The 70485-nt window shown below is 41.8% G+C and overlaps 5 protein-coding genes and 1 long non-coding RNA gene across 6 annotated transcripts in view; all 6 read right to left on the minus strand.

Annotated features, from left to right (window-relative positions):
* Nucleotides 1-16360: 16360 nt before the first annotated feature.
* Nucleotides 16361-22597, minus strand: dph3 (diphthamide biosynthesis 3). Its single transcript, XM_061716256.1, has 3 exons — nucleotides 22446-22597; nucleotides 19031-19105; nucleotides 16361-16453 (listed from the first exon to the last, which is right to left on the minus strand). The coding sequence occupies exons 1-3, from the start codon at nucleotides 22551-22553 to the stop codon at nucleotides 16376-16378; spliced, it is 261 nt and encodes an 86-aa protein (XP_061572240.1). The 5' UTR covers nucleotides 22554-22597; the 3' UTR covers nucleotides 16361-16375.
* Nucleotides 22598-24975: 2378 nt separating this feature from the next.
* Nucleotides 24976-29097, minus strand: LOC133425128 (adhesion G-protein coupled receptor G7-like). Its single transcript, XM_061715809.1, has 5 exons — nucleotides 29061-29097; nucleotides 28131-28212; nucleotides 27893-28051; nucleotides 27032-27188; nucleotides 24976-25190 (listed from the first exon to the last, which is right to left on the minus strand). The coding sequence occupies exons 1-5, from the start codon at nucleotides 29095-29097 to the stop codon at nucleotides 24999-25001; spliced, it is 627 nt and encodes a 208-aa protein (XP_061571793.1). The 3' UTR covers nucleotides 24976-24998.
* Nucleotides 29098-29144: 47 nt separating this feature from the next.
* On the minus strand, nucleotides 29145-38569 carry LOC133425129 (adhesion G-protein coupled receptor G7-like). The gene is made up of 7 exons (XM_061715810.1): nucleotides 38532-38569; nucleotides 36809-36957; nucleotides 34528-34638; nucleotides 32956-33152; nucleotides 31963-32112; nucleotides 31768-31880; nucleotides 29145-29519 (listed from the first exon to the last, which is right to left on the minus strand). The coding sequence occupies exons 1-7, from the start codon at nucleotides 38567-38569 to the stop codon at nucleotides 29159-29161; spliced, it is 1119 nt and encodes a 372-aa protein (XP_061571794.1). The 3' UTR covers nucleotides 29145-29158.
* A 708-nt stretch (nucleotides 38570-39277) lies between these two features.
* LOC133425410 (uncharacterized) lies at nucleotides 39278-42975 on the minus strand. The gene is made up of 5 exons (XR_009770967.1): nucleotides 42794-42975; nucleotides 41147-41251; nucleotides 40949-41058; nucleotides 39745-39885; nucleotides 39278-39348 (listed from the first exon to the last, which is right to left on the minus strand). It is a non-coding gene; the product is annotated as an uncharacterized LOC133425410 (long non-coding RNA).
* Nucleotides 42976-43016: 41 nt separating this feature from the next.
* On the minus strand, nucleotides 43017-48613 carry LOC133425130 (mucin-2-like; the record flags this gene model as incomplete). The annotated part of the gene is made up of 2 exons (XM_061715811.1): nucleotides 48502-48613; nucleotides 43017-45466 (listed from the first exon to the last, which is right to left on the minus strand). Coding segments are annotated over exons 1-2 (2484 nt in total), but the record flags the coding sequence as incomplete, so codon positions are not given.
* A 10217-nt stretch (nucleotides 48614-58830) lies between these two features.
* The window catches only part of mlpha (melanophilin a), a 25313-nt gene continuing 13658 nt past the window's right edge, over nucleotides 58831-70485 (minus strand). The window contains exons 8-15 of the mRNA XM_061715812.1: nucleotides 69283-69545; nucleotides 68468-68548; nucleotides 66213-66542; nucleotides 64221-64391; nucleotides 61833-61994; nucleotides 61119-61175; nucleotides 60095-60137; nucleotides 58831-58865 (exon numbers count right to left, since the gene is read on the minus strand). Coding sequence (XP_061571796.1) covers nucleotides 58831-58865; nucleotides 60095-60137; nucleotides 61119-61175; nucleotides 61833-61994; nucleotides 64221-64391; nucleotides 66213-66542; nucleotides 68468-68548; nucleotides 69283-69545 — 1142 coding nt within the window. The remainder of the gene's footprint in view (nucleotides 58866-60094; nucleotides 60138-61118; nucleotides 61176-61832; nucleotides 61995-64220; nucleotides 64392-66212; nucleotides 66543-68467; nucleotides 68549-69282; nucleotides 69546-70485) is intronic.

A 70485-nucleotide genomic window follows, 5' to 3' on the forward strand; every position in this document is an offset into this window, starting at 1 on the left:
CTTCGTTCAGGTTCAGCTCCCAGTTCCGGTCCTGGTCCTGGTCCTGTTCCTGTTCCCGGTCCTGGTCCTGGTCCCGGTGCAGATACAGGTTCAGACTGTGGAGAGTCGGCTCTCTTGCTGTTGGAAAACACAAACGAAGAGCACATGGGACACGAATGAACAACCTTTTTTTTGTTTTTTTATTTCACCTTTATTTAAGCAGATAAAAGAGCCATTGAGATCAATATTCTTTCTCCAGGGTGACCTGGCCAAGGAAGGAACAGCAACACGTCCACAAATATCCTGTATTTGACCCGGTCTTTGTACGTTTTGACCGTATAGAAACGTAATTCTTGCCATTTTAAGAATGAGATGTACCTGCTGGACTCTATTTGTCAGGGTTTGACATTTCCCCCAGTTTGTGTTTCAGTTCTGTCCCTCCTGTTTCCATCTGCCCTGATTGTCGTCACCTGTGTCTCATTATCCTCTGTGTCTCGTTATCCCCTGTGTCTCGTTATCCCCTGTGTCTCGTTATCCTCTGTGTCTCGTTATCCCCTGTGTCTCGTTATCCCCTGTGTCTCGTTATCCCCTGTGTCTCGTTATACCCTGTTATATCTAGTCTTGTCTTTCCCTGCTCCTGCTGGTCCGTACTGTTTCCTCCCTCCATGTTTCTCCTCGTCTGTTTTTTTGGATTTCTGTTTTTTGTTCTGCCTTGTTGATCCTGCTCAGCAGCGTTTTTGGTTTTTGTTACAAATAAACCTGAGTTTTCTGGAACTCCTGCCTCCTGCTCTCCTGCGTTTGGGTCCTCAACTAAACCTAATCGTGACTCTACTGCCCTTACTTTTTAACAACTTGTGCTGTTCTATTATTTTACCTCTTTTCTTATCATTTTTTTTTATCATTTTATTTGTTATTCATGTTTTAATTGTGTCTTGCCGCTTTTAATGTTGAAGTAAAGAACTTTGAATTACCTTGTGTTGAATTGTGCTCTACAAATAAACTTGCCTTGCCTTATTTTAAGAGCTGCACAGATGATTGTTGGGCCACAGTCCTATGTGAACATGGCAAGCCTTAATTTGAACTTTAAGGCCCAGCTCTGAGGCCTCACTCTGAGACCAGCCTTGATTTTCTTACAGCTGACTGCACGGTTGAAACAAAGGAACTCAAAGTCCGAGCAGGATTTGCATTTACGGCCCTTCGGTGATCAGGAATAACAGCTATTTTGAGACTGATTTTGCTGATAGTTATTATTTTATTTAAGTCAGGTGGTGCCCCGTTTTTTATTGATTCCTTTTGATAATTCAATTTGATAAGTTATCTACTTTATTCATTATTATTAATAATTAAAGGACAATTAATAACTCTTTAATAATTGAACCAGCACTCTCTTTGTGGCACAACATTAATGGTGCCCCGTGTGAGGCTTTTAATATACCAGCTTTGTGTCAAATCTGTGTAAAATAAATACATATTTTTTTCCAAAATAATTTGGAAAAAAAAACGTAATAATTATCGAAGGACAATTATTAATAACTATTTAATAACTGAACCAGCACCCCCGTTTGTGGCACAACATGATTAAAGTGAAAAATAAAAGTTTAGAAAGCTCAGTCACACAGGACCTTTCCTTCACTCACATCTGCAGAAGAAAAATACTTCACAAATACTGGCCAATGTTCCTGTGAAGGAGCGTTGCTGCAGCCCAGATGTTGAACTGTTGATCATCCAGAAGCTGATTAAGCTCAGAGTCCTAGAATGTTTTATTTCCTTAAAAACTGATCAAGCGTTGTTAAAGTGGAGCTGAAAGGTGATTTCCTGGTTGCAGAAGGAAACATACCAGATATTGCAGCACCAGGACACGCATGCTGAGATGGAACAGCAGGACTCTCCGCTGGATTCAGGTCCAGGTCCAGAAGAACCTTCTGATGGCCGGAGTTCTGCTCTGGAACACAGTCATGGAAAACCTGAGTCTACAGGAAGTTCAGGTCCGGTTCAGTTACGCCTTTATACCCTCAATGGATCAAACCGTCCACTTTCAGATTCACTTCACAAAAATTAGGTGTTTTTTTTTAATTAGGGATTACAACGATCTTGAACAAACAACCTACGTTTTCTTCTGTCTTGATATTGAGGAACTTAATTGAATAGGGTGATCTCTGATTAGAGATCAAAACGGGGATTGTTAGATAAAGAATAATTTAAAATCAAACTGAATATGTAAACTCCATGTGCTGATTAACTAAATCTTTCTGTATGTGAAAGTGAGGTGCATTCCTCTGACTTCTCACCATTCTGTAACAGGCACGAGATAAGGGGGGCCCCCAGCTATAAACTTGGGCCACACCCCTCTCTCCTTTTCTCTAAGAGCAATAAAACTTGTTCTCAGGACAGGGAGGAGCAGATATTCAGCAGGACGATTGAACAAGCAGGCTGCAAGAGCTCTGCTCAGCTGTTTATCCCTCCCTCATGAGGCCTTCTTTAATTGTATCCCAGTTTTGTGTCTTTATTTACCTTTTCCAGCTCAATCAACAAACCCGGGGTGATCAATTTGATCACAACAATTTGGGGGCTCGTCCGGGATTGAGAAAGAGGAAAAGAGGTAATTATGAAACAACAGCTGGTTGCGAAAAAGGCGAGGACACGGCCGCGCGGCACATTCAGGGTGAGCAGACCATTTTCTTCTGCATTGGATATCACTCAAAACAAGACCGTGTCCAAAGTCTTAAGTAAACACCCAGCTGCTGAATTTAATAACTGCTAAATTTAAGGAATGACAACTGCTAAATTTAATGAAAAAAGGACAAACTGGAATAGGAGTTAAAGAGGAAATATATAGAAATTAAGAGGAGTATTTATAAAGGGTTAGAGGCCTGTGTTTGCTTTTTAAGGTTGAATACCGTAGCATTCGCAAAGTCTCGAGGCTGGCGGCTCCACCGTAGCATCGACGGGTGTTACAGATTTTTTGCTGGGTCAGAGGCCCGGGATTGAGACCACCCGAATTCTAAGAGCTGCCAAAGAAACTTAACAAAAATGTTGATGGTATGCATTTGAGGATAGGAATAGGATTTTGGAAACTGTAGTGGAAGGTCAGGGAATAGGGGGTCTGGGACCTCCCCTTTTTTTAGCTAGAGGTTTTAAAAATGCCCGAGAAACTTTAAATGTTGAGGGTATTTGGCTTTGTGAAGATATTATAAGACTCTATGTTGACATGAGCCTGAAAAATAGAAATAGAGATGGTAAGATTGTGAATTATATGTGAAGTTCAGCAGTGGCTGCTGGCTTTGCTATTGTGGGGGTGAGGGGCTGCGCTTGTGGGTGAAGCGCCTGTGTTTATGTGTGTGCTGGTGTGTGCTGGTGTGTGTATGTGTGTGTGTGAGAGACAGAGAGAAAGTGAGAGATAATGTGTGTGTGTGTGTGTGTGTCTGTGACGGGCTGTGATTATGTGTGTGTGCTGGTGTGTGTATGTGTGTGTGTGAGAGACATAGAGAAAGTGAGAGATAATGTGTGTGTGTGTGTGTGTCTGTGACGGGCTGTGATTATGTGTGTGTGCTGGTGTGTGTATGTGTGTATGTGTGTGTGTGAGAGACATAGAGAAAGTGACAGATAATGTGTGTGTGTGTGTGTGTCTGTGACGGGCTGTGATTATGTGTGTGTGCTGTCCGTGTACTGTTATGTGCATTCATGAGATTTTGTGAACAGCTGAAATATATTCTGGCATTTTAAGAGAAAGAAAAGTATGATTCTATTGACCTCGTAGTTGGCTTTAAAATGGGAAAATGGGTAAAGACAGAAAAGGTAAAGGAAAACCCAGGGTCGTAAAAGTCCTTAGTCAGATCATGATCTGCTCAGAAAAAGAGGAGTGGCTGTTTGGGTCTTTCGACAGCACAGATACCAGTAATGCTTTAAAGATAGAGATTATTCAGATGACAATAATCTTATTTAGGGGTTGAATAGGTGACACATTTTAGAATATATTTGGATATTATAAGATAATATGTTAAGAAGTAAACGGTTTAAATTCATATCAGCTTCTCTGTTGACGTCTTTTAAGATAACATTAACAATGAGCTTCTTTAAATGATGCATACTGTGTCTAATAAAGAAGACTTTTTTATTTGTTAAAACATACATGAGCTTCAAGAGAGGACTTTTTGGGAGTTTGTCAGGTCAAGAATGTTTGTCTGTGTACTGGAGCGCCACCCCCCCATAATAATATTAACGTCTTAGTTGATATAAAGTGTTGATGAATACAGATTTTGGAACCTGTGATAGTAGGGATGTTGTAATTCTGTCTGTAATTTGTATAGTGGAGGTTACTCTCATTTTTGGGAAGTGGAAGTGCTTTTGCAATTTTCCTTTTATTTAGGAAAAGGACCAGATTGAAATGATAAATTACAGATATGGGTTAGAGGTTTTACAATGTTATTTAGGACTTTTTTTTTACAGTTATTATTATTAGGACAGTCAGTCGATAATTTTACTTTTACATTTTTGAACAGGGTTTGTCACTTTCTGTTTACTGTATCTGTTGCTGAGAGAGGAAAATATATACATAAATGAGTATGGCTTCTTTATAATAGTTTGCTTCATGTTCTGATTCACACCATTATCCTTGTTTAATTACCGGTAGGTTGTTCAGGATACCCCAAGTTCCTTTTATATTATGTTTATTTTCATGTAATAAATTTTTATAATATAGCTTTTTGTTAGGTCTTATTATATCTCTTAGTATATTTTGGTAGATTTTATATCTTTGTTCGGCTTCCTTGGTTTTAACCTTAAAGAAAATATATAAAGATTATTTTCTTTTTACAAGCATTTGTTATTCCTCCATTAGTGAACCAAGGACTTTTTAAATAATTTCTGATTAATTTGAACGAGAAAGAAGCCTAAGGACGCGAAAAATGTTGGCACTGTTAGTAACTCAGGCATTAAACACACACAAGAATTGTAGAACCACTTTGGGGCACTCAACCCCCACTACCACATACCATAGAGGGATGGGTGGACGAGGGGGTCCCATGCAAAGACCGAACGTGGCCTGTAACCAGGGGTAATTATGCCGGGAGAGAATCCCATCTGTCCATCCGTACACTGACGGGGACTGCATTCTCTGGAGAAAAACAGACTCAACCATTCACACGCCCCCTCAGGATGAGGGTGAGGCGCAAACCCTGAGACATTTTTCCTCGTGTCACACAAGCTCCCTGTGACCTGATGGGAAGAGAGATACTATGACGATTCACTGTGGTCCCGATGGTTTGACGCTTACCTTTCTGGACGGGGGACACGGAGTCAATCAACCATCTGAGTGGACATTGCATGTTATCTCCTCAGCCAGGTCTGGCTGCAACAATACAGTATGTTGGACTTTGTTTGAACCAGAAACACTGGTTACTCCTGGCCCGATATACGGTCTATCAACAGTGGCGCCCCTGAGTCGACACCTGGGGTCCTTACGCTCATTCCCCCAATCCTTTACATCTCACATTATTTTATGATACAACACCCAATGGTAACGTGATGCCTTGCACTCACATTATTGGCATGACTAAGGTGGTATGAAATGATCATGAGGCCTGCCCTCATGTGTCATTGGCTTTGCGCCTAGGCCATCAGGCTAAGGATTTAATGCCTCCAAAGCAAAATTATAATCACCACCCAATAGTTGTACGACATGGTGAAACAACTAGGCGTTAGGATTTAGATCTTTCTGAAACAAGATCACTAACAAGTGATCTTGTTTCAGAAAAGGGGGAGTAAGGTTGGTAATTATGTGACGTGTAAACACGACCCTACATGTATACAGCATGTAGCAGCTACGGCGAAATTAAAGCTACGGCGAAATTAAAAAAAAAAAAGAAATGAAGCACCAAATATTTCGTACACACACGAAAGATATCACAGGGGGAGAACCACACAAGTGCATGCAAAGAATCGTTCGTGACGACAAAGTCAGGGAAGACTTAGTGAAAACACCATTTGACAAAGCGATTAATTTGTTTGTAGACGGATACTCTTTTAAACACTAGAACGAAGGGTTACAATTAGCATATGCGATAGTATACGAGGAAGACGAAACATGGGTAACAGTAGATGCTAGAAGGAGTGAAGGAATTAGAATCAGAATCAGATTTATTAGTCAAGTTTGAACATTGCCCAAGAAATTTGACTCCGGTTGTTTCGCTTACCACCCGGATTGATTGAAAGGTAGCAACAGTAAATAACAAATGTACGGTGGATAAACAATGTGGCACGTATTGAAATATATACGATTAAAAAAGTGAAATGTGTAAAAGTATAAAGGTAGACATGGTAAAGACAGCTCTTAATAAGAAATATAAATAGTAAGTGGCCTTGAGATGGGAAACAGAGATTGGAATGAGTAGAGTTAAACCTGAGACCACCTGATATAATGTACAAGCATTATGGGAGTAGTTATATTCTTTAAGGTAATGAATACCAGAATGGGCAAACAGATGGTGATTAGGTGAATTAAATTCAGTCCAGGAAATGGCAAGATTAATTTTTCTTTTTTGTAAAAGGTCAAGTTTTTTAGATAGCTGGGATAAGTATTACAGTAAATAATAGTACAGGAATTTAGATGTTGTCCAAACAAAGGATTATAAAGTATAAGAACAGCAGAGTGTGGGAGCAGGTGTCTCGGTTTGAAAAGCAGACCGAAATGTTTAGATTCTTAGATATTTAGTTTTGCAAACATTGATCTATATGACGATTAGAGTTTAGACAGTCATCAATGAGGACTCCAAGGAACTTTGTAGAGTTTATTTTCTTTATTTCTTTATCATTTATTTTGATCTGAAAGGCCAGATTTTCCGTATTCTTTTGTTATTTATTGAAACTAAATGATATATATAATGTGTTTTCTTAATATTAAGAGAGGTTTTGTTCATTTTGATCCAAATATCCACCTTAGAGAGCTCATTGTTAAGGAGATTTTGAATTTCATAGATGTTGTTATGTGATACAAAAAGGTTGTTTCACTTGGTATTCCCAGAAAACATGTCAGTGTTTCGCCCCTGAGGCAGATCATTTTCAACTTTATTCTGTACGAAGATATGTCTTTATGTAACATTCAACAGTGAACTACGGAGGAGCTTAACAAGAAGGAATATGTTTTTCATATTGTAATAATTAATTTGATCATCAACCAGTATTTTGGGGCAATTATGCCGTAGTTTCATGTGAGTGAATGATTTTTATTTTTTGTTACCTAGAAATGTCACTTTTCCACAAAGGAAATGTTAATCGTGTGGACAATCCTAAGTACCCCCTGATCGCGTAAAGGATTTAACAGAGTAATTTGCAGGTCTGGATTGTTGAAGTGGGTGTACATACAGTGTCAAAGGGAAAGAAATCAGTAATGTTCATAAAGAAACAATTATTGCTCCACACCTATCTGTATGAAATTGTAGGATAATGTATTGAATCATCTGGAGTTGAGTATTGTGTAGTAGGTGAGATCATGAAGGCGTTTGGAAAACGCTGGATGGGACATATGAATATGAAGACTAAATTGGCAAATATCTGTGCAGAGACCAAAATGACATGTATGGGCAGAAATATGTGCCACTAGAAACTGAATTTGAATCATTTATATTTGAATTTGAATTGCTCAACTTGAATAATTGCATTAAAAAACTGAATCTGAATCACATAATTTGAATTTGTATTGTTTAATTTGAATCATTGCATTGAAAAACTGAATCTACATTCCGAAAAACTGAATCTACATTCAGCTCTCACAATTCAAATTCAGTTCTTGAAATCCAATTTCAATTCTACTGTGCCAGACATCCTGGTCTTCTGGAGGAACAGCAATCGAGTGCAGATACAAAGAACTCGGGTATCAGTCACGTGACGTTTTTTGTTGTCAGCGCCATCTGGAGGACATTCCAGCCCCCGAGTCTGGCGCTCCGCAGCACGCCGATTTCTCCCAGTGGCCAGCCGCGGTACTGCAACTAAAAATCCCATGGGGCCCAGAAAGCTTTTTTCCCATAGACCGCAATAGTAAAAGAGAAGCCTCTAAAACTGTTCACAGGAAACATTTGTAGTGAGTTCAACATCATCATCCACTTCTGTGTTATTCTGCTGCAGTTGATACAAGCTCATATGGAAACTAGAACCAGGATGATGTTCTACAATCACGCAGGATCAGGAATTACTAGGTCTGGACTGGAGCTGAACTGGTCCTGGTTTTGGTCTTGGTAGTCTCTAGTCCTGGTCTCGGTTTAGGCGGTCTCGTCTCACCTCTGAGCTTTTTGTCGTCTCTTCTGTTCCCGGAGCAGAGGAACTCTCTCGTCCTGGTCCTGGTCCTGGTCTGGGTTTATGCGGTCTCTCTTCTGTTCCCGGGGCAGAGGAACTCTCTCACACTGATCCATGCTGCTGCCTTCATTCACACTCCTTCATCTGCAAAGGAAACAAGCACCACATCAACTCACCTTTACCTGATACAAGCGGGACAACTGTGGTGTAAAAAGCTGCATTACTGCATGTAACAAAACCAGTCGACCAATACTGCCCTCTGCAGGAGGTTTGGCAGCACTGCATCAGGAAACTGTCCTGAAAAACACCATCAAGAGGAAAAGCTCCTCACAAATGAACTGCTGTGACAAAAGAATGACAAGGAACTAAATATAAACTCGGACCAACAACAGGTCAGAGCCCAGTAGTAGTAGTAGTAGTAGTATTTGATGTCATGGGAGTGGCGTCAGATGCCGGTGAACACGCGTGAGCGAGCGGCGAGCTGAGTCAAACAAAAACTACTAAATAAGGATTAAATAATACTGCAGGATAATCACAAACGGGAAAATAAAATTGCTATTTATAAGGAAGATTGGAGTTTGGGCAAGTTTTGGGAAAAGTGTGGTTGCTGTATCCAACAAATCTGGAAAATATGTCGGGACCTCGGACAAGACAAACTAGTGACATTAATCTACAAGAGGAGTTTAAAGCAATCCATGAGAGAATGGCTACAATGCAAGATGCTCTTGAAATGCAGCTGGATAAAAAAGTGGACACATTACGTGACACAATGAAGAAGCTGGCGCATGACAATATGGAATCAATGAAAAAGCAAATGGAGAAAATGGGCAAAGAAATCAGGGACAATCTGAATGTGGAAGTTGGAGTTTTGTGTGCAAGAATGGAGACGATCGAACAGAAAATGTTGGACAAAACACCTAAGAAACCCAGATTTGACCCTGAAGTTTCCATTATTGTGGCGGGCCTGTCATCTGATAATAACAACGAGGATGCAACGGAGAAAGTACGAGAGCTGCTCGCCGCTGGACTGCGGTGTGACCCGATGCCAGAGCTGGTAGCCCTGGAGCTCCTGAGGCTGCGCGGCTCGAGACCCGAACCCGGTATCATTAAGGTGGAGTTCCGTACAGTGGAAGAGAAGGTCGCGGTTCTGTAGAAAAGTGCCACGACGGGCTGCTGCCCATCTGTGTACATTGCTGCATTTTTCAGCAATAAAGGTGAAGGACTCAAAACTAACACCACCCCCAACTGTACTGGGGGTTATTTACTGTGTGTGTGTGTGTGTGTGTGTGTGTGTGTGTGTGTGTGTGTGTGTGTGTGTGTGTGTGTGTGTGTGTGTGTGACCCCTGACCTCAAAAGGTCAGGGGTCAGATTTCCCAGAATTATTTTAGGCGTCTCCATTTTACAGGTTAAAGTATATGAAGACTTTAGTGACTGAGTCATGTGACCAGTTCTGGCTGAATGAGTCAGCAGCTGAGCTCTGGTTGCCCCGGCAACAAGAACCTCTCTGAAGAATCTTTCTGGTTTTGCTGTGAGAAAAAGATTTTGGATTCTGACATGGTCTCAAATAACTCAGATTTGTGATCAAACCGTAGCTCGTAGCAAAAAAACGAAAATATCGTGAGAGACACAGAACCCGGCAGATTCTGACAATCTTAATTTTATTCAGATATTCCTTAAAATGAGTGAGTAAGCTCAGTGCGAAGACAGAGTGAGATTCTTTTGAAGAAAACGTTTGATTACATTACAGTGAATGGGGACTGAGACAGGTATTGGCGCCGCTCTAGCCCTCCTCGTTTAAATGTTGTCCATACCCCGCCTGTCAAAGTCACATTTTATTCAATTCAATTCAATTTTATTTATATAGCGTCTAATACAACAGATGTTGTCTCTAGACGCTTTCCAGAGATCCAGAACATGAACATAAACATAAACATAAACATAAACCCCCGAGCAATTATTATATAAACAATGGCAGGTTTTACGAATCCCAACACCTATGTCTACATTCTGTCCAAAAATTATTTGTCTCCTTTTTACGGTTTGGCCGTGACCTCGAGTTACAAATAAAAATGTGGGTTATTTTTTACTGTTTCTCACACTCTACCAACCGTCATTCCCCACTCTAGGTTTGACGAAAAAGTGATTTCCAGTTCTCGCTTGAGTGCTCATATTTTGAAAAGTGTACGTCTTAGGAAAAAACTGTTTGGAGAGAGAAGAGAAGTTTTCTTTTGTTTTGAAGTTTGAATAACATTTCTACGTGCAGGTATGATAAAGTTAGGTGACTCAGAAAAAAGGTGAATTTTTGCTTATTTTTTTTACCTTCTCCCATCGACTTTGAATGGGGTTTTTTGGCCCTTTTTTTGGGGAATAACTTTGGGAAAAATGGGAATTTCAACACCAAAAGTCATAGCACACTATTCCGGATCGAGACACACGTTTTGATATGTGATTCGCCTGAGTCCTCTGAAATCTGTAGGAGGAGTTGCGAACCGAAATCTGAAAATGAATAAAAAACACGCAGGATAACAATAGATGCCCCGTGGCACTAACTAGAAAAATTTCAGGAAATTTTGATATGGGCATGCCCTACTGCCCATTCGTCCCCTCCTGCTGCTTTGGTTTGGGGCTGTAGTGGTTGTGCAGTGGTTGTGTTCGGGTTGGTTTTATGTCAGTTTCAAGGGTTTACGGTTGTATTGGGGTGTGGTTTAGGGTTTGTTAATAAACCACACCCCCTGCTTCGGGGTTGTGTGGTTTAGGGTGATTAATAATGGCCAAGAAGTAGTTTAGGGTTGTTAATAAACCGTTCAAGGTTGTTGATAAACCTTTGGGTATGGGGCGATTATGCAGGCATTTTGACTTAAAATGTATGTAAATCACAGCTTCATGAAATTTGAATATGTTGTAGTCCAAAGCGAGGCGGGTTTTGAAACATTTGAATCATGGCATTACTTGGCATAATTAGTAATAACAGGAGTAGTAGTAGTAGTACTGACAGTAATAGCAGTACATATTAGTGAATATCAGTAAAACTCGTTAACTCCTTGCTGAGATTCTCCATAAATGTTATAAAGTAACCAAACAGAGCGTTTATCACCTGCACGACTAACTACAACAAAACTCCTGTTTTTTATTGCTGTTTTTTAACGTTCGCTGCACTTTTTTCCTTTAATGATGAGGAAGTCGTCCATGAACCCCAACACAGCTCCTTCACTGACCCGAAGAACGAGCTTGTGCAAATCTTCAACTATAAATAAAGGAACAAGGAACTGCAACGTGTGTGGGCATCACAGCGGAAACGTAGAGAGGAACTAAACTATAGAATGAGGGGAACGGTACTGACTCAGAAAAAAGCAAAATACCATTTGTGGATGTTTACATCAGAGTGATTATTATAGTGCATAAAGCATATAAGTGTGTGTGAGCGGTAAGTCGTGAACTTCACTCAGAGCTGCTCCTCAGCAAATGTCCTTGATGTTATCAGACGGCTCGGTCAGTTCTGAAACAGGTCCACAGATGTTCCTGAGAGGGGAGGGTTAGTGGGGGCAGAGTCACCTTGTTTACACTCCACCAGGGAGATTGTGACCAGAGTGATCGGCCAAACCGCCATGTCAAGATCAGATTATAGAATCAACAATTATATTGAAAACAGACAGACTCAGTAATTTTCCGTCTGCCTTCAGTCTCTGGTTCATCAATGGCGACTCCAAACAGACCAATTTGTGATCAATTCCCACCAAGCCGAGCTTCCAACTTCTCCAAGGTCTTATCCATCTAACCAATGAGCTCAAAGACGCCGCCAGCCTGAGATTCTGTTCAAGAATCACATCCAGCTTACGGCTTTGCTCCCCCAGCGTTAAAGTCTGAGTGTTGATCACCTTGCTTGATCCTTCAGCCACGTCCGGCAGCTCTGAAAGAGCCAGAACAGCTGTCGACCACTTACGCGTTTGTCGGTAGACCAGGAATCCCCCTCCTCCTATCAAGAGGATGATCAAGAGAAATCCTGCTATCATAAATCCAATTATGAAGCATCTTCAACGTCCTCGACAGACAGAATCACCAAACACAACGGTTTCCAATGTTTCCAGGAATCCATTGTGTATCCAGCAAAAAACATCCCATGGGGGCAGGAGGGCTCCCTTACCCCCTGACTTCTGGTTGTGCTGAGAGACCAGTTAATCAATTCCATGATTGTAGAGTTTGGGAGGAGTGAAAAGAAGAGACTCTGAAGACGAGACAAACAAAAGCAGCAGCAGGACAGATAGATAAGGGAGAGGAGCAGGAAAAGCATCTGCATTCGTCGAGAGCCGGAAGAAGGAATTTCATTATGGTTACATAATGAAATAGAATGTTTATAGGAAATCATATGGTGAATTTGAGAGTTAAAAAACAACTATTTACATGTTAAGCTGTATTTGTCCCTTCAACCACGTTACCCCGTCACACCAACAATTATATACTTTTTTTTTCTTAAGTTTATGAAAAAAAAATTTAATGTTTCTTGACTTCTGTCTCAAATGTTTAGAGTTATCAAGGTTATTGATTTTGGTTAAAATCCTTTAGTCAAATCACATTTTTTATGAAAAATGAAAAGGATAGTGTTACAAAAAGGGTAATTTCAAGACTGTATAGCAAAAATGTAAGAATTTATATCATTTTTGTATTTGCAAATATTGAATTAGTTTGAGGGACATCTGATTAATATGAAAATGTTGACTTTATTTCAAATACATTTTATATTAATGATATTCAGAGAGCTTCCAATGTGTCCATAACGCGGTTGGACAACGGTGCCCACATTATGAAATACTGACCAATAATAATAAGAATTTGATGCCTGAGATGGGAACAATATACAGGACTGTCTCAGAAAATTACAATATTGTGATAAAGTTCTTTATTTTCTGTAATGCAATTAAAAAAAACAAAAATGTTGCACATTTTGGATTCATTACAAATCAACTGAAATATTGCAAACCTTTTATTATTTTAATATTGCTGATTATGGTTTACAGTTTAAGATTAAGATTCCCAGAGATAGGATATTTGAGTTTTCAATGTCTAAGCGCTGGGTGGAAGACGTGTCTCACCTGGAACTGGAACAGTAACTGCCCGGGGCGACACGCACAGCTATTTTAAAGTTTGGCAGACATTTTTATCTTATTTTGAAGAGGAATCTCTGACAGTGTAGCCGTTAATATTATAGATCATGGTGTAGCCCCCCCCCTGTGTACGAACGTAAGCGTATTATACATTACATTGTCTTTAAAAGCCGTTCCATATGCAGATTGTATCTGTTTTTGTATGTATTGCTGTGGTTTTATTTTCCTGATTTTTGCATTTATTTTTACTTATTTTGTGTCTGAGTTACCAAGTTCTAATGTAAATATAATTGGAAAATCAAACATATTTGAATAATAACAACATTACCTTCATTTAGAGGTTTCCGTCGGAGACAGTCGGCTGCGTCTCAAACTGCTGGATTAGATTTGATCAGAAACTTCCTGGTGACGGGATTTAAAAACCACACACGGTTCCAGGGAAACCAGTCAGACGAGTCAGACGAGTGCAGACTAAATGTGAACTGATTTACTGTTTGTTTTAAACCTTTACAGCCTTTAACAGGACAAAACTGCACTAAAACATGTTTCAGTTTGATGCAGATATCCTCCGGTGTTATTGAAGTAAATCTGCAGATTAACATCACACAGCTGTTTCTACTCGAACATTTAACTTCACCTAATCAGTCCCCAAGGTGAAAGTAATCCAAAATTACTGAAAAGTCTTGGATTTTTTTCCTCCCTTGTTTCTTTTTCACTATTTTTTGTTTTTTCTTTCTCATTTTCACCAAGTACAACTTTTCCTGCACGCGCTCAAATACTGATATTGATTTTTAGACTTCTTTTTTAGTTTAGTTTATTGGTCCTTTCAATTTCCACAACACAAATAATCCAGAGTACAGGTGGAAATCCTCAGTGGAATGCAAAAAAAAAAAAAAAAAAAAAAAAAAAAAAAATATATATATATATATATATATATATATATATATATATATATATATATTTATATTTATGGGTCAATGACGGGACGTCTATATTTTCTGAAAAACAGATTTTTTTCAATTCAAAAAAGGTTTAAATGGATAAAAAATACCAGATATATTCCTAACTGTCCCACATATGGACTCACTGGAATTTTACAAAAAAAATACTAGTTATTTGTGATTTTGTTGTTGTTTTAAGCGTCTAAATGTCCTGTGGTGCCACCGTCCCACCAGAAAACCTTTATTAAAATCACTCTAAATGATTTTAAATCAATCTTCTTCTATCTGGCAGGATTTCTGAAGTGTCTTGTAGTGTGTAAGATTTATACACATTTATATTTATATTTCCATCATAATATACAAAGTTTGACTGATTATGTCCATTTTATGAAATATCATGTGACCATTTAAACAACCATTTTTAACTCATTTCTGTATAAAACTGAAAACTGGATGTCAAGATGTTAAAGAATTTAATTTATTTTAATATAAATTATGGTTGCACCACATGACCTTTTTAAGGCTAGTGCCAATTCATCTTGACAAAAAACTCTGAAATCTCTTAATTTAAAAGTTTTATATGAATTTATGTCTACACAACATTCTAAATGTTTGAACTACTGAAATAGATACTTTTTTTATTTTAAAATTGACCTGTTGAAAATCCTTATTCATCATTGACCCTTATGTATATATATATATATATATATATATATATATATATATATATATATATATATATATATATATACATATATATAAATAATTCACCACATAAGCCCAGGGAATATTCAGCATCTCCACCGCCCCCTGGTGGAGGAACTCAGTAACTGTTTCTACTGTAGTTTGAACAAAATACAACCAGAATAAACCTTTTACATTCACTAAAACTATACATTAAAATAAAACCAATACAACAACTGCACATCCACTTGTAGGAGTCACATCTGCAGCAACACGGGGAGGAACACGGTCAGAGGTTAAAGGTCAGAGGTTAAAGGTCAGAGGTTAAAGGTCAGAGGTTAAAGGTCAGGGGTTACAGGTCAGGGAGATGTTCCAGGTCCAGATCAGAAACAGACCACAGGAGTCACATGACCAGAGTAAATAACATTAACATCAGCCGGAGCAGCAGTTAGTCTAGACCTTTGTTCCTCGTCTCTACTTGTGTCTCAGACCAGCCAGACCCCGACCCGAACGTACCGGCACCAAAACAGTAAAGTTACTCGTTACAAACCTTTCATTGAAAAAATTAACATTTATCATGTTTTTTTGATACATTTATCTTTGGTTTACTCTGTATACATATAACTTTGTCTTTCTAACCTTCATTTTGTGTCACCAATGTTTAAAATACGCACAGAAAATAATTGCAAGGACATAAAAATATTTCTGTAAAATGTCTTTTAATATGAGAACAAAATGTTTGACATTTTTCTTTTAACAACCTGTGGGAGTAATATATGATTACATGTTGAATAATGATATACGTTTTTAAGTTTTTATCCTGATAAATAACTTAGTATTTTAAAATAAATATATATATATATATATATATATATATATATATATATATATATATATATATATATATATAAGTAGGTTTATACAATCTTGGATTACAGTATTCCATTATGAGTGTTATTGTGATTTTTTATTTATTTAACATGTGTAAATATAATTTTTACAACTGAGAAACCATTCAACTGTCTGGTCCTTTATATTTATTTTATTTCTTCTCAGTCTGGTGTTGGAATCTCTGTATTTTTATGTTGCCTTGGATCTTAATCTTTGTATTTCCAGATTTAAAAAAGAAAGAAAACTGGTTCTCACACGTCCTTTCCCCAGACTAGAGTTTTATCGGCCAACGTTTCCGTCATGGACCGTTTTCAAGAAAGATCTCTGGTGCAGTTTCCTCCACGCACCGTTCTGCAAAACGTTTCTACTTAAGATTTAAATAAAATAAAAACCACAGGAGTCACATGACTAGAATAAATAACATTTATATATTAACATATTTATAATAACAGAACATCAGGTCAGGACCAAGACTGGGTTAGGACCAGGACCGGGTCAGGACTGGTTCAGAACCTGCAGCTTTGGTTCTGATGAAGGCGGGGCCTCAACCATCTCTCCTGACATGAAGAGTTCCTGCAACACAGAGACCAGTTACTCAGTTACAACCACAACCAGAACCAGGACCAGGACCAGAACCAGAACCAGAACCTCCGGACCTCCAACACCAAACCAGTTCAGGTTCCCACCAGGATAAATGGTTAAATCTGGATAAATGTAGATGTCTATGTGTGTGGTCTGACGGGGTTTTTTCAATTGTCAATCATCTCTTTTTACCTGCCAAAATCTGATTTTAGGCCAAATACAGTTAATGAAAGGTTGTTTCTGTCTAAATATGATTTGATCTCATTCTTGAGCTTCATAATCTGAAATCTGACGTTTCAGTGCTATCACTTAACGGGCTGCTGTGCTGCTCCCGCGGCCACAAATCACATTCTGGCAGGAAATCACTCACTTTATTTCTGTTAGTGATGTCACTACTGTGACCACCAAATAATGTGGTTTTTAGGGTGGGTATTGGGAAGGACCTCCCGATACGATACGCATCACGATACTTGAGCCACGATATGATACACATTGCGATATCCCAATTATGCGATATATCCCGATACATCGCGATATTCTACATAGTTCACCGAAACATTTAAAAATGCATCACACATCTTAAAATCCAAGTATGTACATATGTACATCAGATGAACGTGATAATAAATTGGACAGACTGAGTCAAAACAATGTAATTCAAACTTTCCATTTTAATTATGCAACATATTTGCATGAAAAAACACACTGAAACACAATGAAAAGTGCAGTGTGCGTTATTCTTAGATACAAAACACTGAAATTACAAAATAAAGTGCAGCTAGGGGTGGGAAAAAATATTGATACAGCAATATATCGCGATACATACATTGAATATCGATATCGTATCGGGAGACTATGTATCGCGATATATTGCCGTATCAATATTTTTGCCCACCCCTAGTGGTTTTCCCGCCTCCACCGCATCAACATCTCCATCTCAGTCTCCATGAAAGTTCTCTTTCTGGTCTTTACTGCCATGATTTCTGAGTGTAAAACACTGTTCATCAGCAGGTTCATTCATATAAAAATACAGTCATTAACTACTTTACATCAGCCATTTATGGTAAAAAGTGGGCGTGTAGAGGGCGGGATATGAGGAGAATTCACCTGCAACCTTCCAGCTGGACTGGGATTTAGAAAGAGAACATTGCGTGCACACGGTTTTATAAATCAGGATTTCTTTGTGCGCACGCCATTTTGGGTTTACGTTAGGGCTGGGCGATTATACGATCTCGATTTGTGATCGCGATCAAATTAAGTTCGATCATGGTGATCAGCTGTGGGTCTACTTTCTCGATCACGTGCAAAACATGCTGCAGCAAAGTGCACGACAACCAATCACAACCCGCTTTCCTGGCACCGCGCTGTCTGCATTAATTGATCATGCATGACATGCCACGGCAAGTTGCATGACCATAGGCAGTAAACTAGTCACATCTGCCTCCCCTGCACTGGTGGGAGCAAGCGTGACCAGAGAGAATAAAACTACAAGACAACAACCGCAGGCTAGCGTTAGCTTAGCTTCGAGCCGACCGGGGCTCACGGTTAGCGGTTATTTATTTATTTATTTCGCCGGACAACTTCTTCCGAACGTACAGGAGGAGGGTGTGATGGATTCACAAAATGCCCTTCGTGATGGATGTATTGTGTATTCGAACCGCACTCATTTAAGTTGTGATTCGCTCTGCTTGTACCACAAATTACTCATCACCGCCGACTTCAGAAACTCCGCGGCCCCGACATGGGTGTGTGCGTGCGTGTGTGCGCTCAGTGGAGTGAATGTGTCGGAGCGCGGAGGCAACAAGCAGAGCTCAGCAGATGACGCCGTAGGCTCTGCGTTGGTGTAACGCGGGACCATAAATCAGCCTTAAGTCCCTTTAGGCTAATACTGTGAGAAATAACCTCTCATAATAGCGGTACTACAGTTAATAAATGTAATAAAACTGCCGTTTCTGCTGGCTACTGAGTCCTGTAAGTGGCGAGTGAGTTTTAACTCTTTAATTACTAACCAGCGTCAGAGTCACGCACAGTACACAAACAGTGATGTTAGAGAGCCACCTGTTGGTCAATTTAAGCAACAGCATCACCAGCTGCTTGACAGTGGCTCAACTCATATTAGTTTACTGTTTTTGTTTTTAATAATGTCATTGCAATTTTATCTATGCAATTGTGAAAAAAATGGCAAAATAAATGAAAAACTGTGAACAACCGCATTCCGTAGGCTATTCAGTACTCAGTATTCAGCCAAGTCTTTAAATTTTATTCCGCTTCAGTTTCGGCCTCCAATTTTCATTTTGGTGCATCCCTAGTTTTTTCGGTGGGTACCACTGGTAGCATTCTGGATTCTTGTTAAAACATGCTATTTGCTTTATTTGTTAAGGGGGGATCTTCTGATTTAAAAAATCGTGATTAAAAATCGAGATCATTCAATATGGGAAAAAAAATCGTGATCACTTTTTTTGCCATATCGCCCAGCCCTAGTTTACGTGCACTTTTAGTTTGAATCCTACACTCTTTTCTAAATGAGGCCCCAGTTCCTTAGGTTGTCGGTACGAGGACGTTTCTCACCTGATCATAGATGACTCTAACGATGAGGGAGCAGCTGGGACAGGTAGCCACTTCCTCCCCGTTCTCCAGGTCCTCCTGGAACAGAAACACCCGTCAGCTTTATATACATATACACACACACACACACACATATATATATATATATATATACCGTATTTTCGCGACCATAAGGCGCAACTTTTTTTTTTTTTTTTTTTTTTAAATGTGCCGGGCGCCTTAAGAAACGGTGCGCCGTGTCTATTACCTGAATTACGGTAATGTAAGGCCGGCCATGAGAACGGTAAAGGGAGAAGGGGGCGGGTGAAGCTGAATGAGACCATCCACTGAGCTGTTTAATGCGAAACAGAAGATGAAAACTTTTAAGGATTTGCTTGATGTGTAAAGTGAAATAAAATACAATCAAACTAAGTTTTGCTCCCGCTCTATTTAAATAAGCACACTTGTTCTGCAGCGCGCGTGTGTTTTGCATGTCGGAACCGTCCACTTTCCCCGGTTAAAGCTGCGTGATGCCGCTGCTGCAGCCGACTTCCTGGTTCCCAAAGCGGTCCGATCGACCTGGTTCCCGGCCGCTTTAAGAGCAGAGATTTCTGGGGTCTGTCTCAGGTCTGATCAGCTTCACCCTCCGAAATTTGCAGCCAAATCTGTCGGTTACAAACCCGGTACCGGATCCCGACATGCGCGGGTGTGTATTCGCGGCGCGACACACACTTACTGGTTTATGTGGTGCTGGCCGGGCGCAGCTGATGGACAGAAACCTATGGGGATTTTTAAAAGAAAAACTTTGCATAAGACGTTTCCAGTCGGAGTCATTATAAGGACGAATGGAAAGGGGGGGCTGGATGAAGGGATGATGATGATCAGGTGGCTGAGACAGGTCTGGAAATTCGGACTGGAGCTCCTGTCGGATACAAACCCCGGTACCGGCTCCCCGACAGCGCGTGTGTGAGCGGGTCCAGCGCGAGGGAGCGGAGCGGGGAGCGGACCCGGTCCAGCGCGGAGCGGGTCCAGCGCGGAGCGGGACGCGGGACCCGGGACCCGGGACCCGGGACGCGGGACGCGGGACCCGGGACGCGGGACCCGGGACGCGGGACCCGGGACGCGGGACCCGGGACCCGGGACGCGGGACGCGGGACCCGGGACCCGGGACGCGCTGCTCCACCCCGCTGGGGAGAGACGGGCTCTGCGCGGTGGAGGATCCGCACAACGGGGTATGAAAAGTTTATTTACTGTTGTGCAGAAAGTGACTGACACCGAGGAAATTCGGACTGGCGCAGCTGAATTAGTGGAGCTCTTTAATGCAGAAACAGAGGTTTTGCTCCCGCTCTATTTTTTAAATAAGCGCTTGTGTGCTTGTGTGTGCGTTCTGCATGTGTGTGCGTTCTGCAGCGGGTGTGTGTGTTTTCCGGCCGGCGTGTTTTGCAGCACGCGTGTGTGCAGCTCTGCTCTGTAGACGGCGCCTTTTGGGTCGGTGCGCCATATGTATGTTTTAAATCTAAAAATGACACACAAAAATGAGGGTGCGCCTTTCCACACGGTGCGCCGAATGGTCGCGAAAATACGGTATATATATATATATATATATATATATATATGTATAAACTTCCTCCCCGTTCTCCAGGTCCTCCTGGAAAAGATGCAGGGTTTATATATATAATATATATAAATCTAAACCACCATTTTCTCCTCCCAAAGATTCTGGAAGTGAAAGAAACTTTAATGCTTTTTATAACTAATTTAAGTTGTAAATCCCTCAAGTTTATGAACTTAAATCTGAACAAACTGCTGAATTAAATTCAGTTATAAATTAATACATTCTGATTGAAATGATGAAAAACCAGAAGGAATTATAACTGCAACATTTACTTTATCCTCGTTTTCTTTAAGCTACATTTGTTTTATTTGTCATTATTTTGTCATAACATTTATGATGCTTAGAAAATGTAATTATTTAATTTAAGTTTTTTTTTGTTCCTTATTTTTTATTTCATTAATTTCCACTCAGTCCAGTATTTTCTAAAGTTACAGCTGATTCAATGGGTTTGGTTGTAAATTCTAAATTTTCAATAAAATAAATAAAAGTTCAGAGTAACCAGGAAAGATATGGATCCTAAAGACTAATAACTATTGATTATTGATAACCCCCCACACAGAAGTCATTTATTTACGGTAAATCAGCTCCTAAACTTCATGTTTCTTCTATTTCAGTCTTTACGGTAAAATCAGTAGAAGAATCTGAAGTTAAAAAAAAAAAAGTGTTTCGTCCTTTTCTTTTACAGTAAAAGTGTAAATATTACGGTGGAGGTTTGGGTGTAATCAAGGTCATTAAAGACATGGTAACACTTTATAATGACTACACACTATTAAGCATTAGTTAAGCATCAGTAAAATGCTTTATTGATCAAAATAAATCGGTCATTGAGTATGAATAAGTGTTTATAAAACATGTTTTAACACTTGTACCATGTACAAATGTACGCATAAATATACATACAAATGGTTGGTATATAATTTACTTAGACATTCTAAATGATCTTATGAACCATTAACAGACATATAATACTTATTTATAAATTGTGAACCTATCACTTACAAAGTATGAAAATCCAGCTATACCAATGATAAATTCATTATCAATTAAGCATTTTACAAATGCTTAATAGTGTATAGTTGTAAGGTTTATAACTGTGTTTAATGCTTAGTAATGTATGAATAATGCTTTACTAATGATGAATTCATGATCAATTAAGCATTTACTGATGCTTAACTAATGCTTAATAGTGTGTAGTTGTTATAAAATGTTACCAAAGACATTTATGAAAATAACTGCATTATCTCAAACTCAGAACTTTATGTTTCTGTTTCTGAGCAGCGTCATTTATTTACCGTAAAGACTGAAATAGAAGCGCAGATGAAAACCCCGGGGGTTTCATCAAGTTTTCATCAAGTTTTAATCAGGTTTTCATGTGTTTTTCATCAAGTTTTAATCAGGTTTTCATGTGTTTTTCATCAGGTTTTCAGGTGGTTTTAAGGAGGTTTAATCACCTTGGTAATAGCGAATCTGTCTCCGCAGGGACACGGGAAATAAAACGTGTTTTAATCAGGTTTTCAGGTGTTTTTTAGCAGGTTTTAATCAGGTTTTAACCAGGTTTTAAGGAGGTTTATTCACCTTGGTAACAGCGAATCTGTCTCCGCAGGGACACGGGAAATAAAACGTGTTTTAATCAGGTTTTAAGGTGTTTTTCAGCAGGTTTTAATCAGGTTTTAAGGTGTTTTTTAAGGATGTTTTAAGGAGGTTTATTCACCTTGGTAATAGCGAATCTGTCTCCGCAGGGACACGGGAAATAAAACGTGTTTTAATCGGGTTTTTAGGTGTTTTTCATCAGGTTTTCATCAGGTTTTAAGGAGGTTTATTCACCTTAGTAATAGCGAATCTGTCTCCGCAGGGACACGGGAAATAATACGTCTCCTCGTCCTCGTCGTACTCGAAATCCTCGATCTCCACCTCGTCGTGAAACACCGACATGCTGCAGAACCAGGACCAGAACTAGAACCAGGACCAGAACCAGGACTAGAGCTGCGGGACCCGGGCTGAAACATAAACCTTTTACACAACCCGGAACACGTGGGTCGCTCCTGGAAACATGAACCCGGATCACGTGATTAAACCACCCGGATCACGTGGTCGCTGCTTCTTCTGCGGTGTTAACTCGGTATAAACGTGACTCACACCGCCCCCGGCTGGAGAGAACAGGAACTGCAGCCTAATACAGCCGGTTCAGCAGGATTTATCTCATCTTTTTTTTTACTTTGTTTGCATATATATTAATATATTAATGGTTAATACCATGTTGGTAGAAACATATATATTGTAGCGACCCTCTCTGCCTGTCACCGGGAGGTTTAGAACTCCGGGGTTTCCTTCTTCTGTTGTTATTGTTAAGGGGTTGTTTTAAGTTCTACCGGAGACGTTAGACGTTAGAGTGGAGTCTGCCGTTGGGATTGTCAGAGAACCTGGTTGTTTGTTTTCCTGCTCGGGAATAAACTGGCAAGAAAGTACGAGCCGTCTCCTCCCTGTCTGTCACACATTACAATATATATATATATATATATATATATATATATATTATTGTGGTGACCCACATATATGTACGGTGAGAGACATTCACCCGGGTACTGTGCCTTTAAGGTCTCGGGGGAAGAGTGATGGCGGGGGTTACTTCCGTTTCCGGTTGGTGCGTTGTTGTTATTAGTCCGATAAATTACTACTTTATTCATGTAATTTTACAATATTTATTTATTTAGTTTGTATATTTGTGCTCATGTGATCATGATGGTGAGTTAAATAAATGATGATACTATAAAACTAGATGATCTGAGGTTCAAATAAACTGATTTTATTTACAAAGACAACTGTGTTTACAGTTAAAAACATCAAACTAGAGATTTAAATTAAAGCTTAAAAAAACACGTCAGATCAATAAACGTCACAGAAACACTGAATTCTTACCAACAAATAATAAAAATAAAAAAACACGTCAGATCAATAAACGTCACAGAAACACTGAATTCTTACCAACAAACTATAAAAATGTACAAAAATCTTCTCATGTGGTTTTCTAGACCAGGATAAATGTGCTGAATAAAAGTAATCAGAGTACAAACACACAACCCTGATTACTAAACACATGTATCATAATATCATAATACATCATTATATATATATATATATATATATATATATATATATATATATATATATATATATATATATATATATATATATATATATATATATATATAATATATATCAATATATATCAATATCAATATATATATATTTCTTCCATCTCTCCCTGAACTTTATAAAAAGAAAGTTTAATTATTTTCAACTGTACATAAGTAGGAAACGGTACATGAAAGAACCGACATGGAAAACTTTCTAATAACCTCCAGACCCTGAATGAATGAATGAATGAATGAATGGATGAATGAATGAATGAATGAATGAATGAATGACCACCTTATTCACATGCAGGATATTATTTACGTTGAAAATCCAAGAATCCACCTAAAGTTCCACCATGTTTATCTGATATAATTCATATCACTGGAAAAGATTAAACTTATACTTTGAGGGTTTGGAAGAAACTTCTCCATCTGGAACCGAGTGTTTACTACGTATATTTAAAACTATAACTATGTAGATTTAAAACTATAACTATGTAGATTTAAAACTATAACTACTTAGTTCCACTTCAGTCTTTTCTCAGTTCTGCTCCTCGATCTGAAGCTTTAATAGTGCAATAATCTTAACAGCTTGATATCGTCCTTGTTTCTCTGTGTCCCTCATGTTAGCCGTTAGCGTGGGTTGGGGGTTGAATGTTTCTGTGCTTGATGTACGATGGAAAATCTTCTCTTTGTTCTGTATTTAATCGTCAGGGAAACTCCAGCATTTTGTTCCATCGTCCCAAACTGTTTAATCGCTGCTAAGAAGCTAACGCTGCTAAGAAGCTAACGCTGCTAAGAAGCTGAAGGGAGAAAAATATGTTTTTATGTCCTGAAATGCCCTGGATTCCCAAAACACAGTCTGCACCTGCTGTTTAGTTTTATTGTAACTGTGAGAAGTCCCGTGTGAACAAGACTTAGCGTGAGAACTGGCAGGAGGAGGTTGAAGGGCCAACCCCCTCCACGAGAAAGGTATAAAGACGCGAGAGCCGGAAGTCTGGATTCAGAGTCTGCTGTGGGTTTGTGCGCAACGCCCAGCTAGGGTTTCTGGCCGCTCTACTTTTGGACTGTCGGCTCTCCAGTCCTTCTGTGTCGAGGTAAGAGTTTAGGCCAAGCCTTGTGTAATTGTCTGTTGCTCTGTCATTTGCAGAGGAGCTGGTGGTCGGGTTCAGGTCTCTGTAGGTCCTAGAAGGAGCTGGTGGTCTCCGGGAGGTCTAGAAGGAGGTGGTGGTCTCCCGGAGGTCTAAAAGGAGCTGGTGGTCTGGTTCGCGTCCTTGTAGGTCTCATCAGACCTGGACCTGGTCCACCTCCTCCACAGGTTGTACTTGCTCTGGTTTAGCGGGTTGCTAACGGAGGAGAGGAGCTGGAAGGAGCTCCGGACGGCGGCTCTGAAGGCCGGCCTTCTGGCCGTGAAAAGGATGAAGATCTGGAAACCCTGGAGAACCAGAGCAGAGAGGACGAGGTCAAAGTTTCACCTCCGTAAAGAAATCACACCCGAACCGTAACCATCAAGATCTGGAGGTTTCACCTCCGTAAAGATGCTCAACGTTTGAAAGAGAGATTAAAGCTGCAGTAGCGATGAACGGGCAATTTTCACCAATAAAAGTCAAGGACTCAAAACTGAGTCCGATGACTCCACCATGACTCTTTATATCAAACCATTCAAAAGTTATGACAGAAAGTAGGAACTATCAAATATGGACCAATCAGATGAAGGGGGCGCGCTTTTTGGCGTCTAGCGTCGCCACGGTAACACTTTTGAAAGAGAAAAGTAATGCGTGTAGTCGCAGGATGGAGACGCACATTTTGATGTATAACACACCTGGGTGCACGTTCATGTTCAGGCCGTATTAACTGCCGAAGAAATGGCAGAAATTTCGCCAAAATTACACGATTAATTCAAAATGGCCGACATCCTGTTGGGTTTGGGCCATGGCTCCAAGAGACTTTTCTTTAAGTTGCGATATTCAAAAGTTATGGCCGAGAAAGGCCAAGACACATTTTTCACCAGGCCTGGCTTGGTGATAAATTTGGTGACATTTGGGGCACGTTTAGGGGGAAAAAGACCGTCAGAAGAAAGAATAAAGAATAAAGGATAAAGAATAATAATAATAATTAAAGCTGCAAGCAGCGATGAACGGGCCCTCGCACCCTCGTTCACGTTCAGGCTGCAGTGGAAGCTTGTAGGACTTGAAGTAGATTCTTCAGGGCTGGACATTTAGCGGATGAAACCACCCACGACTCTCTATATCAAACCATTCAAAAGTTATGGCAGAAAATAGGGATTATAAAATATTCACCAATCAGAAGAAGGGGCAGGGCTATTTCAGGCCAATGAAGGTCAAGTACTCAATACCGATTCCGAAGACACCACCCACAATGTCTTTATCACAACACGTTTAAAAGTTACGGCAGAGAATAGGGACTATCACATATTGACCAATCAGAAAAAGAGGTGGGGCTAATTTGCACCAATTATGTTCAAGGACTCAAAACCGAGTCCGATTACACCCCCCACGAGTCTTTATATTAAACCATTCAAAAGGTATGGCAGAAAGTAAGAACTATCAAATATGGTTGTGACATGATACAGGTGTGTACCGATTTTCGTGCATGTACGTCAAACCGTATTGTGGGGCTTGAGGCACAAAGTTTTCTAGAGGGCGCTGTTGAGCCGTTAGGCCACGCCCATTAATGCAAACCATGAAATATCAAATTTATCACCAGGACTGGATTGGTTCAAAATTTGGTGACTTTTGGGGCACGTTTAGGGGGAAAAAGACCCTCCTTTCAGTGGAAAAATAAAAACAACGAGAACGAGAACAATTCCTACGGATACATTAGGGCCCTAGCACTGTCAGTGCTAGGGCCCTAATAATACATTTTATCTATAATGCACTTTACATTGCTGAAAATCTCAAAGTGCTACAGTTTGATAATTACAAGGAAATAGAAATAATAAAATCCAGATAGCCTGGACAACTGCTGGATAAATTTGGTTTACCGGACGCATCACTTCCGTTTTTTTTAGATCAGGAACTTTGTGCAAAAAGGTTTCCATCCCTTTCCCGAATTACTTAGTTTTGAGTCCTTGACGTTTATTGGTGAAAATTGCACGCGCGAGGGCCCGTTCATCCGTTCATCGCTGCTGCAGCTTTAATTATTATTATTATTATTATTAGTCTCACCTGAGTGGTGCAGCTTTAATTATTATTATTATTATTAGTCTCACCTGAGTGGTGCAGCTTTAATTATTATTATTATTATTAGTCTCACCTGAGTGGTGGTGCAGATGCAGAACAGGATGCTGAAGATGTGGTGAGCGTCTCCAGTAGAAACCAGGACCAGGTAACCCAGAGACCAGGACAGACCCAGCAGAACCCCCAGAGACAGACTGAGCAGGACGTTCTTGGACGGGGACGACGTGCTGGAGCTGCAGACGGAGAAAAGTTGAAATGTTGAGAAAAACAGTCGTTGTGGTTTGTGTCTGTGTTTCCGGTGGTTTGTCTTTCCGGTGGTTTGTGTGTGTTTTCCTCCCTCCCTCACCTGGCCAGCCTCGGGTCGTTCCTGCAGGTTTGTGTCTGTGTTTGTGTCTGTGTTTCCGGTGGTTTGTGTCTGTGTTTGTGTCTGTTTTCCTTCCCTCCCTCACCTGGCCAGCCTCGGGTCATTCCTGCAGGTTTGTGTCTGTGTTTGTGTCTGTGTTTGTGTCTGTGTTTTTGTCTGTGTTTCCGGTGGTTTGTGTCTGTGTTTTTAGAGGTTTGTGTCTGTGTTTGTGTCTGTGTTCCTCCCCTCCCTCACCTGGCCAGCCTCGGGTCATTCCTGCAGGTTTGTGTCTGTGTTTGTGTCTGTGTTTTCTGTGTTTGTGTCTGTGTTTGTGTCTGTGTTCCTCCCCTCCCTCACCTGGCCAGCCTCGGGTCGTTCCTGCAGGTTTGTGTCTGTGTTTTCTGTGTTTGTGTCTGTTTTCCTTCCCTCCCTCACCTGGCCAGCCTCGGGTCGTTCCTGCAGGTTTGTGTCTGTGTTTGTGTCTGTTTTCCGGTGGTTTGTGTCTGTGTTTGTGTCTGTTTTCCGGTGGTTTGTGTCTGTGTTTGTGTCTGTGTTTGTGTCTGTGTTTGTGTCTGTTTTCCTCCCCTCCCTCACCTGGCCAGCCTCGGGTCGTTCCTGCAGGTTCTTCTCAGCGTCAGGACCAGCAGGACCGTGTTGTAGACCAGAACCAGGCCCACCGGGACCAGGAAGGACCAGAACAGAGGCTTCTGGAAGGAGAAGTTCTGGTTCTGGTCCAGACCGGCGAGCCAGCAGCTTCAGAACCAGAAAGATAAATCAGAGACAGAAACACGACACCAACGTATGACTGAGCTGCCGGCGGACTGGAACCCACAACTCCTCCTGCCGGTAATCCAGAGGATTCTCCACCCGGTAGGTCACCGCTAGCGTGGTCGCCACGACGACGGCCGGGAGACCTGGAACCGGAGGGAAACTAGCCGTTAGCATTAGCCTGAAGCTGGAAAACCGGCTCAAGTTAAGTTGGAAAATTAACTTTTACGGAACAATATCAGGGCCAGACAGGAGAAAAAATATGTGAGAAGGGAGAAGATCTTTTTTTTATTGTGAACTTTGAGAAAAAAGTCGAAATGTGGAGATTAATGTTGAAATACAATTTTGAGAAAAAAAGTTGAAATGTCAAGAAAAAAAAAAGAAATTTCGAGAAAAAAGTCAAAAGTCACCCTGATGTCGTAGTGATGTCATACCCCAGCCCCCTCCCTGATGATGTCATAGTGATGTCATGGTCACATTTTTGGACACTTTTAAAAAGGGGCTTAAAACTTTTTTGTTCAGGAAGGCTTTCCCTGGTCTTTTATAGATGTTTTTAATAATAATAATAATAATAATAATAAATTATATTTATAGAGCGCATTTTCACCTAAAGAACAAGTCTCAAAGCGCTTACAATAAAGATTAGAAAAAAAGAAAAATAGAAAATGAAAATAAAATAGAAATAAAAAATAAAATAAAATAAAAAAGCTAAATTAGAAAAAAAAAAAACACAAGGACATTCTAAAAGACCAGGACATCAGGGATAGGCTTTCTTAAAAAGTAATGTTTTTAAGTTTCTTTTAAAACAGTCTGTCCGAGCACTTTTTATTTTTTTGCTTTTTTACTTCTGGTCTTTTATGTATCTTGATTTTATTTCCTTTGTTTATGTTCGCATTGAGATTATTTCATGAAAAGTGCTCTACAAATAAAATGTATTATTATTATCATGGTGATGTCACGGTGATGTCACGGTGATGTCACGGTGATGTCATACCCCAGCCCACTCCCTGATGATGTCGTAGTGATGTCATAGTGATGTCATACCCCAGCCCACTCCCTCCCTGATGATGTCACGGTGATGTCACGGTGATGTCACGGTGATGTCATACCCCAGCCCACTACCAGGCTCAGCGAGGTCCAATAGGGCGGCAGGCTGCGGCGCATGGACCGGACCAGCAGCACCAGCTGCGTAGCGTACGTAGCGTTCCAGGCGAAGGTGGCTAGCAGGAAGAAGTGCAGCAGCGCCGCCACCGCCGTGCAGGCGCCGCCGTCCGGGTCCACGTGGTGGTCCAGGGCCGGGATCCGGTTCTCGGTGGGAACGGTCCGGACCGGGTCCTGGTGGTTCCGGGCCCCGGCCAGGAAGATGACGATGAAGGCTAGCAGGCTAACGTAGATGCAGAGCAGCGCTAGCGGCGCGTTGATGTTGGTCTGGCGCTGACGGCCAATCAGGAAGCTGCACACAACGGTTCGGGTCAACTCCTGTTTTATGACTAGGCTGTTTCCTCTAGTCAACTCCTGTTTTATGACTAGGCTGTTTTCTCTAGTTACAGGTTCAACTCCTGTTTTATGACTAGGCTGTTTCCTCTAGTCAACTCCTGTTTTATGACTAGGCTGTTTCCTCTAGTTGCAGGATCAACTCCTGTTTTATGACTAGGCTGTTTCCTCTAGTTGCGGGGTCAACTCCTGTTTTATGACTAGGCTGTTTTCTCTAGTTGCAGGGTCAACTCCTGTTTTATGACTAGGCTGTTTCCTCTAGTTACAGGTTCAACTCCTGTTTTATGACTAGGCTGTTTCCTCTAGTTGCAGGGTCAACTCCTGTTTTATGACTAGGCTGTTTCCTCTAGTTGCAGGGTCAACTCCTGTTTTATGACTAGGCTGTTTCCTCTAGTTGCAGGGTCAACTCCTGTTTTTTGACTAGGCTGTTTCCTCTAGTTGCAGGGTCAACTCCTGTTTTATGACTAGGCTGTTTCCTCTAGTTGCAGGGTCAACTCCTGTTTCATGACTAGGCTGTTTCCTCTAGTTACAGGGTCAACTCCTGTTTTATGACTAGGCTGTTTCCTCTAGTTACAGGGTCAACTCCTGTTTTATGACTAGGCTGTTTCCTCTAGTTGCAGGGTCAACTCCTGTTTTATGACTAGGCTGTTTCCTCTAGTTACAGGGTCAACTCCTGTTTTATGACTAGGCTGTTTCCTCTAGTTGCAGGGTCAACTCCTGTTTTATGACTAGGCTGTTTCCTCTAGTCATAGGGTCAACTCCTGTTTTATGACTAGGCTGTTTTCTCTAGTTGCAGGGTCAACTCCTGTTTTATGACTAGGCTGTTTCCTCTAGTTGCAACTCCTGTTTTATGACTAGGCTGTTTCCTCTAGTTGCAGGATCAACTCCTGTTTTATGACTAGGCTGTTTCCTCTAGTTGCAGGGTCAACTCCTGTTTTATGACTAGGCTGGTTCCTGTAGTTGCAGGGTCAACTCCTGTTTTATGACTAGGCTGTTTTCTTTAGTTGCAGGGTCAACTCCTGTTTTATGACTAGGCTGTTTTCTCTAGTCAACTCCTGTTTCATGACTAGACTGTTTCCTCTAGTTGCAGGGTCAACTCCTGTTTTATGACTAGGCTGTTTTCTCTAGTTGCAGGGTCAACTCCTGTTTTATGACTAGGCTGTTTCCTCTAGTTGCAGGGTCAACTCCTGTTTTATGACTAGGCTGTTTTCTGTAGTTGCAGGGTCAACTCCTGTTTTATGACTAGGCTGTTTCCTCTAGTTGCAACTCCTGTTTTATGACTAGGCTGTTTCCTCTAGTTGCAGGGTCAACTCCTGTTTTATGACTAGGCTGTTTCCTCTAGGTGCAGGGTCAACTCCTGTTTTATGACTAGGCTGTTTCCTCTAGTTGCAGGGTCAACTCCTGTTTTATGACTAGGCTGTTTCCTCTAGTTTCAGGGTCAACTCCTGTTTTATGACTAGGCTGTTTCCTCTAGTTGCAGGGTCAACTCCTGTTTTATGACTAGGCTCTTTCCTCTAGTTCCAACTCCTGTTTTATGACTAGGCTGTTTCCTCTAGTTGCAGGGTCAACTCCTGTTTTATGACTAGGCTGTTTCCTCTAGTTGCAGGGTCAACTCCTGTTTTATGACTAGGCTGTTTCCTCTAGTTGCAGGGTCGACTCCTGTTTTATGACTAGGTTGTTTCCTCTAGTTACAGGGTCAACTCCTGTTTTATGACTAGGCTGTTTCCTCTAGTTGCAGGGTCAACTCCTGTTTTATGACTAGGCTGTTTCCTCTAGTTGCAGGGTCAACTCCTGTTTTATGACTAGGCTGTTTCCTCTAGTTGCAGGGTCAACTCCTGTTTTATGACTAGGCTGTTTCCTCTAGTTGCAGGGTCAACTCCTGTTTTATGACTAGGCTGTTTCCTCTAGTTGCAGGGTCAACTCCTGTTTTATGACTAGGCTGTTTCCTCTAGTCAACTCATGTTTTATGACTAGGCTGTTTCCTCTAGTTGCAGGGTCAACTCCTGTTTTATGACTAGGCTGTTTCCTCTAGTTGCAGGGTCAACTCCTGTTTTATGACTAGGCTGTTTCCTCTAGTCAACTCCTGTTTTATGACTAGGCTGTTTCCTCTAGTTGCAGGGTCAACTCCTGTTTCATGACTAGGCTGTTTTCTCTAGTTCTCTAGTTTTGTCAGAAACCTCGGAGGAATCGGTTGTTCAGGATCTTACTTTTCTCTGACGTGGTGAATGATGGAAACCACCAACCCTGCGATGGAGAAGGACAATCCCACCTTGGAGAAAATGTCCAGGGCTACTGCGTAGTTGTATTTGGTCCTGAAAGACTGAATCACAAACAAAACAACCATCATGAGCTCTTTCATCGACTGAGAGCCGGTTTCAGCCGGTTTCAGCGGCGGCGTTCACCCAGAGAGCGGCGAAGTTGGTGGTGTGGTTGCAGAAGCAGCGCAGGACGCCGTCGGAGGCGTTTCCCTTGGAGCAGCCGGCCGTGCTCCAGTCCTGCAGACCGTAGTCCCAGAAAACGCAGGCGAAGTCGTGCAGAAACGCATCGTTCAGCTGAAACAACAGATCCGGACATTTGGACGATTACACAAAGTCATACGAAAAAATGAAGTAAAAATGACCACAAGTCCTCTTAAAAGCGGTTGGTTCCTCCAATCTTCCTTTTTTTTTTCTTTTTTTTTTACCTTGTCTGCACATATTACTGGTTGATACCATGCAGGTAAAAACCTAAGGCATATATATGTGCATTGTTACTATATTTAATATGTGACGACATCCACTGCCAATCCAGGAAGCAGGAACACACGGAGGCCTCACGTCGAGCACTGGAAATCTGCAACAAAAACCACAAACGAAACACAAAACCGACACGGAGCCGACCAAAACACGAGCAGCAATCGACCCAAATCTCCAGATCCGAACACGGTCTGAGCTAAGCTAGGCTAGGCTAGGCTAGGCTACTGCTAGCTAACTCCAAAAACTACAGAGCAAGCATGCAGGTGAACAAGCCAGTGTGTATGTCTGTGTGTGTGTGTTTGTGTCCGTGTGGCTATGTGTGTGTGTGTGTGTGTGTGTATATGTATACGTGCGTGTGTATGTACATGTCTGTGTGGTTATATATGTGTGTGTGTGTGTGTGTGTGTGTGTGTGTGTGTGTGTGTGTGTGTGTGTGTGTGTGTGTATATATATCTATGTGGCTATGTGTATATGTAAGTGTGGCTATGTGTGTGTGTGTGTGTGTATTTTTTCGTGCGTTTGTGCGTTTTTCTGTTTTTTCTTGCGTTGTTTCGTGCCTTTTTTCGTGCGTTTTTGCGTGCATCCTCTAGGGGGAACCAGAACCTCCTCTAGGAACCGTGTGTTTTTATTTTAACATAGAAGCTGTTAGTGTTTCCTTACGTCTGGTCGGAACTCCAGCTCCACGTGTTGAGGAACCACGGTCCGTTCCTGACCCACGACGCTGGCCGACAGAACCCTGATGGAGGCCCGGTTCTCCTGACTGGTTCTGCTGTAGAGCTGGGACCGGAAGAACCGGTCGCTTTTATACAGAACGAAGCCCAGAGACACGTTGGTGGGATTCAGACGGCTAGCTGGTTCTGGTAGAAACAGAGAGACGCCGTTAGCTGGTTCTGCTAACAAACAGAGAGACGCCGTTAGCTGGTTCTGGTAGAGACAGAGAGACACCGTTAGCTGGTTCTGCTAACAGAGAGACGCCGTTAGCTGGTTCTGGTAGAGACAGAGAGAGGTTAGCTGGTTCTGCTAACAGAGAGACGCCGTTAGCTGGTTCTGGTAGAGACAGAGAGAGGTTAGCTGGTTCTGCTAACAGAGAGACGCCGTTAGCTGGTTCTTGTAGAAACAGAGAGACGCCGTTAGCTGGTTCTGGTAGAGACAGAGAGACGCCGTTAGCTGGTTCTGGTAGAGACAGAGAGACACCGTTAGCTGGTTCTGCTAACAGAGAGACGCCGTTAGCTGGTTCTGGTAGAAACAGAGAGACACCGTTAGCTGGTTCTGGTAGAAACAGAGAGACACCGTTAGCTGGTTCTGCTAACAAACAGAGAGACGCCGTTAGCTGGTTCTGCTAACAAACAGAGAGACACTGTTAGCTGGTTCTGCTAACAAACAGAGAGACGCCGTTAGCTGGTTCTGCTAACAAACAGAGAGATGCCGTTAGCTGGTTCTGCAAACAGAGGGACACCGTTAGCTGGTTCTGCTAACAGAGAGACGCCGTTAGCTGGTTCTGCTAACAAACAGAGAGACACCGTTAGCTGGTTCTGCAAACAGAGAGACGCCGTTAGCTGGTTCTGCTAACAGAGAGACGCCGTTAGCTGGTTCTGGTAGAAACAGAGACGCCGTTAGCTGGTTCTGGTAGAAACAGAGAGACGCTGTTAGCTGGTTCTGGTAGAAACAGAGAGACGCCGTTAGCTGGTTCTGCTAACAAACAGAGAAACACACCTCTGTTTTTTTTTATGCACTTCGAGTAAAAAGTCAAAATGTCGAGAAAAAAGTCGAAATTTCGAAATATGGAGATTAAAAAGGAAAAGAAAAAGGAAGAAAAAAAGTGAAAAAAGTGGAAAAAAAAGGAAAAAAAAAGAAAAAGGAAATAAAGAAAAAAAAGGAAAAAAGAGAAAAAAGGAAAAAAAAGAAAAAAAGGAAAAAAAAAGAAAAAAAGATGAAAAAAAAGTCAAACATTTTTGAAAAAGCTCCAGGAGCCACTAGGGCGGCGCTAAAGATGCGGCTCTAGAGCCGCGGGTTGCCGATCCCTGGGTTAAACGGTTTCATAACCGGACCATGTTCATCTTGAGGAATAGGGTTAGTTTAGTTAGTTAGTTTGTAGTTAGTAGTTTTAGTAGTTAGTTTTAGTAGTTAGTTTGTAGTTAGTAGTTTTAGTAGTTAGTTTTAGTAGTTAGTTTGTAGTTAGTAGTTTTAGTAGTTAATTTTAGTAGTTAGTTTGTTCATCTTGGGGAATCTCACCTGGGAATCGAATGTAAACCAGCGCTTCAGGAACGAACCCGGGCTGGACGTTGATCCCGTCGGCGCTCGTGTTCAGCTGGATCCGGTCGGCCACGAAGTTCCCGGTACTTCCTGAAAACAACAGAGGTTTCAGTAGAAGCTCCAAGAATAAACCCACAAAACTCATGCTTGACAGAGAAATGAACAACTTTAGAGGAAGATAGAGATTTTTCCACCTCTGATTGGACAAAGGTGTATCAAACTGCTTCAAAATGAAACTGTAGTCACGTTAATTCTCCAGTTTCCAACTTCTACAACCTAAAATAGTGCATGAGTGCGAGGGCACGATCAACGCTGCTTGAAGCTTTAATTAGTGCCACGGCTGCACCAAGAGGCTCCTCCTCCACAGCTATGCCATAGCAATGGAGGAGGAGTGCAGGATAACTGTTGTTATCCTGCGTGTTTATTATTATTCATTTTCCGGACAGATTTCGGTTCGCTACTCCTCGTACAGATTTTGGAGGACCCACAAATCATATATCAAAACGTGTGGCTACATCGGGAATAGTGTGCTATGACTTTTGGTGTTGAAATTCCCATTTTTCCCAAAGTTATTCCCCAAAAAAACGGCCAAAAAATAGGGGGATAGAGCGGGGCCAATACCTGACTCAGTCCCCATTGACTGCAATGCAATTAAAAGTTTTTTAAAAAAAAATCTCACTCTGTCGTTGCACTGACCTTACTTACACATTTTAAGGAATATCTGAATAAAGCATAGAGAATCTGCCGGCTTCTGTGTCTCTCACGATGTCTTTGTTTTTCTGCTAGGAGCTACGGTTTTCTCACAAATCGGAGTTATTTGAGACCTTGTCAGAAGCCAAAATCTGGGTTTTTCTCACAGCCAAACCGGAAGGTTCTGAAGTGGAGGTTCTTGTTGCCGGGGCAACCAGAGCTCAGCTGCTGACTCATTCAGCCAGAACTGGTCACACGACTCAGTCAATAAAGCCTTCATATACTTTAACCTGGAAAATGGAGAAATCTGACCCCTGACCTTTTGACCTTAGATGACCCCCAGCCCTGCTGGGAACCGGTTCATGGTATATATATATATATATATATATATATATATATATTAAATACCCCCCTTACACACACACACACACACACACACACACACACACACACACACACACACACAGCAAATAACCATCAGTAAATGCTATAACTTTTGAATGGTTTGACATAGAGTCGTGGGTGGAGTCATCGGACATGGTTTTGAATCCCTTGACCATAATTGGTGCAAATTGCACGCGCGAGGGCCCGTTCATCGCTGCTTGCAGCTTTAATTATTATTATTACGCGAAATGAATTGCCTTTTTGGAGGCCTTAACATGCTCGAAATCTCACCAAATTTTGCACACGCATAAAATTAGGTATTTTATGGGCGACGAGCATGAGTCGACAAGAATGGGCTCTATAGCGCCACCTATGTTATGTTTTTCGTCGAGCCCCATAATATGGTTTGACTTACAGCAATGACCTTGTTGTGTCTATTATATCTGACAAAGCTCTACAAAAAAGTATTTTGGACCCATGCTCTAAGTTACACAGGAAGTCCAGCATTTTGAACAGAAAAAGTCATTTTTCATGAATTCTGATCATTTCTAGGCCTCGTATTTTAACGAACTCCTCCTAGAGATTTTATCAGATTGGCTCACAACTTGGTTTGTACAATCTAGACACATGGTTGACGCTAAATTGCGAAGCTTTTAAGTTTTTACCAGAGGGCGTGACCGTAGTGATCCGGTAAAGTTTGAGGTCATTTTTTAGGTTCGCCATGAAACATCAATTGGCTGTAACTCAGCAATACATGATTTGATCTGGTCCAGAACTGAAGTTTATGGTTGTAGACTCAGCCTGAAAACATCTACGGTGGAATATTCAGGATCGGTTTTAGCACCACCGTCAACACCGTCATTCTCCATTGAATGGAAACTCTCGGTTTCTGGTACCTACATATTAAAGAAATTATTAAAAACAGCAAGTTTTGAACATCTGAATTTTTTCTGCGCCAGGATTCACAACAAAGCACTCTTTCTCCATCTTTGTGGGGATAAACCGATGGAGTGTTACTGACCTGAGAAGGAGGTGAAGGAGGTGAACTGACCTGAGAAGGAGGTGAACTGACCTGAGAAGGAGGTGAACTGACCTGAGAAGGAGGTGAACTGACCTGAGAAGGAGGTGAACTGACCTGAGAAGGAGGTGAAGGAGGTGAAGAAGGAGGTGAAGGAGATGAACTGACCTGAGAAGGAGGTGAACTGGACTCCCCGGGAGTCCCCGGTCCGGATCTGGGCCGACTGGACCGCCAGGTTCTGCTGAACCACCTGAGACTGAGACTCGTTGCTGTTGAGGCTGAGGTTCAAGGCGAGCTTGTCCAAGGTCACGGTCAACCTGGAAAACAGAGGTCAAGGGTCAAGGTCAGGCTGGAAAACAGAGGTCAAGGGTCAACGTCAGCCTGGAATCAGGAGCTGGACTCCATGAACCAGACTGTACCCGGCAGGTCTGGAAAATCCAGGACATGAAGAAACCTGCAGGTTAGGGTTAGGGTTAGTTGCAGGAAAGTTGCTGCACGGACAGTTTTGTGTGTTGTTACTTTCATGAAACCATAAACCACTTGGGTTGAAATAAGGACATTTTGAAATAAAAGAGTTCTGTGGTCCTTGACTCAGATTGGAGACAGAATTTAACAGGGTTTTTGCCCCCATCTAATCTAAGGTGATGGCGGGGGGGGATCTCTGGGGGACATAAAGATATCCGACCCTAGAGGATCATTAAGTCAGACCTGCCGACTTGCCAGGATGCAGAGGTCAAGAAGTGGGAGAACCACTTACTTATCTGGGGAGGAGTCAGGACTCTTCAGCCCTGATCCTTTCAGGGAAAGGTCAAGAAGAAGATGATGACAATGAACCCTCTATCCTCTGTTGACATCCAGCTCAACTAGTTGGCATGCAAAATAATGCTGCGAAGAGGTCAAGAAATACTAAATACCCTTTAACAATTTTTTGTAGGAGCTGTCCGACATGTTGCAGATACAACATGTAAGGCAATATGGGGCCTAAAAGAGGTCAGTGTCGCGAAGTTTTGAAGTTTTTTTTCTTGGAGTGAACTAATGGCCTGTTAAGTTAAGGCTCAGGAAAACCATGGCCTGAATGCCGGCCATTAGTCAGACTGTACATGAGAATCGTCAAAGTTCTTGTGAGCTGCTGTTTCTTCCTCTCCCTCTCCTAAGCAGGAACTGCTGAAATGGGTGACCAGATCCTGAGTCGAGTGGTGAAATGTCATCACTCCGTCAGGACGGGTCTTTTTGCTGTCCAGGTCAGGACACCGGCAGCACCGGCAGCAGTAAAAGGCTGCTGAACGATCTACTGCGTTCACCAGTTACAGTGAAAGCTAGCGGGGAAATGTTCCAGGCCCTGAGTAGGCGGGAAGTCGGACGGTATCAAAACCCTTGTCCGTTGAAGAACTCACCTGACGCCTACTCACCAGCCACGGCCTGAAGATGACTGATTCCGACTATTACTGTCCTTGTACTGTTCTGTGTTCATTACCTGTACGTTTACGATGACACTGGAAGTGTTTTATTTTGGTTACTGGGAAGTTTCATAAGAACAAACAGGAGGGAAATGTGAAGTTAATTAAACTTCTGAACAAGTTTGTCCTTATAAACTATCACATGCAGATCACAGGCCACTTCCTGAGTTTTGTCAGGGGGGTCGACTGACAGCTGCCTCATTGTCTTTAAAGGTTAGCTAAGGGTCTCATTGTCTTTAAAGGTTAGCTAAGGGTCTCATTGTCTTTAAAGGTTAGCTAAGGGTTAGTCGGACCATCTGATGACTCAAGACCCCATGAAGGTTGGCCTGGTGACTTCCCGTTTGTCAATGGCCCAGTGTCTTTAGATGCATCTGTTTCAAGACCCCCATCACATGCTCTAACAGATGACAGGGCAGCCACTTCCTGGGAGATACTTGGGGGGGGTGGGCTGTCCTGGGAACAGCTGACCCATTGTGTCTTTGGACGCATCTGTTCAGAGTTTCTGTTTTAGTTCCGGAAGGCATTTGACCCCAGTGACCCATGGTTTTTAAAGCTTAAGTTTTACAGGTCACATATGTGGCATTTTAGACCTCGATGTCTGTTTCCTGTTTTCTTCCAATTGTCCATTGTCTACCAAATATTGTCATTCCTGTCACCATTTTCAAATAAAAGCGTGATGCAAAGAAGGAGCCAGCAAGCATTTCGTCGAGAGCCACAGAGAGCCATGTTGCTCTGCAGGGCTCCGACTTTGCTTCCCTCCGGCGCAGAAGGCCTTAAAATCATTCTACAGTCTCTGTGTCTTTCCTAAGATATTAGGAACCTAACACCCGGAGCGATACAGTTGCAGGGTTTCTGCAGAAGCCCGGTGGTGGAGGCTGATGGGTTGAGCTTGTTGGACCATTATTATTATTATTAAGGTGAATGTACAAGATGTTTCCACGTGATTTTCTCTGAGAGGCTTCAAATACAATGTTAGGTTGAATCATCGGCCAGTTCTTCACGTATTCGGTCATAGGGTTAGAGGTTAGAGTTAGTGTTTACCACTGGGTTAGGGTTAGAGTTTGTTCTTACCGCTGAGTGGTTCTGTTGTCCTCCGGTTAGGGTTAGAGTTTAAAGTTAGTGTTTAAAGTGCTGTTGGGTGAGGGTTAGGGTTTGTTCTTACTGCTGAGTGGTGCTGCTTTCCTGCGGTTCCTCAGGCGGTTTAGTCTCCAGCAGCTGGCTGATGGTGGCGACGGCTGCCACCCTGACGGTCTGAAACAAACAGTCGAAATTAGAGAAAATAGTCGAAATGTCAAACAACCACCAGGTCAGACAGGAAAACTTAGACCCAAAAACCTGTTAAACCTGGAGCCTTTAACCCGTTAGCGGCTCTGGTTTTACCTCCGCGGCCCCCCTAGCCCTAACCCTAACCCCCCTAGCCCTAACCCTAACCCTAACTCCCGGTGGGAGACCACTGCGTTAGCAGCTCTGGTTTTACCGCCGCGGCCTCCCTAGCCCTAACCCTAACCCCCGGTTGGAGACCACTGCGTTAGCGGCTCTGGTTTTACCTCCGCGGCCCCCCTAGCCCTAACCCTAACCCTAGCTCTAACCCTAACCCTAACCCTAACCCCCGGTTGGAGACCCCTGCGTTAGCGGCTCTGGTTTTACCTCTGTTGCGTTGGGCGACAGCAGCAGGGTGTTGGCGATCTGGGCGGCCGTTTCTATGTCTTCTTCCTTCAGTTTATCCGGTTGGGACGTTAGAATCTGAGCGCTGGACGCTAACAAGTCCAGATCTGCTGCACTGGTGAGCTGAGACACAAGAGCATAGTGTTAGCGTTAGCAGAGTGTTAGCGCCAGGCAGGAGGAAAATACAAATCATTTAGAGGAGGAAGATTTTTCTTTTCATTATGCACTTTGAGAAAAAAGTTACAATGTCAAGAAAAAAGTCGCAATGTCGAGAAAATATATAATATATTGTTATGATCATTTGTTTCAGATGTACTGTCATTATTTTCTGTATAAACATTGAATTTGGTGATCAAAAAGTCTTTTTTCAAAGTTGAGTCTTGAAAAAGAGGATCGTCTTATAATCAGGTCGTCTTATAATCGGGCCCATACGGTATCTGGGAGCTCCGGGTTCGACTGCTCCTCCAAAACCTGCATTTACTCCTCGATCAACGGCGTAACTCCTGAAATGACGGCTAGTCGTTCTGAAAACTGGATCTTTGGCAGTTTAAGTCCGTTTTGAACCTTCGACCGTCAGGAAAAGCAGCGTCTCTGCATTTTAACCAGGTTTTCAGCATTTCTGAGCTGCAGTTCCTCCAACAACCACTAGATGGAAACATAGAACACTTGGTTTATCTTTAAAATTCAGCTACTGTTTCCTGGTAAATAAATTAAACATAGTATGAAAGTGGGAGTGTAGAGTTTGACAGGTTAAAGTCAGTGGATCAGCTGATTTAGCTTTTGTTTTACTAGTTTTTCTTTGTTGTAGCCTGATGCGCACAAGCAAAACAACCAAGCCTCCTTTTTCTATCCTGCGTTTCCGACAATTATCACAGGCTAATGATCCGAATTTCAGGTCTTTATGTTGACGTTTTCTCAGCTCGACTTTCTCTTCCACTTGTCTCTAATGACCTGGGACGATGATTTGAATGAGGCAAAATAACATTCTTTTTCTCTCGAGTATATTGTTATAATCATTTGTTTCACATGTACTGTCATAATTTTGTGTATAAAAATTTAATTTGGTGTTAAAAAAGTCTTTTTTCAAACAAAAGAGGGGGTCGTCTTATAATCAGGTCGTCTTATATTCTTATAATACGGTATTTGCCAGCATTCTTTACTGGAATGAACCAACATTAATTCTTACGTTGTTTTGTATGTCTTGAAGAGTCTGGTCGCACTGAAGAACCTGCGGAGAACCGAAACTCGGCCGCCCATTTCTTAAGGAACATCTGGCCGAAGCGCGTGGTTTCCGAGCTGAAAGGACAAGACAGGAGTTAGAGTTAGGAGTTAAGGTTAGGAGTTAAACCCTTGAGACACTGTCAGGTTCCTCCGAACTTCTTACCGTTAGACGTTCCTTCTTCACACGTTTGCGTGGAGTAGGCGAACCAGCCGACGGGCGTGCGAGGGAATCTGAAGGACCCGATGGTTGTTTCATTGCAGGCGTTTTCTACGAGGACAGGTTTATTAAAGGAAGAGATCAGCAGAACTTTAGAGAAGTTCCTGTACAGACATAGAGAAACATCCACCTCACCGATGTCCCAAAACCTGCACTTCCTCCAATGACCGCTAGACGTTAGCTCGCTAACAATAAAAACACTTCCAGAAGTATTGGGGCATCGGGGTCTAGGATGGGAATCCAGAACCGGTTCTCGTTCAGAACCGGTTCCCAGTGTTTCAATTCCAATTTAATTCAATTTAAATTGGCTTTATTGGCATGAATGGTAACCATTGTTGCCTAAAGCATAAATATGCATACAATAAATCACGACACAATCCACACACGAAACACCAATACAACTACAACAAATACCCAACACCAAATACCTAACAGATGCATACAATATATATATATATATATATATATATATATATATATATATATATATATATATATACAGAACTATTGTACATTAATAGGCAGGGAGACTAAGGATGAGGAGACTGAGTTGAGTTGTGTTTCTCTCCATCTATAACATGCGCTGATGTATTTAGCGGCTTCTAAAGAACTTTCCTTTTTTCTCCAATTAAATGTAGGATTTTGTCCTGATCTGGGAAGGAATCAAAATCCTGGACGTGTTGTTTAATTTTAGGAAATAACTTAGATCTAATGTCGTTGTAATGTTCACACTCTAACAGGAAGTTGTTCTGTCTCCAGCTGTCTGTGTGGACAGAGTTTCAATTCTTTGGAATTGTTTGCAAACGATTCCCTTCTCTATTCCCGTGGGAACGAACGACGTCATCACGCACGCTGCGTAAGCTAGCACTCGATAGGAAACATGAGGTGATCAATCGCTCCACAGTCCGGCAACATTTCAGTAAAAAAGACGACAACAAGACCCTGCAACACTTGGCAAGTCAATACTTCACCAAAGGGAGGAAATACTACTAACACGCTAAAACATTTGCACACACAATATGCAATAACAATCAATGAATGTTGAGTTTTCGATCCACTCCGGACCAACGTCAGTAATTCTCCACCCAGCAGCAGCAGCAGCAACGTTAGCATGTTAGCTGACTCCATGCGTTTCTGCAGGTAACTAATTAATGAACAAACATGCCTATCATACTAGGACAATTTGCCTCATTGTTTTCCTTTTTCCCCAAACGAGAATTGATAAGGAAACGATTAAGAACCGAATCGTTAAGCAGAATCAAAAATGGAAGTGGAATCGTAAAAATTGTATCCTTATTCCTTATCCCTATTGGGGTCTGCTAGCATTTATGTCTTTGCAACGCTGACACCTCGTCATTTGGTGTTCGTTATGGACACAAGGTTTCCAAAAACCACTGCAAACAAATTGGGACGGCCCCCTTGTGGCCGGTTTGCAGAACATTCCAGATGCTACAGTGGTCTGTGGAGGAACTGCAGCTTTCTGGATTCCTGGATTCCTGGATTGACTCTTGACTAGCGAGCTGAATGTGTTGGGTTTTATCATAATTGCTTTTATTGTTTTTATTATTGTCGTTATTCGTCGGCTGTTCTTACCGATTGAACACGTTTCTCCGGTCCAGAAGTCGTCGCAGATGCAGATGTTGTTCGCGTTTGGCTTTCCATTAATACATGGAGGAGATGTGGGCGGAGGAGTTGTGGTTGGAGGATCAGTGGTTGGAGGATCAGTGGTTGGAGGATCAGTGGTTGGAGGATCAGTGGTTGGAGGATCAGTGGTTGGAGGATCAGTGGTTGGAGGAGTTGTGGTTGGAGGATCAGTGGTTGGAGGATCAGTGGTTGGAGGATCAGTGGTTGGAGGAGTTGTGGTTGGAGGATCAGTGGTTGGAGGATCAGTAGTTGGAGGATCAGTGGTTGGAGGATCAGTGGTTGGAGGATCAGTGGTTGGAGGAGTTGGAGAATCGGTGGTTGGAGGAGTTGGAGAATCGGTGGTTGGAATTGGAGAATCGGTGGTTGGAGTTGGAGAATCGGTGGTTGGAGGAGTTGGAGAATCGGTGGATAGAGAAGTTGGAGAATCGGTGGTTAGAGGAGTTGGAGGATCAGTGGTTTCAGTAGTTGGAGAATCGGTGGTTAGAGGAGTTGGAGAATCGGTGGATAGAGAAGTTGGAGGATCGGTGGTTGCAGGAGTTGGAGGATCGGTGGTTTCAGTAGTTGGAGGATCGGTGGTTTCAGTAGTTGGAGGATCGGTGGTTAGAGGAGTTGGAGAATCGGTGGATAGAGAAGTTGGAGGATCGGTGGTTGCAGGAGTTGGAGGATCGGTGGTTTCAGTAGTTGGAGGATCGGTGGTTTCAGGAGTTGGAGGATCGGTGGTTTCAGTAGTTGGAGGATCGGTGGTTTCAGGAGTTGTAGGATCGTTGGTTAAAGGAGGTGTAGTACCGGCGGTTTCAGGAGGTGATATACGATCGGAGGTTATAGGAAGTGTAGTACCGGTGGTATCAGGAAGTGATGTAGTAGCGGCGGTTTCAGAAGGTGATGTAGGATCATTGGTTAAAGGAGTTGTAGGATCGCCGGATTCAACCACTTGTGTTGTAGGAGGAACGCCGGTTTCAGGAACTTGTGTTGTAGGAGGAATGGTGGTTTCAGGAACTTGTGTTGTAGGAGGACCGGTGGTTTCAGGAACTTGTGTTGTAGGAGGAACGGTGGTTTCAACAACTTGTGTTGTAGGAGGAACGGCGGTTTCAGGAACTTGTGTTGTAGGAGGAACAGTGGTTTCAGGAACTTGTGTTGTAGGAGGAACGGCGGTTTCAGGAACTTGTGTTGTAGGAGGAACGGCGGTTTCAACAACTTGTGTTGTAGGAGGAACGGCGGTTTCAACAACTTGTGTTGTAGGAGGAACGGTGGTTTCAGGAACTTGTGTTGTAGGAGGATCGGTGGTTTCAGGAACTTGTGTTGTAGGAGGATCGGTGGTTTCAGGAACTTGTGTTGTAGGAGGAACGGTGGTTTCAGGAACTTGTGTTGTAGGAGGAACGGTGGTTTCAGGAACTTGTGTTGTAGGAGGAACAGTGGTTTCAGGAACTTGTGTTGTAGGAGGAACGGCGGTTTCAACAACTTGTGTTGTAGGAGGAACGGCGGTTTCAACAACTTGTGTTGTAGGAGGAACGGCGGTTTCAACAACTTGTGTTGTAGGAGGAACGGCGGTTTCAACAACTTGTGTTGTAGGAGGAACGGCGGTTTCAGGAACTTGTGTTGTAGGAGGAACGGCGGTTTCAACAACTTGTGTTGTAGGAGGACCGGTGGTTTCAGGAACTTGTGTTGTAGGAGGACCGGTGGTTTCAGGAACTTGTGTTGTAGGAGGAACGGTGGTTTCAGGAACTTGTGTTGTAGGAGGAACGCCGGTTTCAGGAACTTGTGTTGTAGGAGGAACGGCGGTTTCAGGAACTTGTGTTGTAGGAGGAACGGCGGTTTCAACAACTTGTGTTGTAGGAGGAACGGTGGTTTCAGGAACTTGTGTTGTAGGAGGAACGGCGGTTTCAGGAACTTGTGTTGTAGGAGGAACGGCGGTTTCAGGAACTTGTGTTGTAGGAGGAACGGTGGTTTCAACAACTTGTGTTGTAGGAGGAACGGCAGTTTCAACAACTTGTGTTGTAGGAGGAACGGTGGTTTCAGGAACTTGTGTTGTAGGAGGAACGGTGGTTTCAGGAACTTGTGTTGTAGGATCGCCGGTTTCAGGAGTTAGAGGATCGGTGGTTAAAAGAGTCGGAGTAGTTGGAGATTCAGTGCTGTATAAAGGACTTGTAGCTGGAATAGTGGTGTTCAAAGGAGATGGAGTTGGAGTACTAGTCTCCGACTCGCTGGTAGTATTTCCAGGAGAATTAGTTGGAATAGTAGTCTCTGAAATGATGGTAGTATCTGCAGGAGAAGCAGATGCAGAACTTACTACTTCTGTAAATACTGGTCCTTGAGTCTCTACAGTAATTTCTGGAGTTTCTGCAGTGGTTTCTATGATAGAAGTACTTGCAGGCCCGGCTGAGCTAAAGCTAATTCCAGTCGTAGTAGCATCAGGAGTATTTGTTCTGGTACTGTGTGTACTTGAACTGGTAGAAACGGCAGCAGAGCTAAAGCTAATTCCAGTCGTAGTAGCATCAGGAGGATTTGTTGTGGTAAAGCTAATTCCTGTCGTAGTAGCAGCAGAGCTAAAGCTAATTCCAGTCGTCGTTGCAGGATTTGTTGTTGTAGCTTGTCCTGCTGCCGGCGACGAGGCTAACAGAGAAGCTGTTGAGAAAAACACATATTTCTCAAATGTTGGTGTGGCAGAGCTAACATGCTAATAGTTAGCTATCTGGAATTTACACTGCAAAAACTCAAAATCTCAAAAAGTCAAAATCTTTAGAAAAAAGTTGAAATTTTGAGAAAAAAGATGAAATGTCGAGAAAAAAGTTGAAATGTCAAGAAAAGAGTCAAAACTTTTAGAAAAAAAAGTCAAAATTCTGAGAAAAAAGTCGAGAAAAAAGTAGAAATTCTGAGAAAAAAGTCGAAATGTTGAGAAAAAAGTCGAGAAAAAAGTCGAAATTTTGAGAAAAGAGTCGAAATCTTTGGGAAAAAAGTCGGCCTGATTTCAAGATATCCCTAGAATCAACCACAACAATGATTTTTATCATCTTTAGGGTCTCCTATTAGTGGAATTGGATGTTGTGGTTTTAGATTTTGGGGGGAAATTAGTTTTTCTGGCTCTTCTTTAGAACTACTCCCAACCCTGAAAAGGGGCCAAACGGGCCCAGTTCCAACAGGGGAAAAGTGAGAAAAACAGCCCATAACTTGAGAATTCTCACTCTTTTCTACATCAAACTTGCTGAATCGTGAACCAGGTGTCTGAACTACATCATCAAACAGTCAGAACATGATTTACCTGAGAAAATAGTGAAATATAACTCTGTAATCACACCTTTAGTTTAGACGGAAATTTGACCTTTTGGTAATAAGAACAAATAGAACTCTGTCACTTTTATCTCATTTATCAGAGAAACATAAATCCCTATAAAATATACTATTACTTGGTTGTTTTGAATGCTATTGAATACTAACCAGTGGTTTTATGGAGATATCTGGTCCAGTTCTCTTGAAAATGAGATTTCTTTAGACACATTCCTCTCTGAAACAGTAAATTAAGTTATTCTGAATGGACGTTTAGTGGAATAATTAGCCTATAAGTATGTATATATATATATATATATATATACTCTGATGGTAATTATATTTGGAGAGGGGAATGTCTGAACTACATCACCAGATAGTCAGAATGTGACTGACCCAATAAAATTTATTTGACCTATATTACAATCGAATCTACATATATAGTAATAAACTTCTACCAGCTTTAACCAGGATAAACAATAAAGCTGGATTAATGAATAAAAGAATAAGAGTAAGAAAAGCAGAATTTAGCAAGGAAGTCAGTTTTAGTTAGTTGGTTTATTCTGAAATGTCGAGATTAAAATACAATTTCAAGAATAAAATCGAAATTTCGCCTTTTTCCTCAACATTTCAACTTTATTCACAAAATTTTGACTTTTTTCTCTACATTTGGACTTTTTTCTGGAAGTGCATCATGAAAAAACATCTTCCTCCTCCAAAATATTATTCTTATTTTCCTCCTGCCTGGTCTGATTCTCTTCCGTAGGTTTCTACAATTTAACTGTTGAATTCCAAAAGTAAAAATTTTGAGAAAAAAGTCAAAATTTTGAGAAAAAAGTCAATTTTTTTAGAAAAGTCGAGAAAAAAGTCGAAATTTTGAGAAGTCAAAATTTTGAGAAAAAAGTCAAAATTTTGAGAAAAAAGTCAAAATTTTGAGAAAAAGGTAAAAAATTTTAGAAAAAAAGTCATTTTTTTTAGAAAAGTCGAGAAAAAAGTCAAAATTTTGAGAAAAAAGTAAAAATTTTGAGAAAAAAAGTCATTTTTTTTAGAAAAGTCAAGAAAAAAGTCAAAATTTTGAGAAAAAAGTCAAAATTTTGACAAAAAAGTCAACATTTTGAGAAAAAAGTCAACATTTTTAGAGAGGGGAATGTCTGAACTACATCACCAGATAGTCAGAATGTGACTGACCCAATAAAATTAAGTTGACCTACATTACAAGCCTCTAAAACAGAGATATGTGTCACAATAATTTACAGAAACTGGAACAACAATCCAATCTACATATCTAGTAATAAACTTCCACCACCTTTAACCGGGATAAACAATAAAGCTGGATTAATGAATACATTAAGAAAAGCCGAACTTAGCAAGAAAGTCAGTTTTAGTTGGTTGGTTTATTCTGAAATGTCCAGATTAAAATACAATTTCAAGAATAAAGTCAAAATTTCGCCTTTTTCCTCAACATTTCAACTTTATTCACAAAATTTTGACTTTTTTCTCGACATTTCGACGTTTTTCTGGAAGAGCATCATGAAAAAACATCTTCCTCCTCTAAAACATTATTTTTATTTTCCTCCTGCTCTGATTCTCTTCTGTAGGTTTCTACAATTTAAGTGTTGAATTCCATCACATTTCAGATCAGTTTAGTTTAGATTTAGTCATGATTTAATTGTAGGGATTGTATTTTATTGTTTTATGTGTTAATGTTGGATCCCAGGAAGAAAAGTCTTCACTACAGTGACGACTAACAGGGACCTGGACTAAATAAATAAATAAAAACTAGTACTTCTGCTATATATTAGTACTATAAAACCTGCAGGACACGGTTCTCTGGAGTAAATACATGAATAAAAACTAGTACTTCTGCTATATAATATAACTATAAAACCTGCAGGACTGGGACTCTGCAGGACACGGTTCTCTGGAGTAAATACATGAATAAAAACTAGTACTTCAACTATATAATATAACTATAAAACCTGCAGGACGGGGACTCTGCAGGACACGGTTCTCTGGAGTAAATACATGAATAAAAACTAGTACTTCAACTATATAATATAACTATAAAACCTGCAGGACTGGGACTCTGCAGGACACGGTTCCTACCTTAATGTAGGAGAACTTTTACTAAGAGTTATTCCATCTAGTTCTGCAAGAACCTGAAGAAACTCCGTACTAGTGGAGGAACACTGCAAAAACTCACAATCTTACCAGGAATATTTGTCTTATTTTAGTTAAAATGTCAAATTTTTAGTCAAAAAATCTCATTACACTTAAAACAAGAGTAATTACCAGAAAAATAACTTATTTGACAATTTTCACCTGTTTCAAGTAAATTTCCACTTGAAATAAGTAGTTTTTGCAGCGTAAGCGCTAAGCGCTAAGCGCTAACTCACCCAGCGTGAAGACGAGCCCCAAACATCCGTCCATTCTGCAGCTTAAACTCCTCTAAAGTCTGCAGTTAAACTTCATAAACTCTTATTTATCACACCCGAGCGTTTGAGCAGCTTTAAGGAAGTGTCTGTGAAAATATTCATCTGAGTCGTAAAACGTTTAATGACGAGTCAAAGGTCGTGGTTCAGACGGAGAGAAGAATCTTTAACGGTTTTATCTGTTTTATTCATCTTAGCACTCGTTAATCATCTGCAAAGAGAAGCAGCTTTACACGACTGTCTCAGAAAATTACAATATTGTGATAAAGTTCTTTATTTTCTGTAATGCAATTAAAAAAACTAAAATGTCATCCATTCTGGATTCATTACAAATCAACTGAAATATTTAAGCCTTTTATTATTTTAATATTGCTGATTATGGTTTACAGTTTAAGATTAAGATTCCCAGAATATTCTAATTTTTTGAGATAGGATATTTGAGTTTTCTTAAGCTGTAAACCATGATCATCAATATTAAAATAATAAAAGGCTTGAATATTTCAGTTGATTTGTAAAGAATCCAGAATGGATGACATTTTAGTTTTTTTAATTGCATTACAGAAAATAAAGAACTTTATCACAATATTCCTGTAGGAGTGAAAGCTGCTTATTAGCAAATGTTGGTGCATTTATTGGTCGGTTATAGAATAGAATAGAATAGAATAGAATAGAAGAGAATAGTCTTTATTTGGGTCTTAATTCTTGTACAAGTTAAGCCATTTTTACAAAACAAAAAATGAAAAAAGTAAAATAAACATTTATTTTGCTGAAGCCGAAGCTTCTTCTTTATATCTTTTATCAACTTAAATCTGAAACCTCCTTTTTAAAAAGGATTTTATTTTAAAAACACTGGACTTAAAACATACTTATTAAACATACTTTTTAAAATAAAATCCTTTTTAGAAGAACTTTCTACCTGGATAAATGAATCTCCACAGACTTAAATCTGAAACTTTAATATTAATCCATGAAAACAAACGATGCAAAAAGAAGAGAAAATATAAATAAGACAAAATATAAATTGACGTTTCACATTCTAGAATGTTTTTGATAATATACTTTATAATTATAGTGTTTTATATTTATTTACAATATTTCCTTTAAACATTTTCTTGAACTTGTCGATGGACCTGAACATTTTGATTGATTGATTGATTGATCAATAGATTGATTGATACTGATACTGATTGAACTAAAGGAAAGATGACGTGCAGAGAAATGGTTTTATGGTTTTATCTTTGCAGCTCAGAGTTATTTATGATTCTTATCAAACCAACAGGGAAGCAGCTTAAAAAATATAAAACTATAAAAACTAACGCATCAAAACAACTAAACTCCCAGAATTCCACAGGAAACCCAGAGCTTTTCTATCTTTTCTATTTCTGGACTCATTCTGCTTCTTTATTCTTTATTTCATTCATTAAAAGAAAAACTAAACAGTTCAATATAAAATATAATTACAACAAATCTCTTTCCTTGAATGAAAGGATCAGGAAGAAGAATAAGATTATTTTATCTGTCCCTTATTCCTAAGAAAGCACATTTAATGTAATAATAAAAAATAAAAAAAATTACAAATTATGCAATTTAAACACAGTCAAACACAGATAGTCGTATTCTTTTTTGATTCAAAGAAAAAAATATGACAATGGTGCTAAAAAGAGAGAGAGAGAAAATAGAAAACCCACCACACACACACGCACACATATATTTATATATATATATATATATATATATATATATATATATATATATATATATATATATATATAAATTAGCGTGTTAATTGGGATTAATTAATTGCAGGCATATTTAGCGCATTATGTTTTTTAATCGCTTAATCTATTTTTGAATCTCAAACTTTACTGTTTCTGTTTGCCAGTTGCTTTTATTTTGAAATCTGTTGTGGTGAAAACAACGTCAGTCTCTTTTCTGTCTTGACTTTTTATCTCTTTTATCTCTTATTGTTGTGGTTCGGTTTGCTGAGGACCCAAATGCAGGAGAGCAGGAGCCAGGAGTTGCAAAAACCAAGGTGCAGACACAATCAGGGCAGATGAGACACAGGTGCAGACACAATCAGGGCAGATGAGACACAGGTGCAGACACAATCAGGGCAGATGGGACACAGGTGCAGACACAATCAGGGCAGATGAGACACAGGTGCAGACACAATCAGGGCAGATGAGACACAGGTGCAGACACAATCAGGGCAGATGAGACACGGGTGCAGACACAATCAGGGCAGATGAGACACAGGTGCAGACACAATCAGGGCAGATGGGACACAGGTGCAGACACAATCAGGGCAGATGAGACACAGGTGCAGACACAATCAGGGCAGATGGGACACAGGTGCAGACACAATCAGGGCAGATGGGACACAGGTGCAGACACAATCAGGGCAGATGAGACACGGGTGCAGACACAATCAGGGCAGATGAGACACAGGTGCAGACACAATCAGGGCAGATGGGACACAGGTGCAGACACAATCAGGGCAGATGGGACACAGGTGCAGACAATCAGGGCAGATGAGACACAGGTGACGACAATCAGGGCAGATGAGACACAGGTGCAGACACAATCAGGGCAGATGAGACACAGGTGCAGACACAATCAGGGCAGATGAGACACAGGTGCAGACACAATCAGGGCAGATGAGACACAGGTGCAGACACAATCAGGGCAGATGAGACACAGGTGCAGACACAATCAGGGCAGATGGGACACAGGTGCAGACACAATCAGGGCAGATGAGACACAGGTGCAGACAATCAGGGCAGATGGGACACAGGTGCAGACACAATCAGGGCAGATGAGACACAGGTGCAGACACAATCAGGGCAGATGGGAGACAGGTGCAGACACAATCAGGGCAGATGAGACACAGGTGCAGACAATCAGGGCAGATGAGACACAGGTGCAGACACAATCAGGGCAGATGAGACACAGGTGCAGACACAATCAGGGCAGATGAGACACAGGTGCAGACACAATCAGGGCAGATGAGACACAGGTGCAGACACAATCAGGGCAGATGGGACACAGGCGGGACAGAACTGAAACTCAAACTGGGAGGAAGTGTCAAACCCTGACACTTATCTTGATTTTTTATCTCTTATCTTGATTTTTTATCTCTTATCTTGATTTTTTATCTCTTATCTTGATTTTTTATCTCTTATCTGATGTGATTATTGCTGTTCCTTCAGAGGTGAAAGTTGTTTGTGCAGTGAAGGTTGAGTTTATATTTTAAAACGCCCCGACGGAATATTTGATGAAGTTAGAGAGATTTGTGTCTTTATTCCCACGAAGTAGCTTGTTAGGATTTGATGAAATTGTTAAAAATTGTTAGAAATTGTTAAAAAAAAATAAAAAAAATGTTAAAGCAGACTGATGAGTTTCTTCTTTAGGTGAGGAAGTGCAGAGGAACGGATGATGATGCTTCTCCTCATTTCATTTCATTTCATTTCATGTATTTATTTATTTTTTTAAAAGGGACAACACACATTAATTAAAATTAACTTCCATCATATAAAGTTGCCAGATTTAGCCAAACAGGCTAATTTACATCTGCAGGTTGATGGTATAAATAATAAATATTGGAAAAGAACACACTAAAACACTAAAATACAGAGTACAAACCATTAGTAAAACCATGACATAACTCTGAATAAAGACAAACATAAATGAAGAACCAGAGCAAACAAACACATTAGCTAACACTAAAGCACACACAGGTATAAAAACAATAACCTGATTAAACCAGATTATAAACGCATGTTTGATTATCCAGTAACACGTTTGGTGTTTTTAGAGCAGGAATAAAGAGATGTGATTAGTTTTTCTCTGTTAGCAGCTCTGCTAGCTGAGTTTTTATCTGTTAGCAGCTCTGCTAGCTGAGTTTCTCTCTGGTAGCAGCTCTGCTAGCTGAGTTTTCCTCTGTTAGCAGCTCTGCTAGCTGAGTTTTTATGTGTTAGCAGCTCTGCTAGCTGAGTTTTTATCTGTTAGCATCTCTGCTAGCTGAGTTTCTCTCTGGTAGCAGCTCTGCTAGCTGAGTTTTTCTCTGGTAGCAGCTCTGCTAGCTGAGTTTTTATTTGTTAGCAGCTCTGCTAGCTGAGTTTCTCTCTGGTAGCAGCTCTGCTAGCTGAGTTTTTCTCTGTTAGCAGCTCTGTTAGCTGAGTTTTTCTCTGGTAGCAGCTCTGCTAGCTGAGTTTCTCTCTGTTAGCAGCTCTGCTAGCTGAGTTTCTCTCTGTTAGCAGCTCTGCTAGCTGAGTTTCTCTCTGTTAGCAGCTCTGCTAGCTGAGTTTTTTATCTGTTAGCAGCTCTGCTAGCTGAGTTTCTCTCTGTTAGCAGCTCTGCTAGCTGAGTTTTTATCTGTTAGCAGCTCTGCTAACTGAGTTTTTATCTGTTAGCAGCTCTGCTAGCTGAGTTTCTCTCTGTTAGCAGCTCTGCTAGCAGAGTTTTTATCTGTTAGCAGCTCTGCTAGCTGAGTTTTCCTCTGTTAGCAGCTCTGCTAGCTGAGTTTTTATCTGTTAGCAGCTCTGCTAGCTGAGTTTTTATCTGTTAGCAGCTCTGCTAGCTGAGTTTTCCTCTGTTAGCAGCTCTGCTAGCTGAGTTTTCCTCTGTTAGCAGCTCTGCTAGCTGAGTTTTTATCTGTTAGCAGCTCTGCTAGCTGAGTTTTCCTCTGTTAGCAGCTCTGCTAGCTGAGTTTTCCTCTGTTAGCAGCTCTGCTAGCTGAGTTTTTATTTGTTAGCAGCTCTGCTAAGTGAGTTTTTATCTATTAGCAGCTCTGCTAGCTGAGTTTTTATCTGTTAGCAGCTCTGCTAGCTGAGTTTTCCTCTGTTAGCAGCTCTGCTAGCTGAGTTTTCCTCTGTTAGCAGCTCTGCTAGCTGAGTTTTTATCTGTTAGCAGCTCTGCTAGCTGAGTTTTCCTCTGTTAGCAGCTCTGCTAGCTGAGTTTTCCTCTGTTAGCAGCTCTGCTAGCTGAGTTTTTATTTGTTAGCAGCTCTGCTAAGTGAGTTTTTATCTATTAGCAGCTCTGCTAGCTGAGTTTATCTCTGGTAGCAGCTCTGCTAGCTGAGTTTTCCTCTGTTAGCAGCTCTGCTAGCTGAGTTTTCCTCTGTTAGCAGCTCTGCTAGCTGAGTTTCTCTCTGGGTTTTGGTCGTCGATCTTTGCTGGGTCGGCATGTCGGATTAGAGATAGAAAACAGGAAATATACGGCTGAAAATGTGACATGTTTAAGTTTCTTCACTGCAGTTTTCCCTTAGAGAAGATTCAACATGGTTTAACATCGGCTGCTACAACGTACAGAACTCCTCCTTTTTCAGTATAAATACGACTGGATTGGTGCATTTCTCTCCTCGTGGTCTGAGAGAATGAAAAACCTCCGGCTGGAAAACATTGTGCTTTAAATAATAAAAGCTTGTATTAACTTTGATTCTGTTCCCTGGTTTTGTTACGGTTCAGCAGACGAACCAACACCGGATCTTTCAGCTCAAGTTTAGCTACAGAAACGCAAAGCACCCGGTCCCGAGCACAGCCGCAGCTAACGTTAGCAGCTACGATGTCACCACAACAACGATGTTACCACAACAACAATGTTACCATAGCAACGATGTCACCACAACAACGATGTTACCATAGCAACGATGTCACCACGACAACGATGTTACCACAATAACGATGTTACCATAGCAACGATGTCACCACAACAACGATGTTACCATAGCAACGATGTCACCACGACAACGATGTTACCACAATAACGATGTTACCATAGCAACGATGTCACCACGACAACGATGTTACCACAATAACGATGTTACCATAGCAACGATGTCACCACGACAACGATGTTACCACAACAACGATGTTACCATAGCAACGATGTCACCACAACAACGATGTTACCACAACAACGATGTCACCACAGCAACGATGTCACCACAACAACGATGTTACCACAGCAACGATGTCACCACAATAACGATGTTACCACACCAACGATGTTACCACGGCAACACTGTCACCACGGCAACACTCTTCCCCTAACTAGACTCAGAGATTAAACCGCTAGCACCGCTAGCACCGCTAGCATGTTTTTGAGTAAAGTTCCGTTTTTTCTCACCAAAGATGAACCTGAATCAGGTTTATTTTTTTTTTGTCAGACTTAAACCTCTTCTTTAGGATCAATAAATCCATACTAGAGTCACTTCTGACCTGGTTTAGTTTAAACTTCCCTTTAATTCCCAGGAAAGATTAACATAAATAACATAAATCTGTTTAAAATGATTTATAACCAGGTTTATGGAAAGAGGAAATGGGTTAACGAGGAATGTGAGGAACAAATAAAATAATATACTTGCTTAAGATATGTTTAGATATTTATGTGGATATTTATAATATTATATGTTGAGAGGGATAGTTATAATTATGCAATATATATATATATATATATATATATATTTTTCCCTATTTTTTTCCTTTTTTTCTTCTTCTTTTTTTCCTCTTTTTTCCTTCTTTTATTCCTTCTTTTGTTCCTTATTTTTTCTTCTTTTTTCCCTCTTTTTTCCTTTTTTTTCCTCTTTTTTCCCCCATTTTTTCCTTCTTTTTTCCTTCTTTTTCCCCTCTTTTTTTCCTCTTTTTTCCTTATTTTTTCCCTCTTTTTTCCTTCTTTTTTCCTTCTTTTTTCCCTCTTTCTTCCTCTTTTTTTCCTCTTTTTTTCTTATTTTTTCCCTCTTTCTTCCCCTTTTTTCCCTCTTTTTTTTCCTTCTTTTTTCTTCTTTTTTTCCCTTTTTTTTCTTCTTTTTTCCTCTTTTTTCCCTCATTTCTACAGACCACTAGGGTCCAGATCCAGCAGAAATAAACACGTTATAATTGTTATAATCACTTTTATTGATCACAAAGCCAAACTTACAGACACTGATCAGGTTTGATCGATTAAGCAGAAAAACATAAAAAGCTGATCAATAAATCATTAATTAAGATATTCAGAAACTCCAAAGGCAAAGCAAAGATTTACTGATCAGAAAAGCAGAAATCAGTCTGATCAGTTTATATTAATTGATTGTGAGGGAAACGTAGAATCAATCTGTTTTTATTTTATTTTAATTAAAGCAGCTTTATTCCTCCGGCCACCAGGGGGCAGCACTTCTTACTCTGGGGTTTTTATTTTATTTTAATTAAAGCAGCTTTATTCCTCCGGCCACCAGGGGGCAGCACTTCCAACTCTGGGGTTTTTATTTTATTTTAATTAAAGCAGCTTTATTCCTCCGGCCACCAGGGGGCAGCACTCCCAACTCTGGGGTTTTTATTTTATTTTAATTAAAGCAGTTTTATTCCTCCGGCCACCAGGGGGCAGCACTTCTTACTCTAGGGTTTTTCTCTTTCTCATTTTTTATTTTCAATTTTAAAGTTTTTCTCTCTAAACTTTCTGAACCAAATGTGGAAATGAAATGTTACGGTTCATAAATGAGAAATTAACCTTTCAATGTCAAGTTTATAAAGTTATAAAGTTTGTTTTATAGTCTTTATAAAATCAGAAATGTCACTTGTTAATTCACATTCATACATACAGTTCATACATTTAGAAATACAAGGTTTATTTTTTCATTTTCTTTGACAACTTATGAAGTTGGTAATTTTGAGCTTTTACTTGAGAGTTTAGGGAATTTTGTTTTTCTTCTGAAAATTTCGGATATTCCTGAAAAAAGTGAAAAAACTGTAATTTCCAAAGTTTTTTAGTTCATAAAATCATAAATTTTGGGTTTAAAGATTATAAAGAAAGAGTTTTTTTTATAAATTGTGATTTTTTTTTTTAGTTTAAAAAGTCAAAGTAATTTGTTAATTTGTAAAAGTCAAAAATTCACAAATTCGTACCATTTTAAAACAAACAAAACTTTTTTACCAAGTTTAGATCATTGTTTTACTCCCAAATTTTGATCAGGAGTTTAAACGCAGCAATAAAAACACTGAATTTAAAGTTTTCAAAAGTTTCTTAGAGTATTTGTCCGAAATTCTGACTTTTTGTTTGAAAAATAGTATTTAAAATAAGTTTTTTTCTATTTATTAAAGTTTTGAAGCTTGTTGTTAGAAATTCTTAGTTTTTATGAAAAAATATTATATTTTTAAGTCCTAGCTTCAGCAGATATCTTTAATGCTAAAAAAAAAGAAAAATGAGTTAGCCTCTATTAGCCTCATCGCAGTTAGCATCAGTTATCATCTATTAGCCTCAGTTAGCCTCAGTTAGCCTCTATTAGCCTGTGTTAGCCTCTGTTTTCCTACATTCATCTCTATTAGCTTCATTTAGCCCACAGCCTCTGTTAGCCTCTATTAGCCTGTGTTTAGTTTAGTTTAGTTTATTTGCACATAAAACAGAACCTGTATAAACAGTAAAGACAATGGTCAAATTAAACTTTGTGCAGGAGAGGTGGAAGCCAAAAAGGCTTATGGAAATGCCTCCCCTTTATAAAACAAACATAACAATAACAACAATAGCCTGTGTTAGCCTCTGTTAGCCTGTGTTAGCCTCTGTTAGCCTCTGTTAGCCTCTGTTAGCCTCTGTTAGCCTCTGTTAGCCTGTGTTAGCCTCCATCTTGGAGCAGATTCGTGATCACCAGGATCTTAAAGGGGCGAAAATCCCATTTCATAGTTGTTTGGGACAATAAACAGAAAAATTCCAGAGAACAATTCCAGGAGGGACAAGGAATTAAAGTTTTAGCCTTTTATACGTCATTAAATTGTGACAATCTAATTTGAGATTAACAGAAACTGCAACATTTGACTCAGAAATTAAAAAATCCGTTTTAAAGCCTTTGTTACGACGGAGTATTAGGGCCAAACTAAGAAAAAAAAATGGAAATTACGAAAATAAAGTCATAATATTATGAGAATAAAGTCGTACAATTACGAGAATAAAGTCGTAATATTACGAGAATAAGGTCGTAATATTTTGAGAATAAAGTCGTAATATTACGAGAATAAAGTCGTAATATTAGGAGAATAAAGTCGTAATATTACGAGAATAAAGTCGTAATATTTTGAGAATGAAGTCGTAATATTAAATATATTATAAATATATAAATATAACTTCACAAGATGCTCAATATTTAACATTTTAACACAGGGAGAAGAAGCTCTTCCTGTTAGAGTTCTCATAAATTAACACTTTATTCTTGTAATATTACAACTTTATTCATGTAATGTTACGACTTTATTCTCGTAATATTTCGACTTTATTCCCGTAATATTACGACCTTATTCTCATAATATTACGACTTTTTTCTATTACGACTTTATTCTCGCAACATTATGACTTTATTCTCGTAATTTTACGACTTTATTCTCGTAATTTCCAAATGTTTTTTGTCTTAGATTGGCCCTAATACTCCGTCGTACTTTGTAAACCCAAATCCACCAAATCTTTCTAACTATGTAATTTAGGATCTTTTATACAAACTATTAAACATGTAAAAACAACAATTAAATTAATCAGTATTGACGCCTGATCTTTACAAAATTCTGATGGTAAACTGGCTGAAAAACTCGTATGGAGCTGAGCGGTCCAGCGGCTAGCTCGCTAAAGAGGCGGCTAGCTCGCTAAAGAGGCGGCTAGCTCGCTAAAGAGGCGGCTAGCTCGCTAAAGAGGCGGCTAGCTCACTAAAGAGGCGGCTAGCTCGCTAAAGAGGCGGCTAGCTCGCTAAAGACGCAGCTAACTCGCTAAATAGGTGGCTAGCTCGCAGCTAACTCGCTCGCAGTTAGCTCGCAGCTCCGCCTCTTTAGCAGCTCTGGCGCTAGTAAAGTAGCTCCTCTCTGTCTGTGACAATCACTGTTTGTAGCTTTTAAGCTAGCTTAACGGCATCGTCATTGAGCAGCTTTTTGAACAATCAGAATATATTTTACATCCTGGACCTGGAGCTTTAGTAAATGTTTGTTGTAACTTATGTGGACTAAACCATTTCTAGGATGGGGGGAGGGCAAATCTTTACAGATATGTTTAGCACATTATAGCACGATTATAATGAGCTCTGCTAACATTGCACTTTTAATAAATACCACTGCAGTGTTTAAAGACTGTTCAAAAATCCCCCGGGATTTTTGCCCCTCGCCGGGAGTTTAACTGAAGGGGGAACAACGGGGGCCAACAGAGTCCAGGTCCTGGTCCCCCAGGAAGACAGAAGCAGCCCTGCAGGAGTGAAGACGAGGACCAGCTGATGACGGCGTGATGAAGACGAGGAGCAGCTGATGACGGCGTGATGAAGAGATGCAGGAAGAGGAGCGTAACGAGGCCTCGGCTCTAGAAGACGTTGGATCTCCACTGGCCGTTGGTCTCTGAGGAGAGAACACAGTTCCAGGAAGTGCTGCTGTTACCATGGTAACAACTAACTCCCCCTCCCAACGACAGGAAGTGCTGCTGTTACCATGGTAACAACTAACTCCCCCTCCCAACGGCAGGAAGTGCTGCTGTTACCATGGTAACAACTCCCCCTCCCAACGGCAGGAAGTGCTGCTGTTACCATGGTAACGACTCCCCCTCCCAACGGCAGGAAGTGCCGCTGTTACCATGGTAACAGCTCCCCCTCCCAACGGCAGGAAGTGCCGCTGTTACCATGGTAACAACTCCCCCTCCCAAAGGCAGGAAGTGCTGCTGTTACCATGGTAACGACTCCCCCTCCCAACGGCAGGAAGTGCCGCTGTTACCATGGTAACAGCTCCCCCTCCCAACGGCAGGAAGTGCTGCTGTTACCATGGTAACGACTCCCCCTCCCAACGGCAGGAAGTGCTGCTGTTACCATGGTAACAACTCCCCCTCCCAAAGGCAGGAAGTGCTGCTGTTACCATGGTAACAACTGCTGTTACCGTGGTAACAACTCCCCTCCCAACGGCAGGAGGTGCTGCTGTTACCATGGTAACAACTCCCCTCCCAACGGCAGGAAGTGCTGCTGTTACCATGGTAACAACTCCCCCTCCCAACGGCAGGAAGTGCTGCTGTTACCATGGTAACAACTCCTCCTCCCAACGGCAGGAAGTGCTGCTGTTACCATGGTAACAACTCCTCCTCCCAACGGCAGGAAGTGCTGCTGTTACCATGGTAACAACTCCCCCTCCCAACGGCAGGAAGTGCTACTGATATTTACTCAAAAGTGTGTCCAACTTAAATATACTTTTTGAGTAAATACTGTTTAGTACGGCATTTCGGACGCACCGTTTCTTTTTTGCTGCATTCTTACATGTATTTTTCATCTTCCTTTTCACTGTTGGCTTGTTTGCAAACAGCATAAAAGCTCATTACCGCCCCCCGGTGGTCGGCGGTGTTAGTGCTGGTCGTGTAGCGCTAGTGAGGGTTGAATTGTTGTTTAATTGTTTGATTAGGATCCCCCTTAGCTACAGCATGACAGGCTGAAGGGCGGAGGAGGCGACTGGTTCCTGGTGGAGGTTCCTGCATTACCCAGAACCCCCTCTTGCAGGTTTTTACCCAGAACCCCCTCTGGTGGGATTACCCAGAACCCCCTGCAGACGTAACGACCAGAACTATTGACGGGTAAAGAAGCTGCTCTTACTCTGATCTGGACTCGTCTTCTTCCTCTGGTGGCCTCCAGAAACCTGTTTGAGAGAGAAAATACATTCAGATCTTCTGTTTTATTTCAGTTTTAGGAGGAAAAAAGAGTCTCCAGAGAGTAAAACCGTCGTCATGGCAACAACAACATCAACCACCTGAACCTGGTTGGAAAAGTTCTGCAGAAACAGAAAACCTAGAAACACATTCAGAGTTGGTGTTTGGATTCTCCTCCATAGAAAAAACCCAGTAAAATATAGTTTGATGCAACTAAATTTTGTTCTTTGTGATTAATTATAAATAAAAGCCGGACGTCCTATTTTGTCCTACAAAGATGTAAAACAAGCTGGAAAAGGAGCCGTTTTATCTTTGTTTCAATCTAGTTTATCTTTGTTTCAATCTAGTTTATCTTTGTTTAATCTAGTTTATCTTTGTTTAATCTAGTTTATCTTTGTTTAATCTAGTTTATCTTTGTTTAATCTAGTTTATCTTTGTTTCAATCTAGTTTATCTTTGTTTCAATCTAGTTTATCTTTGTTTTAATCTAGTTTATCTTTGTTTGGCTGAGACAGATTCAGGTTGTGAGTTTGACCTGAACAAGAATCACAGTAACGTCCAGTAACTTCTGTCTTTAGAATTTAAATCTGTAAATCTGAGGGAGACAAACATGAGGAATCTGATCTGAACCTCAAACCTCCAACTCTCTGGAAACACTTGATATTTCTATCAAACCAGACTCTGCACCCATGGGTGCCAGGGATAAACCAGACTCTGCACCCATGGGTGCCAGGGATAAACCAGACTCTGCACCCATGGGTGCCAGGGTAAACCAGACTCTGCACCCATGGGTGCCAGGGATAAACCAGACTCTGCACCCATGGGTGCCAGGGTAAACCAGACTCTGCACCCATGGGTGCCAGGGATAAACCAGACTCTGCACCCATGGGTGCCAGGGTAAACCAGACTCTGCACCCATGGGTGCCAGGGCTACACCAGACTCTGCACCCATGGGTGCCAGGGTAAACCAACCTTCTTCTTGGATCCAACAGCTTTCAGAGCTTTGATTTTACTCTCCAGGTCAGAAACCTGCAGAGGAAACAACAGTGATGGGTTAGGGTTATGTTAGTGATGAGTTTCAGCGTCTGGAGGAATGTGACAGATTTACTATAGATTTACTATAGATTGTCACGCCTGCTGTCAGGCTGGGGAGGTGAGGACCCAGATGCAGGAGAGCGAAAGCAGGAGTTTAACAAAAAAAGGTTTATTCCATAAAAGGCAAGAACCAAAAACCAAAAGCGCTGCTTGGCAGGATCAAAAAACTCAAACAGGAACAGGGATCAAAAACTGGAGCAAAAGCAGGACACAGGGCGGAAAGCACAGTACGGAACCACAAGGAGCAAGGGAATGACAAGACCAGATACACACAGTGGATAACGAGACATGACGAGACACAGCTGCAGACACAATCAGGGCAGAGGGGACACAGGCGGGAGAAACAGAAACTGAAAGACTGGGGGGAATGTCAAACCCTGACATAGATTTACTATAGATTTACTTTAGAGCTGAACAATCAGTCTCTGGTTAGGACTGACCAGGCAACAGTTTCCCCGTGAAACAAGTTCCTGCATGGACCACCAGGGTCCAGGTCCAGGTCCAGGTCTAGACCTGGACCAGGTCCAGGTCTAGACCTGGACCTGGTCCAGGTCTAGACCTGGACCAGGTCCAGGTCTAGACCAGACTCACCTCACTCTCAGCGCTCTGCACCCTAGCGGCCGCCAGCGCCACCACGTCCTCCAGGTCCGACAGCTCCGAGTCGGTGGTTCCTCCGAACCGGTTCTTGGCGTTTCTCTCCAACTTCAGCAGCTTCTTCTCCAGCTCGTACGACTGGCCGGCCGCCACGTACACCTGCACAGGTGAGAGGGTGAGACACAGGTGAGACACCTGCACAGGTGAGACACAGGTGAGAGGAGACACCTGTCCCCTGACCACCACGTACACCTGCACAGGTGAGATACAGGTGAGAGGGTGAGACACAGGTGAGACACCTGCACAGGTGAGACACAGGTGAGAGGAGACACCTGTCACCTGACCACCACGTACACCTGCACAGGTGAGACACGCACAGGTGTACACAGGTGACGACATCCACTGCCAATCCAGGAAGCAGGAACACACAGAGGCACACGTACTGCAAATTTTATTGATCTTCGTAGATTTGACTTCTTATTTAACTATTCAATTTAATCATCACATTTAATTAAGATTTTCTGCAAAATGCAACTGTCTCCAGATCATTTGCAGGAAGTTGATTCAGCTGTTTTTTATATGAATCAAGTAGATTTTACTTCTCCATGAACATCAGATCCTTTCCGGATATCAAAGCCCCGTATTCTGCTCTTTCTGACTCTGAAACGTCCAGAGTTAAACTGTCCAACGGTTGCAGATCCAGTTTTCAGGCCATCATGGGTTTTTCCATGACAATGACTGGAACCAACATGTCTTGGTGTCTTGGGTGCCCGGTGCACACTGGAAGTAGGGCATCGATTATAAGACGACCTGATTATAAGACGATCCTCTTTTTCAAGACAAAGTTTGAAATTTAGACTTTTTGAACACCAAATTCATTTTTTATACAGAAAATAATGACAGTACATCTGAAACAAATGATTATAACAATATATTGGAGATAAAAAGCATGTTATTTTGCTTCATTCCAACCATCATGTTGAAGTTTGCATCATAACTTCTCCTCAGCTGCCGGTTCTCCTGCCGATCTTCCACCCACTTTTCTCCAGATTGGAGAAACTACGTTTCTACATTTTCTCTTATCTCTTCTTTTATTTTCCTCTCTTTTCTTTCTTACTGCTATTTTTTATTTTTATTCTTGGTGACAGGGGTTGGCTTTGTACGGTGGTCTGGAAATGGAAAACACAACGGCAAAAGAGAAAACACAACTCATTAACCAAGACGGAGAGGGTAAGACCCTTAGAGCGACATGACTCGTCGCTGATTGGACGAAGGAACGTTTGACCCGGAAGTTCATGACTTTAAAACATGAACGCCGACAGCGATAGCCGACTCCAGCTGCATTCGGTTTTCTCTTTTGTCGTTGAGTTTTTTAATTTGTCGTTGTGTTTTTTAATTCGTAGTTGTGTTTTTTACTTTGTCTTTGTGTTTTCCAATTTGTCGTTGTATTATCTCTTTTGCCGTTGTGTTTTGCTCTTCCAGGCCATCGTATCTTTGTCCTGGGGAGTTCAGTTCAGCATTTACAGATCTCTGGCTCCATCTAGTGGTGTGATGGTGTAACGTCTAGACCTGAATGGAAGACGACCAACACTTTTTCAGTCTGATTTACAAGCAGAAAACCCGTCTTATATTCAGGCCGATACGGTAGCTGAGGTTAGGGTCATGGGGGGTTGTTGGTGCAGCAAGGTGTGTTAGGGTTAAGGTTATGGTTATAGTTAGGGTTAGAGGGTTAGGGTTAGGGTTAGGCAGGTGTGGGTGTTGTTGGTGCAGCTGGGGTTAAGGTTATGGTTAGGGTTAGGCTGGTGTGATTGGGTTAGGGTTAGAGGGTTAGGGTGTTGAGGAATTTATCAAACCAGTTCAGAAGTCCGCTTTGTGGTATAGTGAGTTTTTATTCAGCAAGCCGGCGGTGAGTGGACCTACACAGATCGTGTCTGAGTTGGTGTGCCGACCCCAGGTGATTGTGTCATGACTTTTATACAGTAAGCTTCAAGGTACAGAAGGCAGGAAATACACAAACCAAGCGAGAGACAAAAGTAATTTACAATCAGATGTGATCTGTGGCCAAATGTCGTTATTTGGCCTGACTGTCACTAACTTCTAAATTACCCCATAGGGTGTTCTCGTGATTCAAGTCTGTTTGAACCAACCAGGTGTCGTCTGCAGGGGGGTGGGTAGGGAGGTGGGTAGGAAGTTGAAGCTAACACAAAGGTGTTGGGTCCTAGTTCAAAGCCCTGCAGGGGGCCACGTGCTGTCACAATGCTTCATCAAGGGTTAGGGTTAGTGTTAGGGTTAGAGGGTTACAGTTATAGTTAGGGTTATGGTTATGGTTAGGCTGGTGTGATCGGGTTGTTCGTGCAGCGAGGTGTGCGGTTCATGTTAGCTTACATTCTCCTCGAGCTGCCTGAACGCGTCGTCGGCCTGCTTAGCGTCAGCGCCGACGAGGCCGGACCGGCCGGCCGGCTCTGATTGGCCGAACTCGGCCATGGCGGTTTCGGTGGCGTTAACGGTTCTCAGGACCTCGGTGGTGAGATCACAGAGGGCGGCGGCCGTGGATCTCTGGATGGGAGGGACAGATGTTAGCAGGGACAGATGTTAGCAGGGACAGATGTTAGCAGCTGGAACAAACATGTTAGCAGCTGGAAAACAGATGTTAGCAGCTGGAAAACACATGTTAGCAGCTGGAAAACAGATGTTAGCAGCTGGAAAACACATGTTAGCAGCTGGAAAACAGATGTTAGCAGCTGGAAAACACATGTTAGCAGCTGGAAAACACATGTTAGCAGCTGGAAAACACATGTTAGCAGCTGGAAAACAGATGTTAGCAGCTGGAAAACAGATGTTAGCAGCTGGAAAACACATGTTAGCAGCTGGAAAACAGATGTTAGCAGCTGGAAAACACATGTTAGCAGCTGGAAAACAGATGTTAGCAGCTGGAAAACACATGTTAGCAGCTGGAAAACAGATGTTAGCAGCTGGAAAACAGATGTTAGCAGCTGGAAAACACATGTTAGCAGCTGGAAAACACATGTTAGCAGCTGGAAAACACATGTTAGCAGCTTGAAAACACATGTTAGCAGCTGGAAAACAGATGTTAGCAGCTGGAAAACAGGTGTTAGCAGCTTGAAAACACATGTTAGCAGCTGGAAAACAGATGTTAGCAGCTGGAAAACACATGTTAGCAGCTTGAAAACACATGTTAGCAGCTTGAAAACACATGTTAGCAGCTGGAATACCAGACAGATGTTAGCAGCTGGAACACAACATCCTGCAGCAGCTACCGGGCCAGAGCCCCAGCCCAGTCCGGACCAGATCTCCGGGGGGTCCCTGAGGTCCAGGTAGCTGCTGACCGTGAACACAACCTGACCAGAGTTAGGTGGAGGAAGCAGCCCGTTAGCAAGGAGGCGTCATGCAGCAAAGACAGTCCGACAGAGCGGTTCGGCCGATCGCTCTGGTCACAATCTCCCTGGTGGAATGTAAACAAGGTGTCTCTGCCCCCACTAACCCTCCCCTCTCAGGAACATCTGTGGACCTGTTTTCAGAACTGACCGAGCCGTCTGATAACATCAAGGACATTGGCTGAGAGCAGCTCTGAGCCAAGTTCACGGACTTACCGCTCACACACTTACTGATAACCACCTCCCTCAACTCAACACCTTCCCGACCCCCCCTCTTATCAGCCCCCCTCTTATAAACCCCCCCAAAACAGACAACAGGTTTGAGCACCGCGCCACTGGCCGCGGTGCTCACTTGGGGTACTGTGCCGGGATCCCCCCGCCCCTAGAACCACCCCCCCCCCCCCACACACACACACACACATGTGCAAGCCTTGTGATGTTAAATTGTCATGTTGCTTTCTGTGCAGAGGTGTATTTTTGCACTTTCATACTGTGTATTTACACACAGTATGAGGAGCCTTTTTTTCCCTCAGGAAACCAGTTGACTAATGTTGACTAATGTCTTATGTTATTTGTTTTGTTTGTGTCCTGATGGTTGTACTGGTTGTACTGGTTGTCATCTCACTGTGCTGGGACGCCAGACCAGCGACAATACAGTTATTCATTCGTTCGTTTGTTCGTTCGTTTGTTCGTTCGTTCATTTTATCTATTGTCTCCTTGCTTTGTTCTGCTTTTTTACTTTTTTTTTTTTTTTTTCTACACTAATTTTTATGTACTATTCCATCAACCTGCCCAGGGACGACACGTGGAAAACAGCTGCTACAACCTGGTTAATGTCTTAGTGTACACCGTATCTCAGAATTGATTCCTAGCACCAGAAAAGTAGAGAAAGGGACAATCTACAACAATCTAGGACTAAGAGAAGCTGAGAAATGACCTTTGGCCCCAGCTATGAGGTCAGTCTGAATGTGAGCAGCTTTACCTTCTGAGCGTCGTTGGGCATCTCGTCGCTGGAGGAGCTCAGGCCCCTCAGGTCCTTGTCCTTCAGGAAGTCCAGAGAGCCCGCCGGGCCCCTCAGGTCCTTGTCCTTCAGGAACTCCAGAGAGCCCGCGGGGCCCCTCATCCCCCCCGGGCTCTTCCCCCCGGAGAACTTCCTGGCGGGCTCGTCGTCCGACGACAGCACCTTCGGGCTCAGGTTCCCCGCCAGGTTCCCCGCCAGGTTCCCCGCCAGCTCGCTCAGCTTCTTCCTCAGCTTCTCCTCCTCGTGGACGGACGGGGTGGACGGGGTGGACGGGGTGGACGGCCGCAGGTGCTGACAGGTAAACCATTTCAAAATAAGAGCGGTGAATTGATGAGTCTGCCCCAGTTGATTTTCACAGTAGGTAAGGTGCAGTGGCGTCAGTTCAGTCAAAGCTCAGGTACGGCAAGGTTACGAGTCACAGAACTGAACTACTGTGAGGTTAATCAACCCTTTTGAATTAAGTTGTCATTATGAAACTATCAGAATCAAGTCAAGTCAGAGAGCTGACTGTGTTTTAGACATGCTTATCACATGTTACCAGTTACAACAGCCACTCCCTAAACTACTCAGGGGTTTGGGCTGGTCCACAACTGTCTCATCGTCAGTTGGACAATTCTGTTGGAAAACCCTCAACAGAAAGGATGTCTGTTTGCTCTGCATAACATAGATTAGTTGTTCTTCAACTGGAATGTCCTGTTTATCTGTTTGTTTCCTCCCATTGTCCATCCACTGTCCACCATTGGTTGTCTTAAAATGGTCATGTTCCTGTCAGTTTCTCAATAAATACCTGATGCAAAGAAGGAGCAAGCAAGCATTTTGTCGAGAGCCAGAGAGAGCCATGTTGCTCTGCGAGGCTCCGACTTTGCTTCACTTCTGCGCAGAAGGCCTGAAAAATCATTTCTAACAGTCTCTGTGTCTTTCCTAAGTTATTAATTCATCTATGTTGATTTAGGAACCTAACATACTCATCACAGAAGTTTATGTAGCTGATCTGTGTGGTCAAGAAAATTTGAACTTTTTCAAATGCAGTCGCACTCACATCGTGCTAACTATGAACACTACACTTTAACAACGTGTTGATCAATTCAGTCAACACGCCTTTACGCATCAGCACCATGGACAGCAAGAGGCAGTTAGAGAGAGGAAATATCTGACAAACTCAATTTAACTCATTCTGTTCACTTCATTCCATATGTCAGTGCAACAATATCACGTGGACATGGAGTGGCTAACAGCCTTGTTAATAACAGCCTTGTTAATAACAGCCTCGTTGATAACAGCCTCGTTAATAACAGCCTTGTTAATAACAGCCTTGTTAATAGCCCAACTCCCTCTTTCCCTACCTGCTCCTTCTCCCTCCGTTGACGGGGCAACATTGGACCATCACTTGCCTTCTATTTTTGAAAATAATTTGCTTCCTTTTCATTTTTGTTAGTTATTAACACTGCAAAGTGCGCTAAAAATGAGATTGATAGCGACCACCGTCGTCAGGGACGCTGGGACATCACATTTCAAGATATGAGGGGGAACAAGTGTTGGGAAAGATAATACCTAGTGAAATCCATTTTATATGTAAAACTTGTGAATGTGTATGAATGTTGGTGTTGGTCGGAGGGGCCGTTAGGCGCGATATGGCAGCCACGCTTCCATCAGTCCAGGGCAGCTGTGGCTACAAACGTAGCAGCAGCTGTGGCTACAAAATAGCAGCTGTGGCTACAAAATAGCAGCTGTGGCTACAAACGTAGCAGCCGTGGCTACAAATGTAGCAGCCGTGGCTACAAACGTAGCAGCTGTGGCTACAAACGTAGCAGCTGTGGCTACAAACATAGCAGCCGTGGCTACAAAATAGCAGCTGTGGCTACAAAATAGCAGCTGTGGCTACAGACGTAGCAGCTGTGGCTACAAACGTAGCAGCCGTGGCTACAAACGTAGCAGCCGTGGCTACAAACGTAGCAGCCGTGGCTACAAACGTAGCAGCTGTGGCTACAAACATAGCTACCACCACCAGTGAGGATGTGAATGAATGAATAATGATCTCTGTAAAGCTCTGGGTGCCTTGAAGGCAGAAGGGCGCAAATTAAACCAAGTCATTATTATGTATTAAATAATAGAATAATCAATACAAATAGACACAGAGGAATTCCATAAATGTACATGTTCCCCTGAAGCCGAGGTGTGGCGGCTGCTAGACCTCGGCTAACCCCGGGTAGTCTCACCTCCTCGCTGGGCGTCATCTTCTCCTCCAGGCGGCTCAGCAGACTCTCGATGGCCGACATCCGTTTGTTCAGCTCGTTGATCTGGAAACGTTTCATCGTTATGTTTTCTGCAGGACTCCATCAGAGACCCAAACTAAACTTTACTGAAACCACACCCTTGAATTTTTTTCAATACAATTGTTGATTCTACAATCTGACCTTGACAGAGCGGCTTTGGCCGATCGCTCCAGTCACAATCTCCCTGGTGGAATAAAAACAAAATGCTCTGCCCCCACTAACCCTCCCCTCTCAGGAACATCTGTGGACCTGTTTCAGAACTGACCGAGGCGTCTGATAACATCAAGGACATTGGCTGAGGAGCAGCTCTGGGGCAAAGTTCCCAGACTTACCGCTCACACACACATTTTCTGATAACCACCTTCCTCAACTCAACGCCTTCCCCGACTCCCCGAGGTGTTTTTGCACCTTGACACTGGGTATTTAATACACCTTGTGAAGATGCCTTTTTTCTCCTCCTCCATCCCAGTGGCATCCTTCCTCCAAGAAATGTCATCCATACAAATGGTGCCAGCGGTGTGAACCGGAGTCAAGTTTTCTCGTCTGACTATGTATGTGTATGTGTGTGACTTGGCAATAAAGTTTTATTCTGATTCTGATTCTGATTCTGAAGCCATCTCCCAACAAAACGTTTCTGAAATAAAGAAGAAATTCTTACGGGAGGAGCCTGGCCCAGGTTCTCCTCTCCTCTCCTCCAGACCTGACCACCTGGTTTATCAATGAATGAAATAAAGGATAAATAAATAAATAACTCTTACGGGGGGGGCCTGGCCCAGGTTCTCCTGGGAGGACGCCCTGCTGTTCCTGCGGCGGTGGTGGGGCTGCATGTATGAGGATTGGGGGGGCTGCATGTACGAGGATTGGGGGGGTTGCATGTACGAAGATTGGGGGGGTTGCAGGTACGAGGGTGGGGGCCTCTGATAGTCTTCCTCGTCAGAGGTGTCGGCGTACTGCTGCCGGGCCGACGAGCTGATCTTAGAGAGGGATCTGGTCCGAACCATCCGGGTCTCCCCGTAGTCCTCTGGAACACACAGGTAAAATAATAATAATAATTAAAGCTGCAAGCAGCGATGAACGGGCCCTCGCGCCTGCAATTTTCACCAATGAAGGTCAAGGACTCAAAACCGAGTCCGATGACGCCACCATGAGTCTTTATATCAAACCATTCAAAAGTTATGGCGGAAAGTAGGAACTATCAAATATGGACCAATCAGATGAAGGGGGGGCGCTTTTTGGCGTCTAGCGTCGCCACGGTAACGCTTTTGAAAGAGAAAAGTAATGCGTGTTGTTGCAGGATGTAGACGCACATTTTGATGTATAACACACCTGGGTGCACGTTACGGTTCGGGCTGAATTAACGACTGAAGGAATGGCATAAATTGCGCAAAAAATTACGCGATTAATTCAAAATGTTCAAAATGGCCGACTTCCTGTTGGGTTTGGGCCATGGCTCCAAGAGACTTTTCTTTAAGTTGCGACATGATACAGGTGTGTACCGATTTTCGTTCATGTACGTCAAACCGTATTGTGGGGCTTGAGGCACAAAGTTTTTTCTGTCTGAACCAATCAGATGAAGGGTGGGCGCACTTTTTGGCGTCTAGCATCGCCACGGTAACGCTTTTGAAAGAGAAAAGTAATGCGTGGTGTCGCAGGATGGAGATGCACATTTTGATGTATAACACACCTGGGTTCACGTTACGGTTCGGGCTGAATTAACTGCCGAAGGAATGGCATAAATTTCGCCAAAATGACACAACTAATTCAAAATGGCCGACTTCCTGTTGGGTTTCGGCCATGGCTCCAAGAGACTTTTCTTTAAGTTGTGACATGATACAGGTGTGTACCGATTTTCGTGCATGTACGTCAAACCGTATTGTGGGGCTTGAGGCACAAAGTTTTCTAGGGGGCGCTGTTGAGCCATTTTCACCAGGACTGGCTTGGTGCAGAATTTGGTGACACTT

This window comes from Cololabis saira, chromosome 24 (assembly GCF_033807715.1).
Source record: "Cololabis saira isolate AMF1-May2022 chromosome 24, fColSai1.1, whole genome shotgun sequence".
NCBI lineage: Eukaryota > Metazoa > Chordata > Actinopteri > Beloniformes > Belonidae > Cololabis > Cololabis saira.

Excerpts from the sequence above, each read along its gene's own strand:
- LOC133425128 (XM_061715809.1), bottom strand. The coding sequence starts at position 29,097 with ATGACATCACTACGACATCATCAGGGAGTGGGCTGGG. Across the intron at positions 28,213-29,060 it reads TCATCAGGGAGTGGGCTGGG|GTCTCCCGGCCGTCGTCGTG; the intron begins GTATGACATCAC and ends CTCCGGTTCCAG. Across the intron at positions 27,189-27,892 it reads AACGACCCGAGGCTGGCCAG|CTCCAGCACGTCGTCCCCGT; the intron begins GTGAGGGAGGGG and ends CTCCGTCTGCAG.
- LOC133425129 (XM_061715810.1), bottom strand. The coding sequence starts at position 38,569 with ATGGGTCAGCTGTTCCCAGGACAGCCCACCCCCCCCAA. Across the intron at positions 36,958-38,531 it reads GGACAGCCCACCCCCCCCAA|GTTGACCGTGACCTTGGACA; the intron begins GTATCTCCCAGG and ends TCTGTTTTCCAG. Across the intron at positions 32,113-32,955 it reads AGCTGGAGTTCCGACCAGAC|CTGAACGATGCGTTTCTGCA; the intron begins GTAAGGAAACAC and ends CTGTTGTTTCAG.
- dph3 (XM_061716256.1), bottom strand. The coding sequence starts at position 22,553 with ATGTCGGTGTTTCACGACGAGGTGGAGATCGAGGATTTCGAGTACGAC. Across the intron at positions 19,106-22,445 it reads ACAGATTCGCTATTACTAAG|GAGGACCTGGAGAACGGGGA; the intron begins GTGAATAAACCT and ends TTTCTGTTCCAG. Across the intron at positions 16,454-19,030 it reads TTAGAGTCATCTATGATCAG|GAACTCTTCATGTCAGGAGA; the intron begins GTGAGAAACGTC and ends TCTGTGTTGCAG.